This window comes from Miniopterus natalensis, chromosome 10, assembly GCF_054644295.1.
Source record: "Miniopterus natalensis isolate mMinNat1 chromosome 10, mMinNat1.hap1, whole genome shotgun sequence".
Taxonomy (NCBI): domain Eukaryota; kingdom Metazoa; phylum Chordata; class Mammalia; order Chiroptera; family Miniopteridae; genus Miniopterus; species Miniopterus natalensis.
This window is the reverse complement of record NC_142090.1, coordinates 71,086,774-71,158,862: the sequence shown is the minus strand read 5'-3', so window position 1 is coordinate 71,158,862 and position 72,089 is coordinate 71,086,774. Positions and strand designations below refer to the sequence as shown.

At 39.0% G+C, this 72,089-nt stretch overlaps 1 protein-coding gene across 1 annotated transcript; it reads left to right on the top strand.

The window, feature by feature from the left end:
• The first annotated feature begins 19,166 nt into the window (after nt 1–19,166).
• On the top strand, nt 19,167–62,221 carry MACC1 (MET transcriptional regulator MACC1). The gene is made up of 5 exons (XM_016217004.2): nt 19,167–19,220; nt 43,598–43,720; nt 45,195–47,230; nt 49,089–49,277; nt 62,003–62,221. Exons 2-5 carry the CDS (start codon nt 43,606–43,608, stop codon nt 62,213–62,215), a joined length of 2,553 nt encoding a protein of 850 aa, XP_016072490.2. The 5' UTR covers nt 19,167–19,220; nt 43,598–43,605; the 3' UTR covers nt 62,216–62,221.
• The last annotated feature ends 9,868 nt before the right edge of the window (nt 62,222–72,089 follow it).

Below are 72,089 nucleotides of genomic sequence, written 5' to 3'. Positions count from 1 at the left end.
GGACACAATCTGAATGCCATTCTTTGTCTGATGCTTAGTTCTCTATATCCTTGCTTCTCAAGGTGAGGTCCATGAACGAGCTGCATCGATCACCTGGGAGCTTGTTTGAAATGCAAAATTTCAAGCCCTATCCCCAGACCTGCTGAATCAGAATCTGCATTTTAACTGCAAATGTTATATGTACTTTCAAGTGTTAGTCACTCCTCTACACTCAAACATGCTCAGGTTTTCCCTGTCTTGCGAAATTATCATCAGACCTTACTACTGTTTCTTTGCTATAATTATGTTTTTCCTTTCTTTTCATGGCCAGACTTTCATGCTGCTTCATACATTTCAATTCCTTTTTGCTTCCTGCTGCATCACACCCTGGAACCTGGGTTCATGTCCATCTGTAGTGCCCACACAAACGTCATTGTCCCTCAGCATCATTTCACCTTATCTTGCCTAGCACCCATCTCTCCTCCCTTCTCAGACCATGGGGTTCACACCCCTCCCCCAGGGTGACTTAACTCTGGTTAAGTCAATAGTTGTTCACATTCCACCTGACCAGAATGTTTGGTGCCTACAATAGGATGGGCTTGTGACCAGTTAGAATGAATGTGGAACAACCAGACATGTCTGGGACTTCTAGGGAGGGAGACTTTTTACTTTTATTTCTGTGGGGTTTCAAGATGACGGGATGTAAGTTCTGGAGTTTCTCTTGCAACCCATCCTGCCTTTAGACCCATGTAGAAGTAACCTCTGCCCTAGATCCTATGCTCTTGCCCTCCTCTAGCTATGTTTCTTCCCTTTGGTCAGGGAATCTTCAAGGCAGTGGAGATGGACCAGGCAGAGGCCATGGCAACCCCTTATCCAGGAACCCACGACTGGAATTCTCTGTCCAGTTGACCCCACATCTTTTTCCAACACTTATGCATTTTTTGGGCTGTCTCCTGAAGTGCTTCTTGCTATTGCTTGGTGTGTGTACTTACTGGCCTGAGGGGTGATTATGAGAAGCTGGTGTGGACAAAGCCTGGTCCTTTGAGCTGTGCACTCACATGTCTGTGAGAGTCCCCTTGTGGCAAGGTGGAGCCAGAGGTGAAAAGAGAAGCAGCCACCAACAGCTATCACTATTCATTTACTGTTGGTAGGACATGAGACTCATTCCCCCAATCTGTGCTCTGGAGTGTCACCAATGACTTCTGCATTGCCACACTTTTTCTCTGTTTCCATTTTCTTTCATTTGGCACCACTGACTTCCTTAAAAGTTAGAAAACTCAATTCTCAAGTACTTGTATTGTCAACATGCCGTGAACCAGAGAGTCAAAGCAAATTCTTCCCCCACTCTCAAGTTTCTTCACCCTTTTGACCATTCAATTAAAACATGTTTTTCATCAGTAACATCTTCGCCTCTCTCACTGTAAATGTCCTGGATTCGTTACTTCAGTAGATTTCAAACTAGTCTCATTCCTCTGAAGTGCGTTTTCTATGTAATCATAAGAATGACCTTCTCACAGGAAATCAATTATATGTAATTTTTCTACTTATTAATCATCAGTGCTTCCCCTTCACCTATTGAATACACACAATCTTTTAAAAAATATTTTTTAATTGATTTTTTTTTTTTTAGAGGAGAAGAAGGGAGAGGGGGAGAGAGAAAAACATGGATGTGAGAGTAAAACATTGATCAGCTGCCTCCTGCATGCCCCCTACCTGAGAAAGGGGATCGAATCCACTACCCAGGCATGTGCCCTGACCCAGAATTGAACTGGCAATCATTTGGTGCAAGAGAGGATGCCCAACCAACTGAGCCCCATTGGCCAGTGCTACACACAATCTTTATGACAGCTTACAAACCCCTTCATGCTCTGTCCCTTGCTCACATGTCCAACTTCCTTCATTAATTAATCAAACATTTATTGTCTACTTTGTGGTAGGCAGAATTCTAGGCAGTGAGGATATTGTGGTCAACAAGATAAGGTGGCTGCTTTCAAGGAACTACTAAGGACATGGTCTATAAACAAGTAAACAGATAAGCCAATAAGGGAAATTTAAAAATATTAATAAAATGTATTCACAGAATAAAAATAGGGTTATTCACTAGAGAGTGACAGAGTGGCTAAATTAGGCCACATGCTTTGAAAAACTTCTAGAGATGTGACATTTTAAGCTGAGACTTGAATCGCTAGAACACACGCCTGCAGTACAGCCCAGTGAGCCTTCTGAGCAGAGCTCACAGAGCATGCGGAGGTCCTAGAGGAAGAACTGCCCACTCTTTGATTCACATTGTGCATTTTAACTCAGCCTTAAACTCACAGTGCCTCAAGCATGCCAGGCTATGGCACACCTCTGGGGCTTTACACGCCTATGTGTACACAGGTCTGTCTGCTTGGGGTGCCCTGTCCTTCATCCTACCCAGCCAGTTACTACTCACCCATCTTGTTCAACCCACCTGTTACCTCCTTTGTTAGGGCTGCTTCAACTGCCAGCCGCTTGTGCAGCAGATGGAGATGCGCCCTCCTCTGTGCTCCCTCCCCTTTCCTGGAATAAATTTCTGCTATAATAACCCTGTTATGGTGTTGAAATTCTCTTAAAGGCAAAGAACGTGTTGCATCAACTTGTTTTTCTAGAGCCTTGCATATGTCGCACACTCAGTGAATACTTATTTAAATGAATGAAGATGTTCTTTTTTCTCTCCCTAACTAGTCTTTAGGATTCTCTAGGGCTGAAGATTTACAGCTTTCTAGTTCAGAGAACCCTTGAATTTTTAGAACTTCAGCAACCATTTCTGTGTAGATTTAAATTTTTTGTTTTCAATAAGATGCTAATGTTTTCTTTTAAAATTTTCTTTATTCATATCAATTCAGTTGACTTTCGGTTTCTTGTTTTCTTTGTTGTCCTTAAGATCTTAAACATTATTGGGAGAGATAGTAGGCACAAAAATCTGAGTCAGTATATGTTTTCAAGGAATCCTTGGCATCTACATGTGTGATAATTGTCAAATAGCTTTGAGTTAAACATGCTAAGTGCTTTATATAGTCATTTAACCTTCACAATGGTCTCATAAAGTAGGTACTTTTATTACTTCCACTTACAGATAGGACAAATGAGGTTTACAGAGATTGATCATTTGTAATCAGCTACCAGTCAGTGTGGTAGTCCGGATTCTAACTCGCATCTGTGTGATTTGACATTCAGCCAGTAGGCCAGAAGACACCTAGGATGTGGCTTAAACATTAAACGTTTTATGATAAGGCTGTGCCTCCTCAATGTATCATTCTGTACCTGTCTTTCAAGTAAAGCTAGGAATGTAATAGGTCTGAAATTCCTGCAGCCATTTAGTAATTGGGACTTGTATCCAGCCTTTTATTATCTTGTTTTGTCTCACAAACAAACAAAAATATATATTTGAATCTAGCCACAACACTTTTGTGTTTCTTGCGCACACTGAAACATTTTTACAACTGGAAAGAGCAAGAATAGGACTCAGATAGTGGCTGGGTAAAATTTTTGCTATATAATTTAGGGGTGGAAAATCGGAATTCACTGAGACTGCTAAGAGATGCACATTTTGTAAATCAAACAGTGCTATAATCAGTTTTCAGGTACACTAGAAGTCTTCTTTCAGACAATGTTTTTGAGATTCAGTGTGCTTCTCCTGGAGAACTATACTAACATGTGGCAGGGATCCAGTTCCTGGGCTGATTGGACAGAGGCTTATGTGGGGGTGTCTCAGTAGCCATCCTGTGAGGAGAAAGATGGGAAATACCTGATCACTATAGTAATTCAGTTACACAGAAGCCCACCCACAGGCAGAGTGCATTCCACCTCTCTTCTCAGGAAAAGATTAAACGGCCTGTTGTGATTTCAACAGGCTGTGTAAGCCAGTCCACAGATACTCCAAAACTTTAGATTTCTGAAAAAATAGCTTGGACCAATTATTTGTCCTGTTTTAATCTGGGAGTTAAAAAAGGTTGACTGTGTGTTGAATTCTTGACTGGAAATGTCAGAGCATGTTTGCACCATCACGGATTTGAGGGTGGTTGTGAAGTGCTGTGTTGTTGCAGGCTTTGTAGAAGAGGTTGCTAAGTGATTGTGTCCTTTGGCTATAAAGAACAATGCAGGCTGTGCTCATCTCCAGTGTTAGTGCTGACTTTCTTGTTCAGAGTAGAGTTGCACGTGGATATTGGGGAGTATTTGGGGCAGCTGGATAGCATATTTGGGAAAGCTGAGACTCTGGAGTTGGGCCACGTGGGGTAGAGTCTGGACTACCTGACTTAATAGCTGTGTGACCCTGGATGAGAAATTCACTACCTCAGCTTCTTCATCTATATAATGAAGATGTCAGAAATACTTGCCATAGGATATTGGGAAAATGAGAGTAAATGAGTCATATGGAGAAGAGGAAGGGCTTCCTATGGTATTTGGCACTTTGGTGATACCCAGGACATGTTACTTCTCTGCATTTGTAAAATGTAAGTAAGCTGCCTTTGCCTCAGGTGACATTTGATAGTGGTGAAGACAATGATGGTGCTATTCCCCAGACAGTAAACACTTATTACGCATAACCATGTGATGTGCCAGGGCACAAAGAGAAGTGAGCTGGACCCAGTTTGGCATCCCCTGTCTCCTTATGGCTTACACTTTCCCTCTGGTCATCCAGGCCATCAAGTCACCACCTCATTTCTGAGCAACACCAGTTGTCTCTGCCTCCCTGGGAGGAGATGAGGCCTGGACTGATGGGAACCATCACAGCTTAGCTCCAGCTCCTAGGACCAATCTCACTGCACCCATGGAGGTTCAGGCTTGTCCAATGGCTGCCCACAGGGGCTGGGCAACACACTTTGGAGGTATGGGAGTTACTGCCCTGTGGGCTGACTCTTGACTAATGAAAGAGAGGAGAGGAAAATAAATAGGTAAATTGCTCACCTTTCTTTTCTAGATGGCCTGGTTTGAGACAGTGGTTCATTGCGGTCAGTTCAGCAACAAATCACTTGGTATTTGCTTTACTGGTTCCAAAATCACTTCACTTTCTCCTTCACTCTTGCTTCCTTGAGATTATGCTCCCCAATAAAATGTTAGTAGGTTAGCTTTGCCTCAGGCACTGTTCTTAGGAATCTAGGGACTAGAGGCAAGAAACACTTTTTTTCCGTAATAAACTGATAATGTAGCTTAACAAACATAAACATGTTAACAATTTTAAAAGAAAGTGATAATGGCTATTCTGTTGCCATGGCAACACAGAAGCTGTATTCCTCAAAAAGGAAGGAAGGAAATGTCAGATAGGTTTCCCTGAGCAGGAGACTTTTTGAAGGATGAATACAGTTTCTGAAGCATGATTCAGGATGGGCAGAAAGAAAAAACTGAGTGAGATAAAAGGTGTATGAGCAAATGCAAACACATGCAAAGAATAAGGGGTCCCATATGACTAGAGCGAGGGCGTGTGGAGGGAATGGTTTAGATGACCTGGAAGTGTATGCTCATTCAGATTGGGAAGGGTCCTGGATGCCATGCTAAGGAGGAACTTGGCTTTATACTCTAGGTAGAAGGGCGCTTTCAAAGGTTTTGAGCAGAATGTAAAATATTGGCATAAAGAATTAAGGAAACATCTCTTCATGATCCAAGACCGATATCATAAAATATTGCTAGGTTCAAGAAAATATAGCTGATTGTGCCCTATTTTATTTCTGCTTAATAAAGCAATTGAAATTTTTTGAAAAAAAATATAAAATATTGAAGGCAAGTGGCCTACTTAGGTGGCTACTTACTATAGTCCACAGGTGGCCAAAAAACCTAATCTAAGAAAGGGAAGGGGCTGGGAAGTGAAGGGTAAACTTACCAGAGATGTTTTGGCGACAGTTATCAAAGGGACTTGGAAAACTTTGCATGTGGAAGGGACACCTGTAATATTTTAAACAAAAATAAAATTTAAAAAAACAAACACAAAAAACAAAAAAACAAAAAAAGAAAGAAAACTACATGTGGAATGAGAGACAGGAGTCGATGATGCTCAGAGGGCACCCACCCAGCAGAGTGAATGATGACATCATTACCAAGGTGGGGGAAAGAAGGGAGGCATAATTTTGGAAAAGCTAGTTTTATCGTAACACAGTTAAGTTTCCCAATGACCATCTAGGTAATAATTCCTAGAAATAGAAGATACAAAGTCAGACCTAAAGAATGTTGTTAACCTATAGATAAAGTTGAGTGCTAATATTCACTGGTAATAGATTCCAAGACTTTTAAAATAATCGAATTTGTAAATTTCAATTTATCATGTAATCCAAGCCTCCATTCACCCCACCCTTCTAGCAAATGCTTTAAACTGCAATGGAAAGCTCTAATAATCTTGAATAAGAATGGTGAATTACATGATTGAGATGTAAATTCACTAGGTCATTAAGTTCACTCAACCTGAGCATCTGGGTCCTTGGGAGCCAGATCCAGACCTCAGAAAAAGAGCAAATTATTATGTTTTTGAGAACTTAAGTATTCTTCATGAATATGCAAAATTGAGATAATTAAGAGTTATTTGTGAATGTAAAAGGCATTCATATTCAGATGATGAATGAAAGCAAAATAGACCAGAAAGAGTTTGAAGAATGAAAATATTTATTAGGGAGGGAAGGAAACCTCACATACATTTGTATTTAAGTACTGTGTGTCAATTTTATAAGTAGCAATTAACATTTATTAAGACACTATCATAACATGCCAGACACTGTTGTGGGAACATCACATGTGTTAACCCTCTTAAACTTTGCAAACTCCTAATGATAAAGTATTTTATTGCCATCACTTTTGAGCTGAGGGCACAGGAGGGTCATAGATCATGTGGATCATGAGCCAGGTTTGGAAGGAGGCAGTGCGGCCTTCACTCTGCCTTTAACCTTTATGCCATTTCACCTCCCTAGTTCAAGAAGAACAGCAACAATGTTATTACATTCGCCTAGCAATTTATGGTTATTGATACATTGTTTCACATGACACAAAACAGACCTGTAACTTAGAAAATACGTGTCAGTCAGGAAACTGAGGCTGAGGTTTATATTCTGTAAGGTTACGCAGCTTTTTCACAGTTCTATGACACAAGCTGACCCGAGGGCAAACACTATCAAGGCTAGAAAGTGCTTACTTCTGAGGAGAGAGAATGAAAAGCCCGAAGGTGAGTGACCCTGCAGAATGGTAAAGCGAGAATACAATCTAGGGAGTGTGATTTTCACGTCCTAGATTTGAAATTAACTCCCACAGCTCCCTTGGGGCCTGTTCCTTGGGACAGAGAGCCCCAAGTACCAGACTTCTCCATTGAACACAATTGTCCCCCCCAGCCTACCAGAGTATAAATGTGTTGTGTGGGATTGAATTGGAGAAAATGCTGCAAATAATTTTACCCAAGACTTAGTGGGCAACCTGTTTGTCCCTCACTGCCCCGTGTGATCGCCTCAGGCCTGTTCAGAAATGAGCCCATTTTTCTCTTTAATGCTCCAAGGAGGTTTTCTTGGTCTCTTTGTATGAACACAAAAGGACACCCTTCTTCATAAAATGGGCTTAACTAACATTGTATCCTTAATGTTTGTATGGTTTAGTTATTGATAGACAATTACAGGAGAGAATGGTTGTTCATGCATTTATTTAACAAATATTTATCGCCAGTAAAATGTAACATTTAAGAAAATGGACTCTGGAGCCACACTGAATTCAGATCCTGACTCTGCCCTTTACTGGCTATGAGACTAATCAATGTCACAGTTTCCTTATCTGTAAATTGTGGCTGATAATAGCACCTAGACCACACACAGGTTATGAATATGAGATGCCTGACATGTGAGTGCTATGTTAATGTTACTGTATTATGGAGTGCCAGGCACTGTTGTAGGCCTGGGAATAAAGTCATAATCAAGGTAGACAACAACCCTGATTTCACATGGCCTCTCTTCAGTTATTCTAGTCAGGAACACAGCAAACAAGCACCAAGTTCAGTATGCATTGTGATTTCAAGTTGTGATCTAAATTGCATAATGGCTGTGCATATTCATATGTTTAACAGTATAATTCTTTATATTAGGTAACACCCTATAGTTTTCAAGCACCTCCCACATTTCTTGTGGTCATTGCAGCTGTTCATTGGCCCAGAACTTATTAGGCATGTATTATTTTCACTCCTCCCCCAAATCCTGAAAGGTGGGGAAGTGAAACCCAGACACATTGTCTAACGTGATAAATGGTGGAGGTAAAATCCACACCTACATTTGTTTCACTTTGAAGTCAGCATCCTGTAACTGCCTCTTCGGCCTCACACCCCTGAGATGTGGTGGGACAGAGTTTACACCCATTTCCAGCTGAGAAGAGTGTGGCTCAGGTTAACCGTCTTGGGTCAAGGTCATATAACTTAGCAAGTGGAAGAGCTGAGATGTGAATCCGGGTGTTTGGATTTCTATGTCAGTGTTTTATCTACTAGCAGAATTGTAAAATTCCACAAGCATTTGAAGAATGGTTAGAATCCAGTTCCTCAAACCTCTCTCACACTTTATTGTTATTATTCGCCTGTGTCTCCTGCTTAAATCGTGTGTACTTTAAATATCCATATCAACTGCATGTGAGTCAATCTTTCGGAAGTGGGAATGCAGCTTCTCAAAGAAATCATGTTCAAAATAGCGGTTAGGTTCTTAGACCAGCCCACAGTAGTCTCCTTAACATGTAGAGGCATGGGAATGCAATGTTAATGGAAGCCGCTAGACACTAGTGATTTGTTAGTTACTCTGATGGATATAAGGAGAGTTTCCTGTCTAGGACTCTGTTGGGAAAGGAAAGATGGAGGGTGACTATAGAGAAGAATCCCTCTGTTACCCAGTGGGTCATTTGTTAGTCAGGGAATGCCTCCATTTTCACTTTCCTGGGAAAATGTCATGGCAGAATTACCATAGATTTTTCTGACTTTTGTGTGGCAATAGTCATAGTCTCTACAGTTTTTATTTGTTAAAAAATAGCATGACAGTCTGTTCAGACAGGGATCTGTCAATTCCCAATTGCCACCACCAACACCCCTCCTGCCCCCAAGAGGTGATGTATGAAAAGAATTTTTGAAAATCACTTTCAAGTCTAGTATTTCTCTGATACCTCCATATTTTCAATGATATTGGAAAAGTTAGTCAGGAGACCAATAGGGAAATCAGTATCAGCAGCATGAATATAAAAGGAAATTGTGTGGTGACACCACAAACTATCTTCCTAACGTAGTTAAATTGCCCAGAAACATTCTTTTATATTACGTGGTGTACAGGCAAATGCACCCAAATGAGCTCCAGAGCTCTTTCATATGCCAGAACTTTTACTTTCACCTGCCCACCAGCGATTATGAAAGGGACTTTTCTCTGTTTAATTTCTTCTTTGGAATCCTAAAGCATTTCCCTAAAGTGTTTTTGATCCTCAAATGCTTTTTTGAAAATTATTTTTTCCGTTTTACTAAATGGTTCCTTTTAACTACTTATAAAAATAGTTATTTAAAAATACACAATATTATGGTTTCCGGAGTGTTGGAACATTGATGATTCCAGAAAGAAGATTATATTAAATGACATTATGGTAAAGTGGATAAAACACTGAGTTAAAAGCCCAGAGACCCAGGGTCCAATCTGGTTCACCTACTACGAACATGCACATAAATCCTTTGAGTCTCAGTTTGTTGCAGTGTCTGATCCATTGTTGTGTGTTATACAAAGAAATAAGAAATTAATTTGCAAAATGAAGGTGACCTTAAACCTGAGAAAGTCTAAGTAACCTTTTGATGGTAAGAATCTCTCTTTAGACTGTACCTTAGCACCTTTCTAATAATTTTCATGATACCTGGGAGTGACTTAGGCATCATTAAAATCTTCATTAGGGCCTTTCCTAGATAATCAGTAAACCATTAGTCTTCTGCAAAAATGAATAGAATAGGGGCAAATCTATTATATAAATTTTGATATCTATTTTATACGTATAAATAACAGAAGCAACTAATTTTTTATAATAGCACCAAAATTCACTAATTAGGTATCTCCAAGAAGTTAATGCTTTAAAGTGCAAAGGAAAGTTCAGAATAATTTAATTACACTGAGTAATTAATGTGAGTAATGTCTTTATGATTTTAGTCTCAAACATATTTGACATTTTGTCTTTTTTAGATATATCGAAATTTTTTTAGTTTGAGTTTATTTTAAAATGCTTTATTGATCATGCATAGACCTTAAACATAGAACTGAATCTGAAAAATGTAAAATTTCTGGTGCCCATTATGGAGAAATTGATTACTCAATTTCACATGTAAATTATACCCTTTAAATGTGAAGAAACATATTTGTAGAACAGCATTTAAAATTTCACCAGAGGAACCTTAATGACTTAAAAGAGTCCAAATTGAGATAAATTATCTTAATACTGGCAGCTTCAGTTCTTAGGCTGACTACCTTACATTATCAGCTCGGATTTTGTGTGACACATTGCCTTAATCGCTTATGCGTGGGGTTACTTAATTACATTTCCCAGAAACTCAGTGAAATCTTCAGGCCTGTATTTATGACTGAGGGCATCCATGACTTTGAGAAATTTATAAATTCCTTCGGAAACATAAAGGGGGGAAACCACTGTAACACTGTCCCAGTTCATTTTTTTTTTTTTAATAGAAAAGGCCATTTGGATATATAGTCTCTACCGTAAGTATCAGGTTAGGAGACTGTCCATGGATATAATTGGGAAAAGATGAGCAACTGTGACTATTTTATTAGGGAGGTTATCACTAAAATCTCATAAACAAGTACATTTTAGGAAAATTCTCATCTAGTTCTAAAAAAAAAAATTCATAAATTTTCCTAGTAACAAGCACCTCACTCCCTCTTTCTTTTTTTGGAGCAACTTTGAACAAAGATATAATTATTGTTTCCTCTAAAATTGCGTATAAAAGGAATATAAGAATTTCCATTCATACGTTTAAACTGTGTTTAACACACATCTGCTGTATCTCAGACACCATGCTACCAGCTGGGAAAATAATGATGAAGAAACACAAACACAGGCTCTGGCCCCATGGAGCTTACCTGAACAACAAACATGAATTAGTCACAAAAGTTATCATGGAATTAAAAACTTCGTATAGATTCTGAAAGGAAGGCTTTCTTGTGGATGGGCAAGATCTAAAGGGGAAAATGGAAGAGATTATTCCAGTTAGAGAGAATGTGTAAAAACTCTGGTGGGAGAAAACTTGGAAAATTTCGGGAAATAAAAGAAGTTTCCTTAGGGTAGAGACTGTTACGAGAATGGACAGATAGAAAGGAGTCAAGAGACCATGGAAGGCCTTACTGGCCAAATAGGAATTTTAGCTTTCCCATGGCAGCAAGGGAAAGCTACATGAGAAATTTAAGGTGAGGGCATTATATTTACACTTTGGAAAAAACATTCCATATTCAATACAAAGAATGGATTTTTGAACATTAAAAGTGGATAAGGAGAGGCCAGTTAGGCTTCTGCTTAGTTCCGGGCCAGGAATGTGGGTAGTGTGAAGACGGGTAGTGACAGTGAACATGGAGGGAGGGAAATCTGACAGGGGCCGGGGGTGACACCTGCTTCCTGGCTGATCGGAGGTGAGTGTGGCCATGTGTGCAGTTTAGGCTAAAGAATTATGCGCAAAAAAATATATATTGATTCTTGGCACACGCTGTAATTACCTATATGAAATTCATCAGGCTCTCCCTCTACCAAGACAAGGGCAATGTTCAGAATAGAGGCTTCTCCGAAGGTCTAAATCCCTTAGTGATGAAGAGGAGGAAGCCCTACTAGCCCTCAGTGGACTGGCAGAGTGAGCAAGAAAACAACCTGCGTTATGGTGAGCCTGAGGTTTTGGAGTTGTTTTCTTCTGCAGTATCATCCAGGCCATTCTGACCGAGTTAAGTGTTAAAATCTGCTGAGAATGAAAAAAAGATGAAGTTTGAAAAAAACCCATTGGCTATAAGGAGAGTTGAGTCAGAGTAGAAAGGGTTGGGGACTGAGAAGATGATAAGGAACCTGACAGCAAGTATATATAGAGATTCTGTCAAAAGCTTATCAGTGATGGGGAGCAAAGATTATCATGGTTTCTTGAGAGTGATGTAAAAGTTTGTTGTTTTTATAAAACAGGGGAGACATGAGGGATGTGTGAGTAGGGAAGGATTCCAGTGAGAGGAAAGGGTAGAATAGAGAAGAAAATACAGAAGAAATAAGATGATTGATGTAGTGTTTCTTATTTTTTAAAAAGTTTTTATTGATTGATTTTTTTGATGAGGGTGAGGCGGGGGAGAGAGAAACAGATTTGCTGTTCCACTCATTTATGTATTCATTGGTTGATTCTTGTATGTGCCCTTACTGGAGATCAGACCCACAACCTTGGCACGTTGAGACAGTGCTCTAACCAGCTGTGCTACCTGGCCAGGGCGATGTAGAGTGTTTCTTGAGAAGGCAGAAGGGACTTGCTGTGAGAACTGCTAACAGAGTTAGGCAAGTTTTGACTAACAGGTGATTCTTGGTTCCTTAAAAAGAGAATCATTTGTTGGAGCAAAAATAAATAAATTAATTAAAAACATAAACAAATAAATAAGTATTCTGCAAATGAATAAATCCGAAACAACGATGAAACCCTTATCAAGGTTAATTTACGTCATTCTTTCCCTTGCTCCCAGAGCTGTCTCTCCTCAAGAAAGGACATGCGCCCACTTCAACCCCTTTCACAATGAGAGTTTTGCACATTTAGAACCAGCCCTAGGCAAAACTCTAAGTCATCATCTTTTAATCTGGGCCACATTAATTAGGTTCTTTCATGTTGCAAGAAATACAATGATGAGGGTGTTGAAAGGATAGAGAACAAAGTAAGGGAGCTCAGGAAGCCGCTGTGACATTTGTGTAATGAGAAAGAACTCAAACATAGCTAGTAGAATATAGACTCTCCGAAGGCGTGGATTAGAGTCTGTTGTCTTCACTGCACTGTCCCCAGCTCTTAGAACAGCCTCTGGCACCTAGTGGGCACTCAGTAAGTATTTGCTGAATGTGAGAATGACTTAACAGCTCACCTTGCCTTGCCCTTATAAACGGGTGTTTAATAATTCTGAACCCTGTGGTCCTGCCATCCCTGTGACTAGCCTTTTCTTACTCTGCTTCTTTCAATCTGTTTCTACTGTCGCCACCAGTCACCAACCCTATACCCTCCTGCTTTCTCCTCCCACGGTCTCTGCATATTACTCAAGTTTTTGACTAGTTTGTGGTTTCTATTTTCCGTCTTGTCAAGGTTCTTATCTTGGTTTTATAACACTCCAGAGCCTGTAACTCTATTTGAAGTTTTTCATTTGCGTGTCATAAGGGAGATGATTTAATTGGTTAGTTAGTTACTACCCAATATTTAAAAAGAAACACCTGATAGTGCATAGCTCTCATGCCAGAACACCTCATAAGACCCCTTTTGAGTTCTGTAGCTTTCAAATTTACCCACAGGAACTAAAACATTTGTATTCGACCCAATATTCAAACATACATAGATACATGCTTTCACACACACACACACACACACACACACAGAAACGAAGACTTCATGAAGCAACACTGACCATTTTTATGCAAACGCACTCAGGTCTATTCTAATGTATTCTATTCTTTTCCTTCCATTTCTCCCTTCTGTTCCATTTCCATATATTCTATTTCACTAAGAAATGCTGATGAATTTATTCATGACCAACAAATGGGTCTAACACATGGTTTGAAAATCTACCCCTAGAATACTGTAGAGAGAATGTCCTGTGGTGGAAACTCAGTGCCTTAGACAGAATAATGGCCCCTCAAAGATATCCACATCCTAATCCCCGGAACCTGTGAATATGTTACCTGGCATGGCAAAAGGACTGTGCAGATATGATTAAAGGTCTGTATTTGGTCCTACTGTAATGAGTCCTTTGCACAGCAGCTCTTCCAGCTGTTGTTAGGGAAGGAAGGAGGAGGGGAGATAGAGAGAGGGTCAGAGAGAGAGACAGAGGTAGGGAGAGGGTTGACATGAGGATAGGATCAGAAAGATGTGATTTGAGAGGACTCAACCTGCTGCTGCTGGAGGAAGGGGATCCAAGCTAAGGAATGTAGGAATGTGTGCAGTCTAGCAAAAACTGCACAGAGGGTTCTGTATCGTTGGTTAGTAGGAAAAGGGCAGCATGGAAACATCTATGATCATGCGGAGTTGGCACATACGTCCTTGTGTTAACCTGAAAGCAGCGAATGAAAGAAAACAGCGATGAACTTCTAAACTACAGCTTGGTGGAGGTCAATTATGGATGATTCATCTTACGGTTGAGTAAAGAGCCAGAAAGATGTAATGCAGGAAAATATGAAATTGTAAGAACAACTTGGCTCACTTTCTTAATCTAGGGAAATAAGATCAACCTGACCTAAGTTAACTTTGGCCCTAACATTTTACTATGATCTGAGCTATTCGCTGAAATTAACTGGTAAATGGCACCACCATTAACTATTTTTGGAAAGTTACAGTGTGATCATGACTCAGGGACAAAATGAACCAGAAAACGGATGTCATAGACAGCCAGCCAAGGGGTCTGAGGGTCAATACATACTGAAACAGGACAGAGAAAAACTCCAGGGGGAACTTAGAAGCTTGCAAATGTGGCCAAGATAGCCTCATACTGGGGAAAATCTGAGCATTTGGGGAATATGGCTGCTTCCTATTACTCTTTCTGGTATGTTTTTACTACAGGGACTGAACATGAGTGACATTTAACATAGGTCATTGAAGGAAGCAGGAAAATCCCCTTTTGATTAAGTAACACCCCGGGCATATTTAAACCACTTTTTGTGTGTTTTATTTCCTCCTTTGGGTGCAAATAGTCACTTGCTTTGCCCCCTATTAGGTGCAGATAAGAGATAAAGTCTAAATTTTCAACACAGCTGTGGCATTAAGAGAAAAAAATTACCTCTGCTTTAATAAGCAACTAAGAGCTTCCATGTGGTCGGAGAATTTTACGTTAGAAGGAACTTTAAGCAAGACTTCCTCATTTTACTGGCCATTCCAATTTAGATCAACAAACATGTACCAAGGCCAGGCACTGGAGAGCTTTTAGATAGAGATTAAATAAAATCCAGTCCTTGATCTGATGGAGTCTAAATACAGTGGGGTAGGCAGAAGTGATATCTGTTACAGTGAGGTAAGAGCTGTGTTAGAGGAATCAGAGTTTTTAGCTCCAAGCAATAGTAAAAGACTTTGGCTAATATAAATTGAAGAAAAATACACCAAGCTCCAGTTCCACGATTGCTGGGAAAGCTGGAGAATCAGGCACAAGGCTTGTGAAGCCAGAGCAGCCATCAAAATACAGAAAAGCTAGTGGATAAATTAGTTGTTTGTACTAGGCCCTAGAAGCCACAATTTGTATGACCACCACTGAAAGCCTTGGACTGCACTCTCCCTCGCCGAGACAGCCACTTCCGAGCAGGGCATTGTTTGCACAACTGCTTTTGTTCACCACAAGAATGGATTCTCTTCTGTCTCTGCTCCCTTGTGTCGCCAGTTTCTAATTCCAGGTCCCAGATAGTTGTGTCCGATTAGCCATTCTAAGTGCTTCGCTTCTCCCTTATCTATCAGGCCGGCCTGACAGTGAGTCACTGGCATTTCAGCTTCCTTGCTGATTGTCACCATTACAGTGTAAATGGGTGAAGCAGATTTTAAACTCACAACTTAGTACATCACAGTCTCTTTCAGCTTAACTGAGCTTCTGGGTGACTCCTTAATTCCCGGCCTTCCATTTTCTTCTCCCCTTGATCGGCTTCTCCCCAAGGTTGCCCCCAAGTGTATGGTAGGAGACGAGATGTAGCATTATGGTATGCGGGAAAGAAGGGGGTCTGAAGCCCATGTGATGCCGTCTGGTTCCTGGCTGCTCACCTGCTGTGGAGGAGTCTGGTTTGATTCTGGTGCATGACCAGCAGGCCTTTTGGGAACATTGTACAAACGTGCCATCCATTGATGGATGATTCTTACCATTTTTCTGGAGGCTTGAAGGCATAGTGTAGCCTCTTTGTCCCAACCTCTGGCATTTGCAGGTCCACTGGACCTCTTGGCACCTTCACATTCCCACACTGATAGACGTGGAATTAGTCCCTGATTAGCTCTCCCAACCAGGCACAGAGCACACAGTGGTGCAGTCTGTGTGGCTGAACCTACAGTGTGTTTCTGCTGAAGCCCCCTTAGGGCTCCAGCCAACCTCTGGCTTTCTTCTCCCCACATACTGGGGTAGAAGGGGCTGGCTTTCCACACCCTTTTTCTGTCTGTCAAGAAATAACAGATGTCAACATTTTAGTTATTATTTAGGTACAATAAATCTCATGGCTGCAAACGATCATTATTTCAGGAGAGAAATGAACAAAGCATATCAACCCAGTCTGACAACCGTATAACTCAGTACAAGTAACATATAAGGGGCAAGGAAAAGATAAAGGGTCAAAAAAGACTTCCTTATGGAAGCAGCCCTGAACTATGTGTTGGGGATGAATCCCATGCCCAAGTTCAGATGTCTTAGATTATATTCACACAGGCAGGCTAAGGGGCTAGCAGTCCTTATGATATAATAGAGATGGATTGGCAGGACCCTCCAGACAGCAGTCTCCTACACTAGCCTGTCTTCGAGTCTGATGGTCCACAGAAATCTGTGTGTCAGCAGTGCCTAGAAGGTTCACTTCTGGCCAAGTGGCTGACAGCTGGAAGACACAGCTGAGTGTGTGAGGACCAGGCGAATCCTGTAGAAGCAGAGGTGTAAAGAACTAACTGCTGGGAGAATTCTCCTCCCTGGGTGGGAGAGATCAGTGATTAAGAACTATTTACAGGAGTGCAAAGGGCAGAGTTTGGACATCAGAGCCAGGAGATTAGAATAAAGGGGAAGGAAACCAGAAATACTGGAGCTGATGATCGGAAACTCACAGATGGAGGCAAGGCCAGCTCTTTGCGGTGCATTCATGGTACTGAGGGCCAGTCATTGGGAAGGTGCTAGAAAGCCAAGTACACAGCACGAGGCAGAGCTGGTGAAACCATGAGTACTAATCCATGAGGGGCTTCATTTCGGAACTGTCAGGGGTTAAAATGATAGATTTCATACTTTACCTTTATGCAGATAAGGTTGTAGAGGTCACACCTGACTACATCACAGGGGAATTCTGATAACACTGTGTAGAGAATTTTGAAAGTGCAAATGTTCTCTGAGAGAGATAAATATGGTATTAGGTATTAAAATCCAGCTTAGAGTTAATATCTCAGTTATTTCACTCATTGATTATTTATCAGAAACATCTACATGTAAATTACTGAGTTAGTAAGGTGGGAATCAAATAAGGTCTTGCCTTCAAATAGGAAGGTAATGCTGCCTGAGTGTATACACATACAAACACAACAATGAAACAAGGTATAAAATCTGTTATGAGCCTGGCTCGCATGGCTCAGCGGTTGAGCATCGACCTAGGATCCAGGAGATTGAGGTTCGATTCCCAGTCAGGGCACATGCCCGGCTTGCGGGCTCCACACCCAGTCGGGGGCGTGCAGGAGGCAGCCGATCAATGACTCTCTCTCATTCCTGATGTTTCTGTCTCTCTCTACTTCTCCCTTCATCTCTCTGAATTCAATAAAAATATATTTAAAAAAATAAAGTAAGTCATAGCAATAAGAGGCTCGGGAAAGTCCTGAGGAATTTATTAGCTGGGAGAGAATAATTGAAATCAAGGCCGACTGCGGAGGCTTCTCGGAGAAGCGTTTTCTCATTAAGCTTTGAAAGAAAGAAAGGATCTGAAGCTTCCCTAAAGGCTGCAAAAACATTTCAGGGAGAAGACACTGCGTGGGGAACAGGATCTGTAGGGTGCGTGGAAACAGGGAACCATTTGTTTTGAAAGGAGTGTCAGTGACTTAGGGGAGCGTTGGGTTCCCGTCAGGAGATGGAGGGGCCGTGACAAGGGAAGATAGAGGGGTTCAGTTTGGAAGGTGGGGCAACCCAGGGGAAACGTTAAGGGAGCTCTGGGTGGATCAAGTGGGTCGGGCAGCAGGAAGCCCCAGTGTTTCTTAGGGAGGTGGCATGTAGAGAGGAAGGAGAGAAAGTACAGAAAACGGAAAGAAATCTCTCCTTTGTCATTATTCTGGGCTCTTCTTAGTTTAACAAATCCTCCCATGACATTTTTGGGCCCAGCCAAGCCAAGACCTTGTCTGTATCCATTCTCTGGGCTGTGTCTAACAGAAAATAAAGGCTAGAGACAGCCTTTATGAGGACATGGCTGTATGAAGACACGGAGGAAACACTTATCTTAGTTTTTGTTTGTTTTTAACATTCTGTTCCTGATGTTGCAAAGAAGTGAAACAATTATTGCAACTTTCATTTTACCCAAGTTTTAAAATGTATTTTTCCCTTTTTCCCCTCCAAATTTCTTGTTCCTAAATTTTGAGCAATCAGAAGTAATGCTGGATTATACAGAAAGAAAATATAAACAATGAGGAAATGGAAAGGAAAATGGAAGGAAATATCAACAAATGTTCTATTGTCTCACATTTTTAAAAGCACACTTTAAAAAATCCGGGACATTTTGGAAGATGACAGCTAAAAGGTCTCCATCATGTCTGTAGCTTCGAGTGACAGCCACAGTGCTGATGCAGGAGCTTTGAAGTCCTCACCTGGGAAGTCCTCCTACACCTGCTCCATAGCTGCGAGGCATCCTCAGCTGAGTCACTGACCGAGAATCTGGCGGGGCCGGTTCCTCGGCTGCTTGAGGATTTGTTGGCATGAATATATTTTAGTTCTTGCCAACACTGAGGGCGCCTTCTTACTTCTTGGCAAACATTAAACTACTTTCTGATTCCTTTTTTAGAAATATTTGTGAATTGTTCTCAGATATAACCACCTGATATATATACATATTTACTTACGGCTTTGCTTTTCCATCTACCTATTCTTTCTTCCTAGGGTGAAACTGTAGCCATTCACCCTCTTCCCCTGGTTTCAGGTGAGTACGAATTGTGGGTGTTGTAGTTCTGCCTTTTAGGGTTTCTGGTTGGGCAGCCTGGAGCCACACGGGGAGGACTTCTAGTCCCAGGTGAGCCGCAGTTCCTGTGCCACACACAGAGCAAGACACGTTTGAAGAGAGCCCTTGGTTTTCATAGAGTGACTTCCATTCACTAACACAATGTTCCTGAACTGAAGAGGCTTGGGTTCATTTCCATAACTGTAAGTATTGTTTTTAAAGATTCATACTCTGTTCACTATTGATAGATGGCACACATAGGAAATTGTGTCATTTCCAGATCAATTGAAGAAACTAAATGCTTCTTCCTTCCCGAGCCTGCTTGGAAAGGGAAAAGGGAAGGTAATTGATATTCTGTGTGTTTGTGGGACATGGTTTAGAATAAACTTTGACACATGCAATAGAATAATACCTTGAGACATGATATATAATAAAATAATTTATAAAAAGTTGAGGGAGACATGCAACATTCAAAGTCAAATGTGAAAAAACAACAACCCACTTTGATTTGCTTCAAATATGTAGATGTTTGGAATCCTCTGAAAATTTTAAATATTGCAAAGACAGCCAGGTGTGTTGTAAAGACTGTGGGCATTGAAGTCACGCGAAGTTGGACTCAGTGGCCCCCTTGCTTTAAATATATGACCTTTGACAAGATGCTTCACTTTGTCCAGCCTGAGTTTCCTCATTTCCAAAGTCGGTATAGAACCCACTTCATCGGGTTACTAGAGTGAAGTTAGCATAGTGCATTGTACTAAATAGATGGTTAGACAATAACTGATGGAAGATAAGCTTGGCTTCTTCCTAATTAAGTTTCAATTAAACTTCAAAAACAAATTAAAGAGACAAAAATATTGTATGATTTAACTACATGAGATATCTAGAGTAGTCAAATTCATAGAAACATGAAGTAGAATGGTGGTTGCCAGTGAGTGGAGGAAGGGAAAAAATAGGAAATATTTAATGGGTGTAGTTTCAGTTTTGCAACTGAAGATATTCTGGAGATTGGTTGCACAATATTGTAAATGTACTTAACACTGTTAAACTGTACACTTATAAACGGTTAGAATGTTACGTGTTTTTCACTATAATTTTTACAAAGAAGACAAAGAGAATGTAGTGAAAATTGTGATGCCTCCCATATTAAGGTGTCCCTGACTCCTTAAAAAATGTCCAAGTCACTTTCAGTGGTCCTAATTTCAGTACTGATAATGGATCACCTATGCTTGCACCTAGTTTTTTTTTTTTTTTAATTTTTTTTTTTTATATCTTTATTGATTTCAGAGAGAGGAAAGGAGAGGGAGAGAGAGAGATAGAAACATCAATGATGAGAGAGTCATTGATCAGCTGCAGCCCGAAACCCGGGCATGTTCCCTGACCGGGAATCAAACCCTGATCGCCTGGATCCTAGGTCAACGCTCAACCGCTGACCCACGCCCGGCCAGGCGCTTACGCCTAGTTTTGCATAGCAATAAGTAGTAATGATTATGATGTATTTCTGGTATATTCTTTTTTTTTTGTATTTCTGGTATATTCTTAAGTTGTCTTGAGCTTTGTGGTGATTCTTTTTATGCCTTCCTTAACTTAATTATGCAATTATCTCTAATTCATAATAATTATTTTTAATATGATTTCATGGGTCCTGTATAGATATAGCAACTATGAAGTCATAATTATTAGTTACAACTTGCTTGAAAACTTTAGATACAGCCATATGTATTATTTATTGCAGTTTTCTCACATTCCCTATAGCTTATTATTAAACAGATTATTTTTATGTCTGTGTCTTCAAGGTAATAAAGACTATGAAGACAGGATCTGTTAAACACCATCTTATCTCAAAATGTATTAGCTAATTTGGAGGACAAAAGACAATTTAGGGTTTTATTTAGTTTAAACATTAAATATGTCATTATTGACTTTTTGGAAAACATTTTCTTGAAAAACCACTCATATACCTGTCTATTAAAACTAAGTATTCTCTATGGCATTTGGTGACAGCAACCAGTACTTGTGATGAGTCTGCAAAGTTTCACATGTGATACATTTAAATGAAAACTCTCTGAGGAACTATGTCAGCAAGTCCAGGGTAGCATTAGAATGAAAACAAAAGAGAAGGAAAGCTGCAGAGGCACTTGACAAATATAGTTTACTATTTAAAAGGGCAGCATTGGTTTTGCTGTTGAATGCCCTCCATGGTCTACTCTCTCTAGGAAATGTCACTTATTCATTTAACAATTACTTTTAGCAATCCTAAAACTGGACTTGGGGTTAAAGAGTGACTGAGGCATGGTCCTTAAGGGGATTCTGGTCCACTAGGGGTGACACGTACTCATAAAAAACCTAAAGAGAGGAAGCGCCAATCCATCAATCACTTATGCCATTCCTGGTATCACTGTTGGTTAATTCCCACTCCTTAGAAGATATGACGCTTGCTATCATAGGATAAAAAAAAGTCTCCATAAATCTTTGCTTGAACTGTAATCACTGGAGATCAGAAAAAAATAAATTTTAAAACTGGTATATGAATCTCTCAAAAACAGAGTGGAGTGATTTCCCAAAACACAGAAGAAATGTGTAGCCAGCATGCCAGAGGAAGGGAGTGGGGTGGAGTCATGGTATATAAATATCAAGAGGTTACTCTGGGAAGTGATGGACCTTTAGCCATGCCTGGAAGGATATGCAGAGTTAAAATCAGCAGAAAAAGATGTAGAAAATATCTCATCTAGAGCAGTGCTTCCCTAAATTTTTACACGTGGGATGACTTTAGGCAATATCGATAATAATTAATAACTTTGTGTTGCATAGTGAGAAAGTTATTATACTTCTCAAATTACTTTTAATTCTTTAAGGACATTGTTTTGTTGTTGTTGTTAATATGACTTTAAAATTCTTCTAACACTTTTTTAAACCTCTGTCATAACAACAACAGAGTAATAACAGGCTTGATGATTTTAGCAGTCAAGATGTATTTAGTTATAACTTAATTTTTGAAAACCACTTATTTTTATAGTTATTTACTATTTATTCCAATAGAAAGCGGTTTTTCCATTTATGTTACTGATAGAAATTTGCTATTAAAAGACTTATCTGAGCTAAAATGAGAGTGGATTTTACAGAAAACAGTATGTAAAAAGTAGTTCAGATGTACTTGGTGTTGGAAATATCATGAAGAGGTACTGGAAGGCCTGAAGTTTGGGAAGCATTGAAGTGGAGGCAATGTCACGTTCAGAAATTCGGAAGTGAAATGGAATGGGCTATTTTTACGTATAGCTAGAAAGGAGGGACATTGGGTCTTCTACAGAGGGTATCCTGGGGGCTTTGGTGATGATGCTGGAATAAGGCTTAACGCTTGTGGAAGTTTAAAGGGATTTGGACTTCGGCATCCACATAGTGGAATTTCAAAAGTGTCCTGAGCCAGGGACAACATGTGGGAAGCTGTGCTTGAGGATCATCCAAGGAATGGCATGTAGGTGGGTTGCAGCCCAAGGAACAGGAATACAGAGAGGGCACTTTGGAAACAGGTTTTAATCATCTGAGCATGAGTAAATAACAGGTGCTGGGAAAGAAAATGGAAGGGAGCACTGAGGCAGACATTCAATAAAAAAGAAAATTAAATGATAATAATGATGGTGACAGTTTAAAAAATTGCCAGGCAAGATGATCTTGAGTTTTTAAGTTTGGTGGCCCGAGAGAATGACAATGACACTGAAGCAAAAGAGAGGGAGCTAGTTCTTGTGAGGGAATTGTTCCTTTTACTTCAGGCAGTTTGAAATTGCCTGATGGGTTGACATTGCAGTGGAAAAGGAAACTGCATTGTTATCACGTGGGATTGGAATTCTGGAGAGCCCTCGGAGTTAGCCAGAGAAATGGAGACTGCGAGCACCCTGATCATGAAAATGCAACGTAGCTCTGCTCTTCCTCCTGGCCCGCTCAGGGAGGAATGCTGAGGAGAGTGTGCAGGCATCTAGGCATGAGAAGGGGAAGGAAGAGCAGGTTGACTATGTCCTCCCCAGATTTTACTTTTTCTTGGGGGTTCTCTCTTGATTACAGTAGCTACCGCCTTGCTCAGAGATGGGACTTCTTAATAGGGTTCTTTCTCAGAATAAGCAAAAACATATTCATTTCTAGCCAGGAGAATAGCCGCCAGCAATAATTTCCAGGAGTGGTAGAGGGGAATTTGTGTGTCTTCTGTTTCCATTGGGGAAAAGCACTCAATTTAGATGTTTTCCTTAAAAATGCAATAAGTAGTAGATATTTTAAGATAGAAAGATATCACAAAGACTGTGTACTCACCATCCAGCTTCACAAGTAAAATATAAGTTTTTTTTAAATTAAGGGCTCCCCTGATCTTACTTTTCTCCTCCCACTTCCATGGTTACTGCTATCCTGTCTGTAGATTTTCTCTCCATTGGGTGGTTTTATTCCTTTATCTGTTTTTATTTTTATGTTTTAGTCTTTCCACTGCTGTGTGAAAATATCCATAAATAGTATATAACATTGTTTTGAGTGTTGAAAATGTTATATAAACATTACAGGGTACATTATCCATCTGCAACTTGCTTTTTTCCTCTCAACATTGTACTTTTGAAATTAATCCACATTGATTCTTGTAGCGCATCTTACTCATATTCATATCTGTATAGTATTTTGCTATCATACATAGCACTCTAATAAATATTTTTATACGTGCCATTTGTGTACAAATGTTAAGAATTGCTCTGGTGAGTATTTCTAAGAATAGACTTGCTGAGCCATGAGCATATGCATCTTCAACTTCATGTGATACCGAGGAATTGCTTTTCAAAATATTTACTCAAGGTTATATTCCTAGCCAAGATGAATGAGAGTTTCTGTTTCTTTTCAATTTCAACACACTTATTTATGTTCTAATTAAATAATCTTTATAGATATAAGTGAAAACCAGATGCTTGTGGCATCTGAGAGACTCAAATATGTTTGGAACACTGCAATTTCTAAAATATAGCACAAAATTTGATCTCAAATCAACTTCCTTGTTTCTCAACCTATGGTGTGAGAGATTGACTGACTTTTCCATTTAACAATCATTTACTTTATAATTATATTATTATTAAATATAGATAACAACTGTTAACATCAATTGAATGCTTACTATATGCCAAGAACTGTCCTAACCACTTTAATTTCATTATCTTATTTAATTAATTTTGGGGGCAGTTAATGATATCAAACCAATTTTAGAGATGAAGAAACTAATTCACAGAAATATTATGTCAATAGTTAGTAAATAGGGGTGGTGGATTTCCTATCTACTCAGTCTGTTCCAATTAAGACAGGTGAGAAAGGATATGTGGAAAGAGAGACATCAAAGTATCATAGGCCTTAACTCCCAAAAGTTTAGAATCTATTAATATTAAAATAACATCACAAGAGCATAATTAAGTAATAGGAAGTGTCAAGCAAGTGCTATATTTGTACGGGGGAGAATTTAATTTCCCTAGGAAGATTGAGAAATGATTCTTAGAAGTGATCAAACTTTACTGAGCCTTGGAAATGACAGAATGGAAGTTAAAGAGCCAAAAAATGAAGGGAAAATATGAGTAATTGAAAAGTACAAGATGCTTTTGGTAAAGTTAATTTATCCCATCGTTAACTCAACAAATAATTTCTGAACATCTACTATGTGTGAGGCACTGAGCTAAGTTGCGGGATACAATGTGAACAAGAAAGACACTATCCCTCCCCACAGATGGGTGTGCTTGAATGTGTAGAATTTAGGAAATGGGGGGAATTGGTGTATTAGAGACAGTGACTTGGAGGCAAGAAAGGGGTAAAATGAATTGTGGATTACCTCCCAGTTTCTGACATAGATAACTAACTGGGTCAATGGTAGTGTCCTTGTTCTCTTAGGTAGGGAAGATAGGAGGAACAGGTTCAGTTGAGACTAATGAACTTTGACATGCCCGACCGACACCACCCACATGGAGAAATTGCTTAAGCAATTGGACAGGCCTGGCTTTCAGATGGATTAGAAGTAGACGGTTGTGAGAGTCGGCGATACCCAGGCAGAGCTACAGTCGTGGGTGTGGATGGGATCTCCTGGGGGTATTAAGGGCTGCTTCATGAGAAGACAGAGAGCTCCTGATGCCCCGGCCCTAACAACACTAAAGTTTAGTCAGAGGAAGAAATAGCCATCCTGGAGACTGAGGAGAGGCCAGAGACATAGGAGCAAATCCAATGAAGTACAGAGTGAGGAAGACAGAAGAGAACTTTCCAAGACAGGAGAAATTAACAATGTCCCATGTCACAGACAGGCCTAATGAGAATGAAAAGTGTCTTTTAAATTTCACAGGTGGCCTTTCTTGTCCAGAACAGTTTCAGTAGAGTGTCAGGGACAGACACCAGAATGCCATGATTAGAGCTGTGTTTCAATATGATGACTTTAGAGGCAGCGGGCAAATAGGCTTAGGGAAGGAAGAGATGAGAAAGTGGGAAGCCAGTGCAACAGAGAGGGGGCACTGGGGTTCCAGAAAGGAGGTAATAAGCGCTAGCCCAGGGCACTGCCGTGGCATTGGATACAAAGAGACTGACTGTGGCAGGATTATCAGGCAGAGGGATATAATGTGTGAGGAAGAAGATGAACTTCAAGAGGGCGCCAAGATTTTAATCCGATCTGCCCGGGAAGATTTTAAAACCATGAACAAAGGCAGATTTGAGGGAAAGAAATAGGCATTTTTGTTGGTAGAGAAAAGGAAGGAGAGTTGAGTTCTACCTTGGAGATGCTGATTTGAGGAATATACGGAGATGTATAGGATATGACAGCCTCCACGTGGAGACACTCTGGAGGTGGCTGCTACGGTCTTGTAGCTCAGGGCAGAGATCTAGGTTAGAGACCAAGATCACTGAGCTTTGCCCTTAAAAAAATGGGGTTTGGAATGATGGGGAGGCTGGAATGGCTCAGAGAGATCGCTGAGAGTGAGAGCGAGAGCACCGTAGGGAATGGTTAAGTAAACAGGCAGCATTGGTGCAACCGCTGAAGGGAACAAGGCAGAAGGGACCAAAGCAATAGCAGGAAAGCCACTAGGACATTCCCAAAAGCAGACAACGGGGCAGTTTTAAGATGCCAGGGTCGTGACCAAGTCAGCCACAGGCTAGACAAGCAGGTGGAGGACCGAGGAACCTGGGATCTGGGCTAGTTTCAACTCTTGCTTTGTCCTGAAAAATACGCTTTTAGAATATTTATTGTAACACTGTAATTTATGTTGTCTTGTAAGTTTTTTTTTTTCTCAATTTCTTTTTCCTTTTATATGGAACTAAATACCTAACTTTGCTTAATTCCATAACATAGCTTTAAACTTCTATTCCCGACTGAATTTACAGGAAATATTTTATGACCAAACTTACACTTCTAGAAACGAGCCAGTTTTGACTTCATGAAAATTTATCAGAGAGACAACTTTATGCGGGTTTTTCTTCCCTTTTTTGCCATTCTAAAGAAAATAAATTATGTTAATCCACATATCAAACTTTACTTACTTAAACTTTCTCCTTGATACCGGTAGATACCTGTGGAAATTTAAGTCTAGACCTCAGACTAAGGTGCTAGGAAGGGCTTCTTTGCCCTCGCTAATTAAAAAATAGCAAGCCTCCAGCAATGTGAGCAAGCCCTGCTCACTGGGCCATTCTTTTTGTGGATGATCTTTGAAAAACTGAAAAATTAAAATATTACTTGCATTTGAATATCCAGAATCAGGCATCATTTTCCAGATATAAAATGTATGAGTGTGGTTTTATGTTATGTCTGTAATCCTACATATTTTTCTGTATTCTCCTGGGAAAGGAAAGCATGTTAGTTACAGCTCACCTGTTTACTGAAAAATTTAGACACATTTATTCTGTCTTTGGTGTTTCATTCAAGTTTCCAAAGGTTGATGTTATAAATGAACTAGACAATGATTTGAAAAGTGCATTTCACCTGGACTAGGATTTAGACACACTTGTGTCAGGATGTCAGGGCTGAAAAAAAGATGTTGGAGACTGTGCCCAATAAAAAGACTTGAAAATAATATGTTTAAAAACGGAACTGTGGCTAGAGGCCTTAATATGTATCTAAATATATTTACAAAGTTATTAAATAAAAAACTTAAAGTAATTCTTACATATACATAATTATATAATTACGAAATCCAAATAACATAAAAGCATCTAGAATGAAAAGTAAGCTGAAATGCCAGGTTTCAGATTTCCCATCTTTGAGTCCTCTCATCAGAAGGACAGTGTGGCAGCCGTCCGTTTCTTTGGAAAGCTTCCAGTAATAAATGTTCTAGGCATATGGACAATCTAGCCCCTTTCCTTTGTTTTCTAATTGTGGTGATTGACCCACATCATTGCAATGAAGAGACCACGTTAGTCTCCAGCACACGGTTATGGATATGCCCGAGTTTATCTACTGGTCTCATCGTGATGATTTTTAAATGTAATTTCCTGTCTTTAGCTGCTATTATCACAGCTGCAGTGATCAGAGCTGTTAAATCGGGAACTTTGGCTAAGATTCTGAGACAGTAGATTTCAGATACCCGAAAGATGTTCCTGACTAAAACCCCAACTAAAATCCCAACTGGGAATATGTTACAGCTCCTGACAGCCTCACCCGCTCTCTGGTTTTAGAGAAACATAAAGAGAAAAAGCCACAGAGGGGGTTGTGTGAGAATGGGTTTGGGGCAGCTAACCCCGGGGGGAGAGGTGGAAATGAGAGCTGTGACTTCTTTTACCTGCGGCTCAGAAACCGCTTCACCGCACACCCCTGCGGAGCCTGCGGTGTTTCCTGCTGGAGAGCGGCCCGGGGAGGCGCAGCCGCCGGGAGAATTAGATGCACCGCGCAGGCCACAGGCAGCTGGGAGCTCGTGCGGGTGCCCCAGAGCCCCCTCGCGTGCATGTGCATGTACACACACATGCACGCACGTGTGCACATGGCATCCGCCAGCGGACGATCAGAGCAGTGGATTAAAAATGTCCTGCTTTCTCTCTCCCTTTCCTTGCTCACTCAGAGGCTTCGGCAGCAGGAGCTTGCAAGCTGGGTGACGGAGGAGGTGAGGAAGGGAGAGAGACCTGTGCGGTGTCCTCTCCGGAAGGCTGTAGGCTGCGGGCCTGGGGGCAGGAAGCCTGTCTTGCACGGGAGCAGTGCTGTGCTGATGGAAGTGTGGGACGGGGCATTCTAATCGATGAATCAAAGCTGCATTTTGCGACTTGAAGTAACCACAGGATTTTCTTTAAATCTAAGAGTGGCCAGAAGATACATGGGGCGAACTGGGGAATTTTCATCAGTGGTATTGGAAAAAAACTCCCCCCAGTGAGTGCATTTTTAAAAGGAAAGTGATGGCTAAAAACGTAATTGCATCCTGGTTTGTCTCACAAATTGTGTTTAAAATGCTTACATACCTGTCTTTGCCTACATATAAGGGAAACACTCGTTTTTAAACAAGGACAGTATACTAATCGAAGGATTTCCGGAGCACTGTAGGTTAATTAACTTGCAGTAGGAATGACTGGAACTCAAACCATACTTTAGGGCTACATTTTCAGTTTGGTAATCACTAGCTACATGTGTCTTTTTAAATTAAATTAATTTAAATTACCTAATAAAAAGTTCAGTTCCTCAGTCGCACTATCCTTATTTCAGGCGTTCAATAGCTACATGTAGCTACTGATTACATGATTTGACAAAGCACATATAGAGCATTCCCCAAAACACAGAACTTTGGGTCCTTATCACAGACAGTAAGCCATGTAATTCTCACAAAACATGGTGGAAAAGGTATAATTATTATTCCACATAATAGATGGAAAAACCAAAGTTCAGAGAGGTTTAGAAACTTGGTGAAGTTCTTTCATTCCAGGTCCCATGTTCTTTCTTCTAAACCACATTGGTTGACCTTCAAGTCACGTATAAAATGTAAAACTGATCGCACTCTACTTTCAAAATACATCGAGGAATATCCTGAAATCTAGAAATCCCTCAGGAAGGAGGCTTTGCTCATCTCTATATCATTGCTGGATTGGTGGGAAACACAATCTCGTGTCTAGTTTCTAATGTTTTACAACCTATAACATTTGTTCACCTAAATAGATGTGACTAAAAGACTTAGTGAAGGCAAAAGGTTTTACTAGTGATAGCAAAATACTAAATAACAACGTTTATCTGTAGCATCCCTTCACTTCAGTAGATGGTTCTCTAAGAATGTAATCACCAACTCAGTGAAGCTTAGGTTTTGTTGAGACCAGGTCTACTTTCCGTTGTTTTTAACAAATGAAGGTAAATGAAATTCATAAAAAATCTTTCTCTTCACACTAAACATCTAGTAGTGTGTGGGGATAATGGTTTTATTGGAGAGAGAAAATACTGGAAAAATTGAAAAAAAAAAAGATAATTATCAGTCAGTGAGTTATGAACATCCTTCCTTTATAGGAGGCCAAAGAGGTCCAGCTGGTGCATGGACTAAGTAAGGGTGTTACCTCCAAGTTGTGTCTCCCTGGAGGCTGAAGCTCTAAAATGGAATCTAAGGAAGTCTTGAGTGCAAGACTTCAAGGGATGGCTTGTAATCCTTAGGGAGCTCAGGACTTGAAGACGAGGAATGAGTTGGGCTCTGTCCCCTTCTCTAATTTCACCACCACTTTCCTGATTCAGGCCACTGCCACCTCTCTTTGCCTCTAGTTCTGCTCCACCTTTTTTCTAAAATGTAAATCATCGACAGAATCATGTTGTTCCCTTAATTTAAACTCCTCTGTGTCTCCTTTCTTGTAGGCCAAAGTTCAAGCTCCTGGGGATGTCTCATAAGGCCATCAGGACCAGTCTCTTCTGGCCTCTGCATCCATTCCTCTGGCCACTTCCCAGACCTCCTACCTCTGTTCCTACCCCCAGCCTTCAACTACCTCCTGTTTCCTGAGTGAGCCAGGTTCACTCTTGTTTCCATGTCCTGTGAATCACATTCCTTTTACTTGAAACACTCTTTGCCCTTCTCGCTACAAACCCCAGTGTGGAGCTGGCATTTGAACCCAGACGGCTCAACCTCTAGAATCCATTTCATAAACACTGCATGATACCGTGGGGCAGACAGGCTGAAGGGCCTCTCCTTGTATCTCACGATCCCGTCTGCTACTTCCATCCCTCTTTTTTTTGTTCTAACTGCAGACTGTGTCCACCTTCCTCTGGGTCTGACCAGCACCCATCCAAGTCATCTTTATATTTGATTTATCAATTCAGATGACATAGTGCCACTTCTCGCCCTTTAGAATATATATTTTTAATAAAGAAACATAAAAATAGAAATCCGTCCTAACAGATAATACCCAGTCATCTTTGAAGACTTTAAAAAAGTGAAATGAACAGCTTAGGTCGGCACTTTCCTGGATGCAGAGTGAAATTACAATTATTCAGAGATAAATCTAGCGTAGCCACCAGCCTATCAGAATGAATGCTGGCCAGTATATGGTACCCGGGTAGTCTCCCTGAATAGCCACCCTGCCTGGAAGCAGGGAGAGAGGCATCAGAACATTGGATAGATCCATGTTTGTGGGCTAGCATGGCAAGGGATGTCTTTTAACTATGCATCAATGGGATTTCTCCAGGCTCAAGCCAAAAGGAAACTGGGGACAGATCCTGGAGTGCTTTGGCTCCCCTCTTATGTAATTGCTTGATCTCTCATGTCTTGAGTTGAATTAGGCCATTTCCTAAAGCTGAAATTCCTGCTAATTAACCTATGCACTTTTGTCTGTTGCAATTTGACAACAATTTTCTTTCTCTTCCAGAATTCGTTGTTATGATCAGTAAATTGATTGAGAATGCTGATACCAGAGCCTCTCAGTAACCTCATTTTTTCTTGGATGTCATTGTGGTTTTTTTCTTCAGTTTTTATCACTATTTTGAAACATAACTTAGTGTTTGTTAACGAGAGAGATATTTTTATGTTTATCTGTAGCTCCCCATTTCTAGTAATCTTTTAAATGAGTGTATGAGTGTGAATGCACGTACGTGTGTGTGTGTACATGCAAAATGATATAGTCACTTGTTTTTACTTCATTCTTTGTCTTGCTAATAATTATATAGGATGTGGTTAAATCAAAACTGCTTTACAAAACTCTGTTCAAGAGGCCTTTTTCCTCTATGAAAATATGTATAATTCACAACTTTCTTATTGATTCATTTTATAGAGCATTTAGTGTTATTTATTTCTAAATTTATTTTAAACATTGTCTTAAATAAGAATTATTTATTTTAAGATGAAGTCTATTTTATTGTTAAAAGAAGGTGGTAAGGGTTGAAAGTGGATTCTGTAGTATTATTTTTGAATGACACCTTATGTGCTTTTGCCTCACCTCTGTGAGTTCTTCTTCATTCATATGTTGTTTAATTCTCCTGTTAATAAATGCTCTGTTGTTGCTGTGCACTTCTTATTTAATTTGAGCAACTTCACTTATGCCTCATTCTAATCCTAATTTCTGAGCATAGTTCTGAAGTGATTGCTTCCTGCTAATTATGTGATGATCTCCCTGGTGTTGTTGGAGGGTGTGGTAGAGAGCGAAGGGTTGTCTTCAGGCCAAGAAGATGCCAGAATGTCCATTATGCTGAGCAAGGCAAGCCAAGGCTTTCACCTGTGTACTTCACTGGTCTCTCCTGCACTGAGAGGCTGCCTCTGACACGCCACACACTCCCAGGTCCCTTCGCTGTGTAATCCCCTTATGACTCAGATGTCTTTAGCTGGAATGGTGCCTACTTTCTTCACGTGTCTGAGCAGGAGAAGGTCAAATCTGCCAACTCTTTATCTGTGGACCACATTCCCACCTTTGTAGCTAACGATTTTTCCTTCTACTCCCAGTTTCCTTGCGTAAACCTTGTGTAAGCCACATAATCTGTCTGTGTCTCAGTTTCTTATCTGCAAAAGGAACTAATAACTCATAAACTAGTCCTGAGGGTTGATAAGCCAACATTCAAAAGCACAAGTGTCTAAGGTGATAGGCCCGCCATAAATTCAAATTACTATTATTACCACCCTCCCTTTTTACTGCCAGCAGCATAATAACTCACTTAGGATCTAGTATCTATAGAGGGCTTTGCATTTTTTAAAAGTATTTTATAATGCTTAATAATTTAGAAAAGCCTCTTTCTGCATAGTCTCAGCATCCTACTTCTATGGACAAAGGATTCCGTAAGAGTCCTCTGTGGATCTCATCTTCCTTTTCATGAACTCTTCGTTGTTTTGCCAATTCAGATGATCTTTCAGTCCTATTTTGTCTCTTATCTGAAGGATTTATTCTATATCAAGACTGCTTGGGGTGTATGGGATGGATTGGATTTAGTCTTTTGATTGAATTATTTGCATAGTTTTCTGTAATTTGATTTATCAATTGGTGATTCTTATGAAAATCTTGCTTCGTTAGAGGGAACCGGAGAGATTAAAGATGAGGCTGAGATCAGAATGGAGAGCTCCTGAATAGAGGCCAGGACCTGGGGCAGACTTCAGGAGCTTATCAAGACATGACTGCATCGTCAAAGGGTGGAGCCTGGACAAAATATTTACTGGTCTGGATAAGCCTTAGTGTTTACGTTGGCCGACTGATCTCTTTTCAGCCCCTCCTAGCCACTTGGAGACCAACATCCAATAAACTTGAGTCTTCGGCAGGCCTGCTTTGTTCATTGTTTATATCCTGAACTAGTATGATACGCTTGGGTTCTTTATCCCTCTTGATCTCCCATCCAACACCTAATTCTGGTTCAGAAAAGCCCCTGGAACTTTATCCAGGCACTAGTTTAATTAGTGCCAGGTTTTCCCTAGCATCCATAAAAGGGCATCAGACATTGCTTTGATCAGTATTTTTTGGCGATGGTTTGGTTCTTTTCCCACCACACTTCTCCATGCCCCAGGTATCCTGTACTTTCAGGAACATCCAGATGTATGTAGTCTTCTTGAGGTTTCTTTGGTAATATCCAGACTTCAGCCCTTCTTATTATTCCTTTCTCTACCTGGATAAGTCAGTGTGGTAACTAGAAGATAGTCTGCCCTGATGACTTTGCTATTTCAGGGTTTCATCGCTAGAGAGTGGTGTTACTTCTTATGAGCCTTGACATTTTTAATTTTCTATAAATGAAATCACTTATATATTCTAGTGGACAAAATAAGCCTAGGTATTGTAAGATATAAAAATGAAAACAAACAATAAATGGTAGCTTTGGGAGCATTTCTCCTAAAAGCCATGATGTTCAGTCTGTAAAATTTGTTTCTAACTTTTCTGTACTTTCCTGTTCCATCTGAAAATTTGAGTGTGAAGAATTATGACTGAAATTTGAAGCTCAAATGTAGCTTTTAAAAATTTTATATGATACACCCAGAGTTTGCCTGAAATCTTTGTGCATCATGTAATTACATTCGACTTTCTTAGTTGTTGTCCAGAGACATTTGTAAAATAGGCCACGCTCTCAAGTTTATTCAGCCCTCAGTTTGTTGATAGTAGGTACACAAGGATGTGCGCAGCTTTTACTAACAGACAAAAGAGTTTGGGATGTTTAATGTTAAAAATCAAAGCCAGGTCAACATTTACAAATGGCCAAGAAAGAAAAACAAGTTATCACTATGATTCCATAGAATCTTTATCTCTGCTGTGCTTATTAAATATAAAAAGTGCAGGGCCACACGATACTCTACTCAGAGGGTCAAAAAAATTAGATATGTTAGTTTTGCACAGGGAATAGGCAAGAGGCAGAATCAGTTGAAATCAAACCTGAAAAGAAGAGAAGACAGCCCCTCTCTGGATAGGCCTGGAACGAGAAAGAAAGAGAAAGTAATGTCTTCATCCTTGTTGAGTTTAAGAAAATCTTAGACTGTCTTTCATTTTTAACAAAATTCCAAATCGTTTAACCTTTCTCAAACAACATAATTTAAATTTTAAACCAATATTGGGATTGACCTCTCTATTGTGACAAAAATAAACATCTGGCAATCAGGGAACCTGAGATCTGGTCTTGACCTGATCACCAACTAGGGAAATGTTTTTAGAAGATCCATTACCCCATTTTCCATATTTATAAAAGGAGACAACTGAGGTTGATTGATAGTATTCAAATGTGTACAATGGGAAACTGAGCTCTGCGGAGTGACTGCAGCGCTTCTCATTGTGGGGGAAGTGGTGGCTAACAGGGTGAGCGGTGTGGGCCACTTACCTTTCAACCAGATGAACGTTGCTTTTATATATTTACTTTCCAACTGTATTTCTTTAAGTTTTGAAGAAACAGATTCTCCATGCATGAGAGGATTATGTTTGCAACCATTCAATTAAATTATTGCTAAGGTCTTTTCAGTTCTAAAGGTATGTTTTCTCTGACCATTAATGATAATATATATTGCATACAACACACACATATACATATATCAACACACATTGTGATATATTTATATACTCCCTTTTCCCAGTATAATTTGAAGTACTTAATCATAAAAATACATACGCAATAAAATTGAAGACCATTAGCAATTCTTCTATTTATATGCATATGTTTTTATTTATTTATTTATTATTTTATTCCACTAGTAAAATGATAAAAATGAGATGTCAAATTCTCATTAGCAAATTTAGGTGTAGTCATGTTAAATAAATCCTACAGAAAAATTGGCATAGAAGACAGGAGATGTGCCAACTATTTGCCTGTTTTCCCTCAGCCTCCATTTCTACAAGTTGCTGCTCTTCTATGTATTATAGATTTTTCATACCCCACAGATTACCTTTCCAGGTTACTATTGTCAACAAGATTCTAGTTTGGTCTTGCAAATGGGAGGTTCCTGGCAAGAGACTGAGGAATGAAGGAGGAGGAAAGTGACTCACTTTCTGTTTTCAGCTTCTGAGGCCCTATCTACAGCAGCCAAAAGCTGTGAGCTCCAGCATCTCCTGGCCATTCCAGGAGCCTTAGTACATAATTCTGCCTTGGGCGCAGCTCCAGCGCCTCCTCCGGTGCCCCGGTGCCTCCCGAGTGGAGTTCCCCTTGGCTGTCCCAGCACCTGCCGGCAGAGCCCCTTGTAGCCCCTGCTCTGCTGGACACTACCTTCTCAGCAGTCCCAGCAGCAGTCCTGTAGGTCCCAGTGTATTTCCCAACTAGTGTATGCGACACACCTAGTCCCAGGTGTCCAAGCGCCTATGGTGTGGCACCTCATCCATGGTCCAAGTCTGACATGCTTGCTGTTTCAGTGCCTCCTGAGGCACCCCAGAAATGTAAAGGCATTCGTTTATAGTTCTACCATCTCCTCCTCTCTTTGGCTTCCCTGGCCCTGGGGTGGTAGTTGCTTCCTGCAGGTATCCAATCTAGAACAATTCCCATTCACTTTTTGTTCTTTCAGCCTTCTACTTCCTTCTGATTGAAAGACCTCATATGGTTTCTGTTTTTCCTGCTGGACCCTGACTGATACAGTAGGTGCTGTCTTCCTGCTAGTCATTTGCAGAGATGGATAAAATGTCCACTAAGGCAGGATGTTCAGATTAGTGAAATTGGTATGACAGAAAGATGAACAGGCCATTCATTAAATACTGGCTCTTTGTTTTCCAAGTTTTTAATACTCTCCCTTGTTGATAGGCTTTGGGTACACAGTACCAGTTGTGTTTTTCAAGGAAAGACTGTATTGTCATAAAACACAAAGCAAACATTACTGGAAGCAGTACTTGTTTTTTTGTGTGTCAGTGTCAAATTGAATTTTGTAACAGCAGAAGTCACAGGAATATGTCCATTGATCATTCTGTCATTAACAGTTCACAGATGGACTCTCAAAAAAGAAAAAGGGATTATTATTAGGAAACCAGTTTGTGATGAAAACCTTTTCATGCTTCTTGGTTTGACAAAAAACTAACGGATTTTGGCTTTGTTGCTGTCTTGAAGCCATGAACTTTGCCAGAATGTTTGTGCTGTTTATCTGTGCAGGCCATGAGAGTTGAAAAAGGCTCAGCCAATTCCTTTTTGAACAAAAGAAGCAGCAAAGAGGAATGTTTATTTGTTGTGCCTTGACTCTTATATTCACTTGTCAGCTCTGCAAAATTTCTACTAAGAAAAAATCTTTATTTAATGTTAAGATCAGTAACAATTTGTTAGTTAATTTTTGGCTTTAAATGTACAAATGCTAAATAATAATTAAAATATTGGGATAAACATTTTTTTGAATAAAGGAAGCTAAGAAGAAAACTTTGAAATTAAACATTTAGTTTGGCATCACTATAATTATCTTTGACATTCACCAGACAAAAATGATACGGTATACATATATTTGAACAAACATAAAATGGCCCTGATTTATTTTTTAGCACCTAGGACCTGGACAATTAGATAATTATCTTTCTATCTTTAGAGTACCACTTATTTATTATTAGTCCATATCTTAGATGCCCTTCTTTTATTGTTAAGTCACATTGGGAGACAAAAGACTGGCTTCAATCAGGCTAAGAGTTTACTTAGTAAAGCCAGTTGGGTTTTATTTAGAATATCACTTCATGCGACATTGGCTAATAAATCACAAAGAGAGATTCTTATGCTATATAGTTTTTGCATTAAAAACTAAGAGGCTTTTACTAGGAAAATGCTAACCAGGGAGATATTCTTTGAGATATGTGTGTCTATCTGTCTGTCTATCATCTATCTATCTATCATCTATCTATCTATCTATCTATCTATCTATCTATCTATCTATCTATCTATCTATCTATCTATCTATCTATCATCTGTCTATCATCTATCATCATCTATCTATTTACTTGATGAGCTAGAAAATGCTACCTGGAGCGTAAGGAAACTCTTTTTGCCTAAGCTACATTCAGAACCAAGGCTTATGCTAAAAGCAGGTTTTTACATTATCTTCATGTCCAAAGCGTCTTCATCTAGATCTAGAGAAAGAAGAGACAAGGAGACAATGAACGCAACAAAGCCTACTGAGGGAGGTAGTATTTTCCCTAAATCCTGGAGCAGAACTGGTCTTAGATGTCATCCTTAGGCCGTACCAGGAAAGGCCATGCCACCCAGAGGAAGAGGTTTTCCCTTTATCACCCTGCAATCCCATGTCTAGCGCAATGTCGCAATAAATGTTTGTCCCTGGAAGGGTTGCCTTGTAGGCGTGGGCATCTTGAGCTGCCATGTATTTTATTATGTCTAATTATATGTTTATCTAAAACAAAACAAAATGAAACAAATATATTCTCATCACCTTATAATTATGATTTGGTGACTCTCTGTCTTTGTTATACATCAGAATCTCTTGGGAATTTTTATAAAAATGATATCATTTTATAAAAATGATGACACTGGGTTCCACACTGGACATCCTTTTTATTTTTTTAAGTTCCGCAGTTGATTTTGATGCAGAAGAATAGTTGAGAAGCACTGTTTTACACTACACTCCTTAGAACAACCAGCTAGAGGGCTGGAAGCAAGACCATCACAAGTTCTGGAACAGCAGCCCAGGAGGTCCCAACCTGGCACCAGGTGGTGCTGTGGGGACAACTCTGAGGCTCCTTTGTTTCTCCAGCTGAACATAAGCCTACCAGCTCCCACAGAGCAGTGCGGGTCTCAGCAGAGGGACACACTACTCCCAACTTGAATATTTCACCTGCTTTAAGTGAAAAGGGGATATGGAGAGGAAGGGAAAGGACGAGCTCCTTCTGGAAAGGTTGGAAGTTCCTTTGGGCTGCCAAGTAAGGGGGTTTAATTTTTAGACTGATTTAATAAAATAAAAAGGACAGTGATAGACAGTTTTATTTATTCCATTCTGGACAGTTTCCTTTGTAGTTAATTTGATGTTTTTTTAGAATTTAACACCTGACATAGAATGACAAAATGTAATTTAAACATTAAAATTAGTCATTTCTGTACAGCTCAGATATATGTGTGTTTGTGTGTGTTTTCTCATAATGGTTCTAAATATTTTTTAATTTTTTTCAAATAAAAATTTAAAGGTGGGGATGGAGGAGTGGGTGGGGAGAGACTAATCAAAGAACTTACATGTTTATAAGCATATCCCATGGACAAAGACATTGGTCTGGGGAAGGCCTGGGCGGGGGTAGATGTGGGGTAGAAGGGATCAATGGGGGTAAAAAGGGGACATCTGTAATATTTTCAACAATAAAGATAAATAAACTTTTTTAAGAAAAAGGAATTTACATTGAATATTTCACAACCTCAATGTGGAACCATGTATTTATATCCTGGTATGTGTAACTGCGGTGACCAATTATCCTGGTTTTCCCTGGACTGAGAAAGTTTACAGTTTCAAAATGGGGCTGCCCTGGGCAAACCCAGCTTGATGGATGGTCCCCCCCTACCTTTTATGTCTTTGTTCATTTGAGCAGCTGTGTTTTCCTGTTACCCATGCCTTTGAGTAGGACTCAACACTTCTTAATACTAAATATAATTTTTTCATCAGTAAGTAATATGAACATTTCTGAAGATTGTATGGGAAAAGTGGGCGGTAGGGTTGACGGGGTTTCCCCCTCAGTGTTCCATTAAGAATGTTCTCCTTAGTTATGTCTTGTCGTCCCCATCTCCCTTTTAGGCTGCAGTCACCCGCAGTCTGAACCCCCAAGCCCCCCAGTCGGTTTCCTTTCTTACACAGGAAGATTTGGGTCTCTCTTAGTTTCCTTCTTCAGATTGCTTTTGCACTTCAGCAGTACTTGATACTGTCTTTGAGTGAGTAAAATTTTGAAGACTTAATTATCTTTCAGAAAGGAAATGATCTTCCAGTTCCCAGTTTCCAGAACAGTGAGGCATTACTAATAATAAAGCACCATAGCTAAATTATATATGTATATACATTTATAACTACATCTATCTATCTAAATATATATTCACATTTGAACACATATTCATATTTTTCAAGTGTGTGATTTGATAAACAGTTCATACTTTGCACACGAATCTCAGTTTACAAAATTGACCAGGAAAACCATTGTGATTCCCTGAAACGTTAAAAATTAAATGCAATAGAATTTAAGGGAAACTCCTGCTTTACACATTGGATGATGTGGCATAATGAGTGTTCTTTTCTTTAATCTTATCAGCTCCACCACGCTTTTCCCATGTGCTCCTGCCCACAGTGATTATTGGTGCATGAACACTATTCTCATTTAACAACGACTCACCAGTTTATATTTACTCTCTGTCAAGAAGGTGCATTTGTCAGATGATATACACATGATTCATTCGCACCAGTGTTCTAAGTTCAAACCAAGGAAAACTGTGGGTGTGTACACATGATGTTTGTCAGAGGAATTTTTTCTCTTGGTAAAGACTGTTAGGAATCTTATAATTAATTCTACCCAGTAGCACTGGGGCAAGTGCTGGCTGAAAAAAGTTAGGTTTTATTGCAAAAGGACTGATAAAATCTAGTTGCCAAATAATACAGCAATTTTTCAATTATCCTCTCTAGAGAGATAAAAGAACACTATCTGGCTGAACAATCCATTAAGCTAAAATAGCGATTAAAATTACACAGTAATTTTTCTTCTTCCTCTTTTACAATATTCTTTAAGCATCTTTGTCAGTAGCCGCTCATTACTCTTGCTAAAACCAACAGAACTGGCACAGATATGAAAAATAAAACAGATAAGAACTATCTTTTTAAGCAGCTATTTGTTGTTAGCTGGGGATTTACGGTATTTAATCTTTACAACTTTTTTTCAAAAAAAAAGCTTCATTGAGATGTAATTCACATACCATTACAACAACTATTTAAAGTAGATATTGTATGCTCTGTTGATGAGAAATGCGATGCTCAGACCAGTGAATTCATTTGTAAGCTTTGCTTCGAACCCGTATCTGTCTAATTTCTTCGGGGCCTCTGTTGTCATGAGTCCAGCACTCTTTTTTGGCAGGAATAATGCCAATAGCTGCTAAAATGTTCTGTGAACAGTGACAAAGAGGAGATAGTCCTTGCTTGGTAGGAGGTATGATCCTGGGGGAGCGTGAGGCTTGCTCCCCCATTTTATTTCACCCTCTGTGAGTTAAAGATTTCATTATTTTTGCTTCAAGGTCTTAAAACCTAAACTATTCTTACTTATGACATGAAATAGCATTGGCATTTTAAAGGATCTCAGATTTTGCTCTTACACAACTCATGGAATGGGTAGAACTAGTTAGTCTCATACCTTCCTTCTGGAGTTCAAATCAGGAGATGACAGTTTGATTTCTGCACCCACTACCTTGGACAATCCACTTAACCTCTCTGCAGCTCACTTTTATCATCTGTAAAGTGAGCATCCTTCATCTTTATAATAATGCTTTTCTCTTTTCTTCGCGATCACTTATCCTTGCAGTCATTTCCCTTGGGTCTGAAGGCTATGGGTTTCCAACTTTATGAACCAGGACTGGCTACATAATTTGCAGCGCTTGGTGCAAAATGAAAATATGGGACTTCTTGTTCAAAACGTAGTAAATATTTCAAGGTGGCAACAGTAGAACATTACGCCAAACATAAGGCCTCTCTGAGAAGGGGACCCTGCTTGACTGTACAGGTCACATGTTTATGTGTTGGGCCCAGCTGTGAACTTGGTGAAGATCTCCTGGGGTCAAGAGTGAGGCTCGATGCTCTCAGGCAACAAGCCCAGGGCATAGCCCCAAATCTTACTTCCTTTGGAGAGGAAGGTCTGATGCATGAGTAGGAAGCACAGTGTAGGTTTCAAAAGCTTATTCTCTAGAGTCTGGTATTTCTAAATTGAAACCATGACTCTGCTGCTTAACGCCTGTATAATCTTGGGCAAATAAATCCCTTAAACCTGATTTCTTTACCTTTAAAATGGGAATAATGCTAGACCCAACTTTCTAGAATTGTTGCAAGTTATAAATGAGAACATTTATGCCCGGTACTAGAAATGTAGGAAGCACTCAAATAACAGCTCTTATGATGGATATTTTTTATTCTTTTATAGCACTGAAGTATTCCTTTTGTGAATCTGGTTAGTGTCCTTACATTTTCCCTTCTGGAGTGAGGTTTCTAGGAAGGTTCTTTGGCTACATCATTAAGCTGAACATAGGATAATTCCTGATCTACTCTTTCTCTGTTTCTGATTTGTGCCCACTACTATGATGCTATCCTGCACAATTATTATAATTTCCCCAAATTTCAGTTCTACCAGTGATGGAAAGGTCTTAAGTATAAAGGAATTCATAGATGGTTTGACATGCTGATATTAACAAGATGATATATTAAAGGAATGTTTTGAGTTACCAAGACTGGACGCATGATTGAAATTACTGTGTATTATTAATACTGCTTAATGCACCAAAGTCCCTACCTGGATAATCTTTGAAAGCCTTTTATTTTTTTATTTTTTATTAAAGAAAAGTGACTTCTGTCATTTTCCCTGTTAGGTCTTTTAAATCTTTAGTCATAATGACCAGAGACAACACTCAAACTATTTAATAATTGGTGGTGAGGTATATACACTATCATTCGGAGAGTACCACTAGCCCATCAGAAGGTGCCCCGGAATAACATCCCGTCAGACCCTGCACACCATGATAATGTCCAGTAAAATCACATCAGGTGAGCATCATCAGTTGGTTGTAGTCCCTTTGTGATCCACTCAGGCATTTTATACCAGTTACATATACAAGGGAATGCAAAGTTATTTGGTTAGTTTTGGCCTTTGAAGGAGTCCACATGTTTAATAATTGCTCTTATGACATTTTAGCATTTGCTGTCACCTATAAGAGTTATAGCCTGCATGGAAGTACTTTTAATATCATATAGGTTAAGAGTTAAAAACAGTACAGATCATAGAAATGTAAGAGAGATCCGTGGTACCCAAGAACTAGTTGGAAAATACTTTGAACCTACTGGATGGCTAAAATTAGCAATTTTTACTGTATAACGACCACTAGAAATATAATGACTTCAAGAGAACACCTTTTATTCTACTCAGTGCCATTGCTTCCTGGGCTATTCCCTGCCTTCCCAACAATCTGAGATCCTTTGCTCATTGTACAGTTCATTAATGTTCTCAGTTACTTACGGCCTAGTTTAAACAGTAAACTAAATGAAGAGAAATACTTTATTCATCATTTTTAAGGAAAAAAATTAATGAATCATGTAGAATCAGAATAAGTTTGTTGTAAAAGGCATATTGACAAAAATATGTCCCTAGTTAAGTGGCCGGTAGACTCTCTTTTCCCACTTGCTCATTCTAACAAAGACTGACTGATGCTTCTTTGGACAAAGTTGTAAAAATTCCTATTAAGGATAGCACTTGCCTCTGAGTGTAAGGTTTAATTGGAAGAAAACACAGGGAAGTGATCCATGGTTGGCTCTTTGCACCTGTGTAAACAAACACTGCCCTCCGCAGGTCAGCATCATGGTCTTTCCGGTCAAGGGCTTTTGCCTTGTGAGAATGAGTGTGCTTCTGAGAGTACTCTGTGTCCTTCGACTCTTTCTGTCCTAATTCCACATGGTCTTACTCAGCACTGATTTATAATAAGTGCTGGTATCTGATGGTGCACATTACTTTCGTGACCTTCTTCTGGATTACCTTGAGCATCAGCCTTTTTCTTTTTTTGTGATCTTTTTGTTTTTAATTTTTTTATTAAATTTATTGGGGTGACATTGGTTAATATGACCATATGGGTTTCAAGTGTACAGTTCTATGATATAGGATCTGTATATTGCAATGTGTCCCCACCATCCAAAGTCAAATCATCTTCTGTCACCATATATTTGGCCCCCTTTACCTTTTATTCCCCCCCACTCCTCTTCCCTCTGGTAACCAACCATTCTGTTATCTGTGTCTATGAGTTTCAGTTTTATATACCACATATGAGTGAAGTCATATGGTTCTTAGCTTTTTTTGACTGACTTATTTCACTTAGCATAATATTCTAAAGGTATAATATATACATTTTAAAATAGCTTAGGAACTTACAAACACACACAAACACGTGTTATATAGACATAACATGTTGTGATTTTTCTTGAGACTAAATTGAATGTATAGATGGATTTAGGGAAGAATTCTAGTTTTATGATTTTTAGTCTTCCAGTCACCAAACAGGGAATGTCTATTTATTGAAGTTTTGACTTACTATTCTGTTTTATTAACCTTGGGATTTTCATTATTACTTTTAAAATATATATATCTTTATTGATTTCAGTGAGAGGAAGGGAGAGGGAGAGAGAGAGACAGAAACATCAATGATGGATGAGAGAGTCATTGATGGGCTGCCTCTTGCACGCCCCCTACTGGGGATCGAGCCCACAACCAGAGCATGTGCCCTTATAGGGAACTGAATCATGACCTCCCGGCTCATAAGTCAATGATCTACCACTGAGCTGTGCCAGCTGGGCTCATTATTACTTTTTTTTGTAGAATTACAAATGCATTTGTAAGTTTTCTTATTTGTATTAATCCAAGATCTGAGTATTTTTCAATAGAGTGCTAATACATATCTAGTACAGCATCCTACCAGAAGGAGATGACTTATGAAGAGTATTTTTATATGCACTTTTCTATTTAAATATGTGTGAATACCTTGAGTTTGGTTTCTCTGCCAACCTATGTCTGCTTACATGTTGGTCTGTTTTTTACTTTGTAGGTGGAAAAATGTTAACCAGTGAAAGAGCCCATTTTTGGTCAAGAGGAATTTCACGAAGCAAGTCTGAAGGAAATTTGATGGAAATGGAAGCCCGAAAATCCTCAAAAAATTGCAATATCAAAGGTATGGGAATGCATAAATGTTGTAGTTTTTTCATCCATCACCAGCGGCTATTGCAGGTCTGCCTCTGAAAAGTGCTACAAAAGATTAAAAGAATTATAAAATCTAACATTGTCATAGAAATATTTACACTACCATTCAAAAGATGAGAAAAATAGTGGAGCCAACAGATTATAATAAATATTATGAGGAGGCAAAAACTCATTATTAAATGAATGGTATATACAGTAAATATACAACGAATTTTGGGGTTAAAGATATCTCTAAAGGTTGGAGTGGGCTACAAAATCTTTATGGAGCATAAAAGAAATTGACCCTTGTAAGAAAAATAGTTTTAAGAGTTAGATGGAACTGGTTGGAACTGGTTTGATGAACGTATGGAAATAAGAGAAATAAAGCTTTTCTTTTTCAAAATACATCTTCTAATTTTTAATCAATGTCACTTATAATTTATTTCAATCAAAATAATAGTTCTATATATATTAAAGCAAAAACCCTGACAGTTCTCTATATATTAAACAAAAGATAGTCTGGTAGTTTACTCAAATTCATTTCTCTTTTGACTGGCCTCTTGGCTTTCATTTTTCTCTAAAGCAATACCAAGTTCACAGAGTCCACAGAATCATTACCAATATTTACTGAGAAATGACCAAGCATGAGTAGCTCTCAACATTAAAAATACTTCAATATTTGTGAGATATGTGGAAATTTCTTAGTTGATATGTGCATATTTTAATGTGTTGCTGCTTCTTAAAATACTCACTTTTTAAAGTAATAAGATGTTTTTATTTCATAGTGGTAAACCTGTGCTTTGTCATTTTAAACTTGAAAAGGCTCAGTGAACTCCTAATCTGATGTTGATTGTATATGAAAATAATTTTAATATTATTAAAATTTATTAATACAAAGTTATCAGGAAATAATCTGAAAAATGCATTATCTATTTAGCCAATTATTTTTTTAAAAAATTTAGCTACTAACAGATGTACTTGATATTTTTCACATTGAATATTACCAGAAGAGAAAAAAATTAAATGAATAATCTAGATATATTGACACCAAATATTTAATGTTTAGAAAAAATTCTGGATAATTGACTGAATTATCCTGTTTGTTCAGAGATTTTCTTTTGTGAAAATGAAGCACAAAAGTATAAGGCATAAGTATATGTAGTGTGGGTGATTTTGAAGGAAATGTGTTAAATTGGTTATTATCTAAATTGTTAAACATTTATTTATTTATAATTCATTATGTCTTAAGATAAAATAACATTAGACATGGTCAAAATAAACTGGTAGAACAAGTTCCCTTTCTTCACAGCATGAAAATTTGACCAAATTTAACATTAATGTTGCAGTACCTATTAGACTAGAGCTCAAAAGTCTTGAATTTTTAAGCTATAATAAAAATTAAACTTGGTTGTATCTCAGAATGACACTCACCTTTTTCTTTGCTTTGTTTTTGTTTAAATACTAAGAATGCCCAGACCCAAGTTTGTGTCTCAATTGGCCAGATGTTTTCACACTTCACGGCAATAATGTTTCCAAAGCTACAAACCCATTCTGGAATGAACTGTCTGCTTCCAACCCATTTTTGGATGATATAACTCAGCTAAGAAACAACCGGAAGAAAGATAATATTTCCATCTTGAAGGAAGATCCTTTTCTGTTTTTTAGAGAAATAGAAACTGGAAATTCTTTTGATTCCTCTGGTGATGAACTCGTGCATGAGTGCCTTAAGCAGCCTTCCTCAGGGAGATCCCCAAAATCTAAAAGTGTCTCAGAACTTTTGGACATTTTAGATGACACAGCCCATGCCCATCAGAATATATGTAACTCCAGCCAGATCCTAGAACAAGATTTAGAATGGCTTCAGAATGATCGAGAGGCTTATAAAATGGCATGGTTAAGTCAACGCCAGCTGGCCCGCTCCTGCCTGGATCTGAATACAATTCATCAGAGTCCTGGATGGGCCCAAACCCAGGCTGCGGAGACTGTGATGGTCTGTAAATTAAGCCACCGGGGAGGGTCAGTACAGTTACCTGAATCAGATATCACCATTCATGTGCCCCAGGGTCACGTAGCTGTGGGAGAGTTCCAAAAGGTGTCTCTAAGGGTTTTTCTTGACCCTCCACAAATGCTTAATCACGCTCTTTCATGCACCGTAAGCCCACTGTTGGAAATCATGTTAGGCAACCTTAACACAATGGGAGCCATTTTGCTGGAGATGAAAATCGGGGCTGAAGTAAGAAAGGATCCTTTCAGCCAAGTCATGACAGAAATGGTGTGTTTACACAGCCTGAGTAAAGAAGGCCCTTTCAACGTGTTAAACAACTGCTACATTTATAAAGACACCATCCAAGTCAAGCTAATAGATTTGAGTCAGGTGATGTATCTAGTGGTTGCTGCGCAAGCCAAAGCGCCTCAGTCACCAGCTGCCACCATCTGGGATTATATCCACAAGACCACCTCAATTGGAGTTTATGGGCCCAAATATATCCATCCCAGTTTCACTACTGTTTTCACAGTTTGTGGACACGGTTATATGCCAAGAAAGCTTACAATCTCTGATATTAAGAAGGGTGGAAAAAACACATCTCCAGTTGTGTTTCAGCTCTGGGGGAAGCAATCATTCTTACTTGACAAGCCACAAGATTTAAATATTTCTGTTTTTTCATGTGATCCTGATTTTGAAGTAAAGCCAGAAGGAGAAAGAAAAGAAATTAAACAGAAGCAGTTGCAAGCAAGTCAGGTGGTTCATAAACAATTTTTATTTTCTTTAGTTGACTCCAGAGCAATGCACTTGTTCGTTTTCCGTGTTCAGCTAGAGCCTCCCAATGGCAGACCAGTTACACAGTTCCTTATCACTACGCCTAGTCCAGCCCCAAACCTAAAAAGACACTCAAATCTGCCAGGTGATTTGCAGAAGAAGGAAATCAAGTCTGCTTCTTCATTTCCAGCAGTGCACATTAAATATCCTACATTTCAAGACAAAAAGTTGAACTTTGCCGATTATGGAGTAACTCTGAAGACGGTGCTAAGACAAAACAAGATTGACTACTTGCTTGAATATTTCCAAGGGGACACGATAGCTCTTCTTGGGGAAGGGAAGGTAAGAGCCATTGGGCGGTCCAAAGTGAAAGAGTGGTATGTGGGAGTCCTGAGAGGTAAGATTGGACTTGTACATTGCAAAAATGTCAAGATGATTGCAAAGGAACAAGTAATGTCAGTGTCAGACAGTGTCTTCACAACCAGGAACCTTCTTGAACAAATTGTCCTGCCCTTTAAAAAACTGACTTATATCTACTCAGTTGTATTGACCTTGGTGTCAGAAAAAGTTTATGACTGGAAAGTTTTAGCTGCTGTCCTGGGTTACTCACATCTCACACTGGAAGATTTTGATCGGATACAAACAGATGAAGAATCAGAAAAAGTTTCTTGTGTTTTAAAGAAGTTAAAAGAAGATTGCCATGCAGACAAGAACACCAGAAAGTTTCTTTATGAACTCGTTGTGGTGAGTATGGCTTGATCACAGTAATTAGTTTACCATAGAAAACTTTATCAACTTGGTACTATTTATAACCAAGCACCTGAGAGAAGCTAAAAAAATTCTCAGCAGTCACTTTACAGCAAATATATAGCTTTTCCTACAAAACTGTATAAATAGTTTCTTAGATTCCATTGTGATTTTAGCAAGGAACTCGGCCTGTGAGGATCATCTTTTGAAGTGAAGATTAAAGTTCCTGTTTGTGTTGGAGCATAACAGTTAAGAGATTATCTTCCCCTTTCAAATACTTGGATAGCTCTTAAAATAACAGAGAAATTCCAATAACACGAATGAGAGCAAACTGAAACGAACTAATTAACTTGGCCTTTACTATAGGTCCACTTTTTAGTGGTTTTTAGAAAACATATAATCAATGCCCTTTACTTTAGCAATTTAATATTCCTCTTCTGTATGTAATTCATCATAACCCCCAAATAATATTGCTTATTCTCTTCTTAATCCTCATGTTTTAATAGGATTCACAGGAACATTTTTTCCCCAGAAAACATTCAACTCATTGAAAGTCTCAGTGGAGAGTTATAAAGAAGATGAACAACTGTTTTGTCTTTAAAGTGGAAATTCATTATTTTATAAAAGTTAAAAAAATCAAGAGCATATTTTTAAAAATTTCTAAAATGTGATTTACCTAAAGTCCTATACTACATAGAGCTGGACTTTCAACTCAGGATTTGTAGTTCTATGTGCAGATTTCCCCCCCCTTAAAACAAGGAACTGGGATAAGCATTGCTAATCCACAGTTTAATAAAAGAACCTTCAGGGCCCTCCTGGCTCAGTACTTCTCCCTGAGGTCATAACTCCTCACTACAAATTTATGGATCAATATATAATCTATGTATAAAGACTATGGGTCCTTCTAATGGTTCCATGGGAGTGAACTCTCTATGGACTTTAATAGTTGCCTTACTTGGTCATTCATTTTTACTGATTATTTCATAATAATAGATAACATTTTTAAGTGCTATTAAATGATGAGGGGCTACCAAACATGTTTATTTGCTTGTTTGAACAAAAAAGAGATATAGATGTAATCCCATATTTTAAAAATATATTCAAGGCAAAAGAGAAACTCATAAACTCTTTTGAAATGTGGTGCTTGACAAAGCGCAGATGCCTGACTAAGGGGGCAAGAGTCTGATGAGTTTCCATTTTGTGTTGTAGAAGACTGAGCGTATTATCTTTAATATCTTGTGGTTTGTATTAGGCACAGTAACACTGGTGATGAAGGGAGAGAGTTAATTTTTTTAAGTCATAATTATCAATAGCTTTGTTCAAAGTTGTAGGAGGGTCTCATTTTCATGCCATGGCATGATTCTGGTTAGTTTTAAATCATGTTTTGATGAAAAATTGAATAATGGTTACCAGCACCAGTGTGCTCATTCCTTCGAGAAATCCTGTAGCCAATCCTCAGGTTGGGAAATTATTTTTTGGAGAATGAATTATCATCCCTGGGTTGATAAATTACAGACCACTGGAACCTCAGGGTGTCTTTAGAAGTGTCTAGTTCAGCATCCTCCTTTTGCAATCAAAGATATTAAGAAACATATTAGTTAAGTGGTTTACCCTAGGCCCTGTAATTAGCCACTGAGGTAGTCCTGAATCTCTAATTTTGGTCCAGCTGTGTCCGCTGTACTTTGCTGGTTGGATTTGCTTAAAAGTAAATGAGCTTCTTAAATTGTACGAAACTCACATATATGTAGGGTGAAAAATAGGATGCCAGTTTCTGGAATATGTAAGGAAAAATTGAATTTCTAAGAAAAAGGGCACATTAGTTGCTTTTAATTATGACATGTAATTATTGCTGCAGGCTCTGCTGAAGATGGATTGCCAGGGGTTAGTGGCACATATCATCCAAGAGGCTGCTATCCTGACTTCAGCTGTCAAGCTGGGAAAAGGCTGGAGGGAACTAGCTCAAAAGCTGGTACGACTCACAAAGCGACAAATGGAGGCATATGAAATTCCTCACCGAGGAAAAGCTGGAGATGTTGCTGTTGAGGTAATATTTCTGTTTTAAAGAATAAAATAGTGAAAAATTGTAGACTAAGTAAATCAAATGTAATCAAGCCTGAAGGACTTTCAGGGATCAACGGGGAGTGTCCTAGAGAATCCACTAACTGAAGTCACTGCCCCTATAGTCATCAATATTATCCGAAACGTACATGTATCACTTTTCAAGTAAAGTATATTCATATTTCTCTTATTAGATTGCATATTAAATGGCTTTTGATCAAATGAGTTGACCAAATTGGATAGCTAGCCAGTTAGTAGGCAGAGCTAGAAGAACTTGAGGTAGAGAACACATAACTTTGAAGGGAGGAAATTGGACTCAGTCAGGGCAAGGGAAAAATTATGTAATAGAAAGTATTTATCAACCTTAGGCATAGACTTAGTCATTTGTGGTAAATAATATTTGGTGGCAATAAGCATTAAGAGGGTGATGGTAATGAGAAACAGACTTCTAAGAGCTTCATTGTCTCTTTGACAATTTTGCATGCAATAAGACCTATAGACATCAAATATAGAATGACAGCACATGGAACAAAGTAAATCTTTACCTGTAAGTATTAAATTAAATTAATGAAATTAAAATTTTATTAATATTAAAACAAATGTATACTATTAGGCATAAGTTAGATACATATTTTTTCTATTTATCATTAAAAATATAAGTCAATATTTATGACTTAAATAAAAGTATCCCAGTGATGAGCACCTATAAAATGTGCTTTTCTCTCACCCAGTGTAAGGATTTTTGAGATATTTTAGTTAAGGAAAGAATATTTCTCTGATTATTGATGGCTTGGCAGGAGGCAGAAGCTATGTTCTCTACTTCCTTTTTGGGTGTAGAGCTGGAAATTAATAGAACTGGAGGTAGTTTTCTTACTTTGAAGCAACAATGCCAATTGGGTGTGCAGGACAAAACAACCTTCCCATGAAGGGGCAAGAGTCAAACCAAGTCAGCTGAATCCCAGCAGGTGCCGTGGAAGTCCCAGCAGGCTGGCTTCTGGGTACCTAGAGCCTAGCTCTCCTTTAAACAGGACTTTTTAGCCAAGAGCACCAGAGGCTGAAGACATATTGCCTTCTTAAAGACTACATTTATCTCTGTACCCTAAGAAGTGCATTACAACCTACAAATCACTTCTTACTGAATGAGCCAAAAGATGAGAAATTTATAAGAAAGAAAAAAGCACAATATTATGAGGAAAATGCTGCTCTGATATTTCAGTTAACTGATTAAAAAGTTGTCTGAGATACCACTACACACCTATTAGAATTAACAAATTCAGAACACAGATAACACCAAATGCTGTTGAGGATGTGGGGCAGAGGACTCTTCATTCACTGCTGGTGGGAATGTAAAATGGTACACTTTGGAAGGGACTTTGGCTGTTTCTTACAAATGAAACATACTCTTACCATATACTCCATCAATTGTGCTCCTTGGCATTTACCCAAAGGAACTAAAAACATATGTCTACACAAAAACCTGAAAATGAATGTTTATATCAATTTTATTTATAATTACCAAAATCTGGAAGCAACCAAGATTCTGTCAGTAGGTATATAGATAAATGAACTTGGGTACATCTGGATAATGGAATATTATTCAGCACTAAAAACAAATTATCAACCTATGAAAAGACATGGAGAAATCTTAAATGCATATTACTAAGCAAAATAAGCCAGTCTGAAAAGGCTACATACTGTATGATTCCAAACATATGACATCCTGGAAAAGGCAAAACTGTGGAGACAGTGAAAAGACCAGTCAGTGGTTGCCAGGGATTGGGAGGGAGGGTGAATAGGAAGAGTGCAGAGAATTTTTAGGGCAGCGAAACTGTAATCATGGATATGTCACATACATTTGTCCAAACCCATAGAATGTGCAACACCAAGAGTAAGCCCTAAAGACAACTATAGACTTTGGGTGATTATGCTGTGTCAGTGTGGATCCATGAATTGTAACAAACATACCACTTTAGTGAGAGATGTTAATAGGGAGGCTATGCAGATGAAGGGGCAGGAGGTACATGGGAAATCTCTACAACTCTCAATTTTTCTGTGAACCTAAAGTGTCTCTTAAAAAATCTTTTTAAAAACTGTCTAATGAAAGCAGGACTTTTTTTTCTTAGTAAGTCTCTTGTTTCTAAAAAGTTTTAGTTGAGAGTTATTTATCAAAATGTTATTTATTCTCTCAACTTTGGTAAGCATTTGACTTCTCTCTAATTATGGTTGTTTTTAGTTTGTTTCCCCCCAAATCCTAATGGATGCCAAACAGCCTACTTTTCCATTATTTACATTTGCACAGCCCCAATCACAAATATCTAAGTCTATGCCAGAGGCTAATAAATACTCAGAAGCAGAAAGGAAAGCCCCAGGTGTCTTTCTAGGGGCTAATGTTTAATTTATTGTGATTAAAACTAACAGTCTTCATTCTGATCTATGTTATTCAATTCTTAAAAATAATCCGTGGTATATTGGCCTGAAGCCATCCCAAATAATCTGTGGGAATCTTTACCTGTTAGGCCACTTAAACTGAAGAGTAAATGTATGCTAATTTCCATCCCCTTGGGGAAAAAAAAAAAAAGTTGTATAATTTTTTCTCCCAGGAAGGAGATGATTCTTAAATATGATCAATTTACAAGCCAAGTAGTTGATTTGAAAACATACTGTTATTAGCTCTGGATAGGGTTTGCAGAGGAAGGGAACTGGACTTGTGGCAGGGAGATAAGAAGGTCTCCTGGTTCCCATGCCCCTTTTATTTCCGTATCTCACCACCTCACAGGGCAGGATTCCCAAAATTTCCTTCTATGACCGCCAATGCCTACAATCAGGCTCTTTCCCTCACTTTCCTTTCTCTCCAACTTCTCTTTCCCTTTGTTCTATGTTTATTATATCTAACCTTTATCTGGAACTTACTCTGTGCCCCCAGGCACTGTTCCCTTAATGTTTCAAAGATTAACTTAATCCTTTCAACAAAAATTTGTGGGTCAGGCTCTAATATTATCTAAAATGTAGGGAGGCTAAGTGACTTGCTTAAACATGCATAGCCAGAAAGCCATGGAGCCAGGGTTAGAGAGCAGGCCTTTGACTTTGGGGGTCCCTGTGCTTTGCACTCTGCACACCCACTCCCAACCCGTATGGTGGCTGAGTGGCAGAGCGGGTAGACGTGGTTAGGATGGGGGGGTTTAAGCATCTCATTTCACTTTTCCCCCCTTTTCTCAAGTTATGATACTATTAAAATCTGCCTCAACATCTTAATCAAGCCTCAAGCCAATTAAAGAATGGCGATTATTAATAGTATGTCTCTCAGATTTTTGTTGAGTATTTTGGCCATTTCTTACTCTTTTATAAAATGAAAAAAAAAAAAAGCCTCTCTGGAGACTTCTGAGAACATCACTTTTTAAATTAACCATCTCCCTAAATTAATTTTAAGAAATATTACTCAATTTTTCTAATGACATTGCAATTCCTACATAAAAACAAAACTATAAAAATTGAAATATGACTTTGTTTTTTAGAGTATTTCTTTGGAAAAAAATACACATGCTATACAAAGATGTTTAGTTGTTGCCAAAGTTTTCTTGTGAAAGTTAGTAAAAATTGGAGTTTTCCTGAAGATGTTTAGATCTTTAATTTAAACAAAATAGGAATCAACAAAATATTAGAAAAACAGTCCCCTGGAAAGGGGCGATGTGGGGAGGGGGGGTTCAGGGATAAGATATTCACAGGCCTAAATTAGGTAATCTTCACTTAGCCCTCTGGGGATTATGACCTTGTATGGCAATAATTCCCCTTGCAATGCTCACCCATTGGCCCCTGCCTAACAATAAAGATTATGCTCTTTCCTTCTTACTCAGTATGGAGACTTATTCACCAAGGACACTAAAGGTTCACTTGTAGCTACAAGATATGTTTTACCAGTGCTCAGCTCAACCACAGACGCCAATCAGTAGGCCTATTGAGGCTGATTTCTTATCTGACCTGCCAGAATGGGCCACCCTCCCTAAGGAAGCCCAACACAGTCAATATTTCTAAATGTAATAGCTTTTTTCCCTTCTCAGAAACCACTCACCTATAGAGAGTTAGAACTGGCACGGCATGTTTGTGTCTTTTTATAGTCAGCACTTGAACAGTGAGGATCTAATTCTCTGCTTTACCTTCTAGCCAGGATCTGTCCTTCCTCATTTATGGCAGGCTGCTGTGTTCAGAGCACTTTATTCTAAGTCTCAATAAGAAATGGGAGAGTAGGTCATCCTCAAACAGCTAATTTTATTAATTGCTTAATAAGTAAATGAAAATTCTATATGGAATTCTTCCTATTTATTTATTATTTTGGCTCTCAATATTTAATTTATCCATACTTAACACATTCTCTGAGACTTCCTTTCTCAGCATTGGAACATTAGGAGCTAAAAGAGCACAAACAGAATGAAAAATATGATTTTTCTCTCTAAAGCCAAATTTTATTTGGCCTGGGAATTGGGATAAACTGTTATATTTGAATTGTATTTTAAAGAAGTATATGATTAGATGCTAAAAAAACACACAAAAATAACTAACAATGAGAATGATAGTAGTGCAGTTTATTGTGTGTGAACTGTCTCAGCTAATCATATGAACATTTTCTTTACAATATCTTATTTATTACAACAAACTTTGTAAGTAAAACATGATGCCATCTGCTTTTTACAAGACTGCAGACTAAGAGTGAATGAATTTGTATAAGTTATTCAGAGTAACATGGTTCTTAAGTGACAGAATTAAGATTCAAATTCAGGTATTTTATGCACAGTCCTTTCCTCTGTGCTGCACTGATTTCTAAGTCCTCTCAGAATTAACTAAATGAAAAAGATCAAAGTTGGGAGGAACCATCAGGGGGCACAGCCTCATCCTGAAGGACGGGGAAGCATTTGAGTAATTGGAGAGGACTAGCGGGGATTTCAGTGCCTATGGGCATCAGTGACTTCTAGGGGCCACTAAGGAGGGTATGTAGGCTGGAGGGCAGAGCTTATCCTAATAATTATTGGGATATGTGGTTAGATATATATTTTTTGATGTTGGTGGAGTGAGGAGTCTTTAATGATTGACAGAGCATAGAGGTTAAGACTTCTTGTCTGGATTCAAGTTCTAGCTCTACCATCCACGAGCTCTAGGGCCTTGGGAAATTTTCTTGACTTTTCTAGAAATCATTTTTTTTTAATTGAGGCAAATAATACTCTCTTACTCATCGGATGTTTAAAGGATTAAAAGACATATTATATGTGAAATATTTGGGACAATGCTTTGCACATTCTAATAGCTAAATACATAGTATTTCTTATTTTGACTAAGAGGCAGCGGTGAGTTTGGCAATTCTGTGATGTTGAGTGATTTTGGAAAGAAAATAAGGTACTGTGTAGTAATTCTTAGTAAAATGGCTGAGTTAACAGTAGAAAGAACTCAGGTAAGGGGAAAGTCAGCAGTTATTTCAAGGCTTCTCTTCTGAAAAACTGGCAGAATGGTAATACATAGAAACAAACGAGAAAGGGTCTTGGCTGATCAGCTTTTTCTTACTGGCTTAACACCATTTCGTTTTCCTTGGAAAACATCTCTTGCAAACGCTAAAAGAATGTCCTTGGACTCATCCAGTTTTCTGGCTCAGATGGCAGCTCCTAGATTCTGCTTACAGAGACGTGGCATTGTCTGCGTCTGCATCGGAACTGGTTCAGCTCTAGCTTTGGTACTTAAATCTATAGTTCGCTGTTCCTTTGCAGTAAGAAAGATATTTTGCAGTTTCTTTAAAAAGGAAAAGTATTTTATGGAAATGTATCTACCAGTGGTAAAGTGTACATAATAATTTCTCAAATCTTTGTTTATACTAGAGATTTGGCATAGTGACATAATATTTAGATTACCATTGTCTAGTTTTTGCAATGCTTATTTAAGGCTTGTTGCTACAGTCTTTAATTCCAAAAAGACTCCATTATTTGAAATGATGTAATAAAGAAAAAAAACATCACCATAAAAATCAATGGGGTAATGCATTGTATTTTTATGATCTTTAATTTTATATTGTATGTCTCATTACCACTTTGAATACCAAATAGAAATAATAGTCACATTTGGTTAAATATTATGAAGATATTTTAAAATGGATTTTGAGACACTAATATTTGATTTAGATTTTCTTTATCAAGGACTATTATTAAGGATCACAAACAACAAGGAATTTCAGAAAAACCAAGGCCACCTAAGTATAAGACATAAATCAGCATTTATTGAAACTGCTTACTATTGAGATAGATTTATGGGAATACCTCAGTGAAATGGCCCTAGATTTATGGCGTGGTGACCTGGATTCTTTTTCTAGATGTTTGACCATGGTTTTGTTATTTAACTTCATTTCAAGTGCAAACTCCAATTAGCATTAATCAAGCCCCTTCATACTGTTCACTTTTTATACTTGGCAGTGCTTTGATGGCATTGGGTACACTTCCCCTCTACCCCCTATTTTACAGAAGGGGAAAATAAGGGTCAGAGAAGGTTTGTGACTTACCCAAGCTCCTGGAGCTACTAAGTCAAGAGCCTAGATTCAAGCCCATGATGGGTTCTATAAATCCAGAGCTCTTACACTATCCAGGGTGGGGCAAAAGTAGGTTTACAGTTGTTCATATGGAAAATAATACAATAATTAATAAATAATAACACAAGAATAGACTCTGTTTTGTGTACTCACAACCTCCTTTTGCCCACCTTGTATCTTCCCTCATTTAGCTCCATATTGAAAGATTGGATGTTTCTGCTAAAACATAGTTGTGGTGGGGTTGAGGGTTGGATGGCAAGCAAACAGCCTGGAATCTCCCTAACTAGGAACTTGTGAGGATGGTTTGACCAGCAGGTTTTCTTATTATGTTAGACTGCTTTGAGCAGGTGTACTAACAAGGAATGGGTCCTCCATCGTTCTCTGGCTCATTCCTAACCTCTGACACTCCAAGCGGTAGGTTATTCCTGGAACAAATAATCTTGGCTGTCTTAGTCTCTTCCAAGAGAATCCTATGTCCAGTGTTAACTAAGTGCCATCGCCCTTCTGAGGAAATGGGGGCCCCTAGTATGTTCTCTTCTAAAGATAATGGTGACTTCATCTTCGACAATATTTATGTACTTACCAACTACAGGTGCTGGAAGCCCTGCCTGGAAATTGTAAATAACAAATATGCATCATCATCATTAATAAGGCCAATTTGCCTTAATATTTCTGCTACTAATTGTATTAAAAATGAAACATTGCTTCTGTAGTTTTATGAGGAAAGTAGGTGGATTATTAATCCTTTAATGTGGCAAAATGTAATTATCCAAAGGTAGTTAAAACTAATTGCATTCTTTATGCTATTCATATCTTACAAGCTAAAAAAAGACATAGCTGCTGTGCTCCAATCTGAATTGCTTTTATTCCTGTTGTATTTCATTATCTCGTCTGCTATCCAGAGTCTTATTGGCTTTTGCGAATAAGCTCTATTTTTTTAATCTCTATCCCTGTTTCGTTTCATTTCAGATCCCTGTTGTCATTCCTCTGATTCCTTTTTCGTTGCCCCTCTGCCTTTGTCTTTGCCCTCCAGTACCCAGAAGATAAACTAAAGCAACATGTTTTCCTTCTGCACAAATGCTGGGGCTTTGGAAAACTGCTCAACTCCGACAGATTAAATGCGTGCTGCTGCGGCCCTTTCTGTAAAGAGATCAAAGCTCATAGATGAGAAATGAACTACTCTGTGTTTTGATCAGCTTCACGCTTCCTTTTCAGAGATGAACCCGTTAACACCATGAAGTTACGGTTAAAAAAAGCCTCAGAGTAGAGGGCCGAGAATGATGCCTGTGGGTCCAGTATTTGTGACAGAGGTGAGAAGGCTGAGAGAAATTATTCTGTGGTTGAGAAAAATTCAACAAAAACAAACCCGTAGGAGCAGGCTTTTCTTTTGATTTGTCAAAGCATTAGTGCAGCGTTTCTGCGTATTTTCTCTGAAGTCATGACATTGAGCAAGAGCAGAAGAACTGTTTTAAAACCACTGAATAGAAGTAAGAGCGTAAACCTGCGCAAGATCTTGGCAGTCCTCAACTCCTCTCCAGCTTTTGGAAGTCTTAGCTTGGCTTATCCCGGAAAGGATATTGTTTATTCTACTCACTTGATTCATTCAGGCATTTCCAGAGAAGATGATTTCATTTTCTCTTTAATTTACCACACAGTTTAGAATCCTTTGTGGCCTTTTAACACAGTTTTATAAAGTCTGTAGTTAATGTTTGCAGTGTTACCTCTTGTGTCTTTGCCTTTGGTAATATATGTTCACTTGCTGAGTAAGAAAACTAGAATGACATAAGATAATAAGAAATGCCAAAAGAAATAAAAGTATAGATATTTAAGGACTTGAGTTCAAATGTCATGTATCTATGTCACAAAGGACACAAAACGACTGATTAAACTATCTGTTGCCTTCATGAAAGCTGGACTTTTGTCAGGAGTTGTTAAAGCAAATCTCAATGACTAAAAAGTTGTATTTACCATATCTGGCAGATATTTGCTTATTAAAGGAAAGCATAGTTCCCCAAGTTTAACATTTTCCATCAGTGTGTCAAGGTACATAACTACAACATTTACTTTTGATTCCATCCCTTTTCAAATTTTTTTTTATACTTGCCCCCTAATTACATACCCCTGCTTCATAATAATTTTAATATTTGCCCATGGCTTACGTTTTCTTCCTAAAGGAATTTAACTCTCTTTCTTGAGTGTTTTATAATGCTACTTCTTTAATTCTCAACAATCCTAAATTCCCTATCTAGCAAAGTTAGGATTCAAAACAAACTCCCATTCCATTGTAGAATATTACTTTTTACATATTTTGTCCTTTTAAAAATACTTTAACTTTGCATTGCTTCTCCTTCTAGCTTTGTCTCTCTTTAACTTTCAAATTATGAGTATGACCAATTTCTTTTGTGCCTTTCAGTTCCTCGACACCTGCTCATTCCTGAAGTCTGCACTCCACCACTCTCTTTAAATTGCTTTTTCCAAGGTTTCCAAATTTAGCCGACTAATTGCCAAAATCCTGGCTTTTTAAAGTTTGCCTTCATATTTCCACATTACCTGATGTTAGAGGTAGCAGAGGAGGTAACAGAAAAGGGATGTCCTCAGTGAGTGGCATGTTGGTAGATGTTTAACAACCAGCTCTTCATTTGTAGCTTTTGCCAATTTCCATGGTATAAATGCTCCCAACATGGATGATTTTAATCTCCCGATGTGATGTCATTGAACATGGAGTTGGGAAGCTACTTGAACTGTCGGCTCTGGGGAGCTGATGTGAGCTGGCTCCAGCAAACCACTGTGTGTCTTTTTTGGAAAGCTATTAGGCCTTGGATTTGGCAACATGAAGCACCCTGTTTCATTTTCTATCTCTCTGACTCCAGTTTCTCTCCATTTTTTATTGTTTTTATTTCTTACTGTGCCCCTAATTATAGACTTAATTGAGAGTTAAAATTTTAATCCTTTTATTCTCTTAGTTGGCATTTTCCTCTACCCTCATGTTTTTCATCATTAGTTCATCATGAGTGATGCTAAACCCTTGACTGCTCCCTGGAGGTCACCTCCCAATTTCAATGTCTTATCAGATAGCCCCTCCTTTACCTCACACTGGGCGAGGCTAAAACTGGACTTCTTACCTTGCCCTAACCCAAAGAGTACTCACATTCCTCCTACATGCCAGACACTTCGTGAGGTATCTTGGACACAAGACTTGGAATCCATATTTCATGGGTTAAAAAATTCAAAGTTCAGATAATTTGATTAATTTACTCAAATTGACTCATTCAATAGGCAATGGAATACAGATATAAAGCCAAGTTTTGTCACTATGACACCAAAACCCATCTTCCTATTATACCATAGTGCTCCTCAGTTAATGGAACTATCATTTTTATCTCACACTGAATTAAAATGTGCAAGTAATTTTCGCATTTTTCTTAGCTGTTCTTAAATACCAAGTCCTATCTTTTCAGAAATTGGGCTATCTCCCTTCTATGTTATATACTTCTAAAAGCAAGAACCATACTGTATACTATAGTAATAATTTTATCACTTTATGCAACAAAATTTCTTATAGTGATAGGTATTCAATAATTCTTGGTTTAATGAGTGAAGTAATTATTTAATGAAAAACAATGTATTTTGAATATTTCCATTGTATTTGTGCTACAACAGTGCTTTTCTGTCATCTGCGTTGAGGACAACCAATAATATTATATAGAGAAAATCAAATTTTGCATTGAAGTAATATTCAAGTTCAGTTTGCAGCAAAGAGGAAAAATTGAGATGCAAAATATACTCATATTTTAGTATGAAGTTTACCATTGCCCTAGTGGTTTTGGCCCCATTGCTAGTGTATCCATTTCTAAGTATCTTATGGTTTAGACTCCAGGGACTCTCCAATGAGTGTAGGGCACTATTCCTCCTTGCATTTCAAAGTAAGTGAGGGGAAGTCTTTTTTACAGTTTCAGAAGTCTTACTTAGGGTCCATGATTCAACAGTCTATCCAAATTTCTCTAAATTGCAAGAGCTGGCCACACTGTCCTGCTGAGTACAAATTACCAAATATATGAGGGTTATCTTGCCCTCTGCGTAAGTGAGTAGGTGGATGTATCACTGGACTTCTGAATTTGAAGTTTCCAACTTTTGCATCATCTCGGTGTATTTCCTGCTCCCTGCAGCCCTGAGGGGCTGCTTCATGGTCAAAGCATGCATCAGACTTTCCAATGGGCTTCCTGCAGCAAGACAATGTGATGCAGAGCTTTTCTACCCCAGAGGCCAGTGGGGCCGTTTTGACTATGAAGGGACTTTGAATCTGTAGAGTAGTAAACAACCCGAAAATTACCTGTTTGGGATTCTTAAGAGACATCTGCTTTCTGTGATACTATGCTGTCACCTTGGTACTGAAATGCTCTCAGTTGCTGTTTATCATAAAATATCCTCAAACACATCTTTTATCAGACTCAGTCACTAAGGACTTAGATTGAAGTCTTAGACGCCTGTGGACACCATTATTTTAGACAGTACATGACAAATTGAAAAATAACATATCAGTTGAGAGTCAGGGAAAGTTAAGTGTGTCAAAGCTTTTACTACAGAGGGTGACCAACTGCAGAATAATGTACTTTCTTAGTGCTCCTTTGCATCTGAGCAGTGACAGGCAAGATTGAGTCTGGCCAAAAGGCCCTATTAATATGCCTCAGCTCACCTTCCACTGCTGAGCTATTAGTGGTGACCTGCACTCTTAGGGGATTTGATTTCAGTGAGAACTCAGAAAAGTAGAAAAATAGATGAGAGGACACCTCATTCACATTCTATCAGAGTGGTAGGTTGGTGAGGGTAAAACTTATACACAGCAATTGGGATGATTTCTGTTGCTACATGATGACCACCTTGATATGATATAATTTTGATAATTGTCTTCCCTTCTCCACTTTGCAGAATTAAACCTTGTCAAGAGAGGTAAAGGTATGAGTGTTCATGGCACACAAGGAATGCCAGGTTAGACAAATAACATCAAATTATCTTTTGAGCCTGATACCTGGCTTTTTGTATAGATTGAAGTGAAACATAATGGTATGCTTTATTTATGTCTTTCATTTATTTAACTTAAATTGTAGCATATATGGGGATATCAGAGGAAGGTGAAAATGTATACCCCAAGGCCCTACTTCATCTGATATTACTGTTTATGGAGGCCCTATTTTAAGAAGGCAACTCTGCATAATATTTAGCTCGGTCTGTGTTCCTGCATTTTGCAAGTGATAAAATTACAAATGAATTAGTTTAGTGAGGCCAAATAAGTAGCAAGTAATAAAGATTATATTCCAAATATTCCTATTATAACTGCATGGTTCATTTTGTTGTTTTCCTAGAGAAAATTTATTTTAAGGTATCTATGTGTGTGTGAGTATTATACAGTTTGTCTCATTTGGTCAGCCTTTGTCTCTGCTCTCTCTCAGCCTGGTTGCCCTGGTTACCATTACATACACTCTTGTGCATGAAGATTCTCTTTGACGAACATTTATTTCTATGGAGACAATGATGTCATTGGTACGGGTGGGTACTTAGGGAAGGCATAATGAAGTGTTGAATATTAATCTTTCTTTTGGTCATAAAGTGTATTATTAAATTACTTTTTTAATTAGAGGACTATATTTTTGCTTTCCCTTTTACTTGATCATGAAGCTACGTTTTTCCTTGCTTGAATAAAATGACTTAAAGCATTAAACACACTGTACATCTCCTTCTTAGGATTTGTGGTGCCATAGAGCTCAATACAGATACATCAAACAATAAAAGAGTTATTACTTTAACCTTAAACATGCCTCAGAGATGAAAAGTTTATCTCAATAACATTTGTTATCATCAAAAAGTTGTGCAAGTAATTTTATATTCACATGAAGGCAAGGAGCAATGTGTAGACGGTGGATCAAGGAAAGTAAGGCCCTGCTTGTTGTCATTATTTTTAAAGTCTCTTGGCTCAGAGACACGAGAGTAAAACAGGAAACTGATAGTTATTAAAATGTTTTCTATGATATTAAATAAGCCCATGTATAATTAGTATTTCATTTTTTTTGAAGTCTTAGGAGGCTTTTAAACCTTTCTTAAGCATCTACTTCACTCCGTTTTCCTTCCACACTCCTCCAGTCTCTTTTTTTTCTTTCTAGATGATGTGGAAACCTGCTTATGACTTTCTCTATACTTGGGGCGCTCACTACGGAACTAGCTATAGAGACGTGCTACAGGACCTTCAATCAGCTTTGGACAGAATGAGAAACCCTGTGACCAAACAATGGCGGGACCTAACTGGAGTTCTACTGCTAGTACATTCTTTAGAGGCTCTGAGAGCCACTGCGTTCTCCCCTTCAGAGGAAGTATAGAAATGAAGGGTATGTTTTCTGGAGGAGGGAGAAGAGTAGGGGGAAACGTGTGTGTGTGTGTGTGTGTGTGTGTGTGTGTGTGTGTGTGTGTGTGTGTGTGTGAAAGAGAACGTGCTCAGAAAAATATTCCTTGTATTTTTCATGTTTGAAAACATATTTTCCGTGTGAAAGCACAGTAGCACACAAAATGCAAAATGGGTTTTATAATCAGACGTGTATTTTTGTATCTATTTCAAATGCAAACATTAGGCTGCTTTGTTGTTGATAAAGGGAAGAAAAACCCTGTGTCCCTTTCAAAGTTACTTTTACTTTAAGTTAAAACAGATGACTGTTTAGCATAATTACATCACGAAGATACCCAGATAAACTAGAAGCTCTCAATGTGAACGATGGGGTTTTACCAAGAGGCCAGGGGGAGACAGGAGAAGCACACACGCACTTGGAGCTCAGGGCTGCCTGCCTCCTATATCTGATCTCTTACTTCTCCCTGGAGTTTGCCAGCATCGTTCCCATTTTTCATGTGAGGAAACTAAGAACTGGAGAGGATGCTCAGAGTTATAATCACTAGTATGAAGTAGGTTTTCTCTCTGCAAAACTTGGTTCTATTCTTTAAAAAATCCCGAGTGCATAGTAAAATGGTAAAAATACAAAAATGCATATTAAAACTTACAGGGAAATGGTAGCTATTTCTTTTCACTTGAAGCTCACTGCTCTTGTCCACCATCTCTTGAAAGACTGCCAAATGGAATGTGTGAGCTATCAGAAACCTGTTGCCTGTAAACATGGACTGGAGTTTTCACCACCTTTCCCCGACATCTTGGGACCTAGCCAATCCTGGACTTTTCTTCAGGATCATTAACTCTCAGGGATTTTTAATAACAAGGGTTATTAAAACAACAACAACAACAACAACAAAATTGATTTATCACTGTTGAATGCAATGGTCTTAACCACCCAAAACACTGATATCTGCATGTGTACCTGCTCACATGCTTATGAAAATGGTGTGTGTGTGAGAGAGAGCATATGTGCCAGCGTATCTTATAAAGCTTTTGGAAATCAAAGGTTATATTGGGCCAGTAGAAAGGTTAACTGCTGGCAGAGAGTTCAGAAGAGATGGTCTGTGCTTATTCATGTGTTCAATCCTCTGGCCACCTGCCAGTATTTGTGTGTTTTGGACAATCATCCATTTATTGTTATTCAGTCGATTTATGGAATGAGTGTTCCTACTCTGTGGCAGGCACACAGATTTTTTAGGTTAATAATGGGAAAATAAAACCAGCATGATCTCTGACTTCGGTATTGCCAAGTGATGGATACAGACAATAATAAAAATTTATACAGTTAAATGTAAAATGGCAACTGTAATAACAGCTGTGATGGAGAGGCTGGGATGCCAAGAAATACAGATATGGGGCCATCATATGAAAGAGGGGGATCAAGTAAGTTTTCCCTTGGAAAGAAATGATGACCCTGAAGGAGGATCCGGCATTGCTTCCAGCCTGGGGCTGGTGGAAGACAGAGTTGCTCAGTGCACTGAAGCCCTCAGGCGGGGGGTGCTCAGGCGATGCAGGGAACTGGGGCGAAAGCCTGGAAGGGTGAAGGAGCGAAGGAAGGAAACACACACCTTCAAAGGTAAGGTGGATGAGCTGAATAAGGATTTTGTTTGGGGGCCCTGAATAAAACATATCCATTTGGCTAAAAAGTAAAAGCAGAATCTTTTTAGAGCTTTTAATACATCCACCCCAGAGTATTTGGTATGCTGGCAAAGGTAACTTGAACTAAAGCTTAAGAACAATCTTTACAGCTTTCAATATTTATATTTGGTGATAGGAGGGCCAAGCCTGCCCAAGGAGTTATGTACACACATCCAAGGGTGGAATTTATTTTAGTTGAAAATAAATTCTGGGAGAGGGAAAATAAAATGACTTCTAAGTTCAGGACACGATCATTGAGTGGTAATTTGCTTTCTTTTGAACATTCTTGGAATCTTATTAACATGTCAGCAAATCAGAGGATTTCGGGAAGGGATAGTAAAGAATTAATAACTGGGTTTCTCCAGGCTGCAGGATCTGAGAAGACAGAGATTTTGTTAGCTGATTAGGGAAGTAAGATTAAATAAATCACATCAGGTTTACATTGCATCATGTGTTGTGATTGTGGCTGGGAAGTTTAAGAGTTTAAAAACTGAAGAACATAATCTTTGCAACTTAAGGATGAAGCAATGGTTTAAATATTAATACACAAAAGATATTTTATAATCTTGTAATAAATCCTCTCAGACAAATTTTAAAACCATGTCCAAACACTGTCCTTATAAATAGAGTCTAACATTTTATAAATCATTTCAGTTTTCTGAATTTTAGTTTTCTTTCCATAATGGATTCTCATAATCAAAAGATTAACTCAGTAATCATGAATTGCCTTTAATATTTGGCAGCAAATCAAGGGAATAAATAAAGCGCTTAAGTCCCATTTTTGAAATCATTAAAAGCATCAAAAATGATTAATCTAAAACTTCTTTAAAAGCATTTTGGAAGTGAAAAAAGCATAGACAGTTCTTTCATTTCCTCAGACTGTCCCTCTAATGATGGCTTAGGATGAGATTTTAGTTCAGCGCTCAGCTTGCAACATAACAATTTTCCTGTGTCAGCCACAGTCCTCTACTTCCTTCTGTTAAACCTTAATATGAAGGCCAATTAAGATGGTACATGCAATAGTGGGTCATTAACTGTTCATAGCACTAATGGATACAGCACATTTTATGTGAATGTAGAAAATGCCACATGAAGTTTTGAACTTGGGGAGGACCAGTTTCCTGGAAGGAGCAGAATGCGCTGCACTAGCGGATGGTGTTGGTCTAAGAAACGTCACTGCCAGTAAACAGTTTTGAATGTGTGATATGAAAATACAATAGAGAAAACACACTGGAAATCATTTAGTGCTTTAATTGGACATTTCAACACTTGAATTTTCATACTGTGCTAATGAAAATTATATTTTCTATAATTTTGGCAATGCCTAAGGAATGTTTGTTGCAATTCAAAAGAAAACGAGAATAATGAAAAAATCATGTTGCTGGAGGCTTTTCTAATGAACATAGATCTTTTTTCTTATTAAACATAGAAATCCTTTCCTGCTCTTCCATACGAAGTGTCTCCCCACGTGCGTGGTGAGCGACGTCCCGCAGATCCTGCGTTGCCCTTACGCTAGGCGGGGCTAACCCAGGACGGTCTTCAGCGGGAAACAATCCCTGGAGAGCTATTGGCGCTCAGACCGCTGGGCCCCGCCCCCCAAATTTCTGATTGGCCGGGTCTGGGGCGGTGCCTGAAGATTTGCATTTCTGATGAGTTCCCAGGCCACGCAGATGCCGCTGGTCCAGGGACCCCAGTGTGAGAACCGCTGCGTTACTTTTCTTCATTTCTATAGAAATAAGAGAATCTTTGTTAAAATGGAAAAACTTATTTCTAGATAAACAAGTTTTAGTCTTTCCCAACAGAGCAATAGTTTTTACATTGTAATAAAAACCCCAAAGCACATTATATAATGGCTTAATTTATTCATATAAACTGAACTTTTTCTAAATGAATTAATAGCCTGAAAAATAGTAATTTTGATTATAAAACTACTTAAAATAACTAAGACCTGCCTCTCCTTTGAAATGTAAAGTTATTTGAATAAAAATAGATTTAAAGTGTCCTCGCATGAAGATAAAAAGGCTTTGAGACGTTTACTTGGTGTATGCAGATGATTTCACAAATATATGCAGTGATGCTCTTGTTTCTGTAAAATATCTTTGGGGAAAGTCTTCTTCTTACTGACTTGTCATTTGTTAAACTTCTTGTTGCATTAATTTTTCCCCGTTGAAAAACAGGTGTATAGCTGATGTGATCAGTTTAACTGTCTGAGTTAAATTGTAGAATTGTAGAATTGCAAAATGACTCCAGACGCTGCTTAAAGGGACAGCCAGGTGTTCTCCGTCCAGTCAGTGGTTCTGCATTTAAAGGGTTGGTGACTCTGAGGAAGGGTGATGAGTGAACAACCTCCCTTTGACATCAGTGTGTTATATCTCATTTTCTGCTCCAGTTCCCTTTTTAGTCACTCTTCTGTGGGTGACTAGGAGGATCTATGACTTCTTTCTTTCTGTTCTGAGATATCTGAGACTGCCCTTTTGTGCCAGGAAGCAGATTTTAAATGTTCCACACTTATACCGTTGGAATATACTGAGGCACTTAATATATTCATATAAATATGTGATTAGTAGTTGAAAATCAAAACTTAGTCATGATGAAGTCACTGGTTTTACGCACACTGATTCTACCAAGCTTGAGCACAAAGAATTTATTGTCTCTCACAACTGAAAACTACCAAGGTAGTTTCAGGCATTCCAGGATTCAGGACTTGAAGGTGTAATCAAATTGTTTGTTTGGTCTCCCACCCCCCACTCTCCACCCCCCTTCTCTGCCTTTGATTATATAAGTTTCATCCTTGGGCTCTGCAAAGCCGCCCAGCAGCTCTGTGCTCTCCCTCTTCATGGAGCAAGATGACTGCAGCAGCTCCCGCCCAACATCTCCCCGTGTTCCAGTTTCAGGTGTTGTGGCTTTGTAATGTGTCAATTTGACTCAACTATGTTTCCCAGAGTTCTTTCCACTAGATATTTCTGGTTAGAGTTGACCTCCAGAGAAATCTGTGGAAGATCTGGACTGCGACAGTGGAGCAATAGCTACTGTGACTCTCAGAAGGTAGATGTAGGTCAGGCCCCATTGCAGCCCCCGACTCAGCTTGTCAGTGGGGGAGGAAGCTGCCGGGCCTGCAGCTCCAGTTTCCCTTGGTTCTCCACCTTTCACTTCTCCAAATCCCAGCCAGGTGTGAGTGTGAGTCTGCAGCACCACTTCTCCTGGGGGTTATCCACAGCAGCTGGCTTGCAGGCTTGGAGTTGGGGAGGGACCACATGGGTACTGGTGACTGATACATAGAGATTCCAGTTGTCCCTGCTCTTCCCCAGTCAGTGTGCATTTTTCTTTCACTCAGCCTGACCTGTGACTTCCAGCTCAGCACCAGAGACAAAAAAGGCCAGGTAAGACCGGCCAGCTCACAAATGTGTCTGGTCAGATCACTGTGATAAATCCTTAATGTACATCATTGCTGGTGGTTCAGCTTTTCTCAGGGAACCCTGATTGATAGGTAGGGCAAGAGAATATTCCCTGATAACTCAGGAATACCTCAGTTTGGGCCAACTTAGGTTTTGTGCTCACCCCTCAGCCAATCACTGAGGGCTGTAATCAGTGGTTTTTGATTGGTCAGGCCTGGGTCCCATGCTCTTTCCTTGCAAACCCATCCAGATCGCCAGGTCTGAGAGTCAGTGATCACCAAGTGAAATCAAAATCTGTTCCTGGAAATGGGAAGAGATGGATGTTGGGGAGGCCAACAGCAATTTTCCACCAAAAATGTGAGTGAGATTAACCTCGGCACTCTTTTCTGTATCAGAAAACCTTATCCTTCGCGTGTAACTCAAGAAACTAGTCATATGAGTCCTTCTTATGAGACTGGGTAATGGGCCAGCTTTTATAAACTTTTTCAGTAAATCTGACTCTAAGTAAATGGAACCTCACCGGCAATATCTACCATCTACAGATCATTAAAAATTGCTGATGACATGACAGGGCCATTTAAAACCTCGTCAAGACTACAGATTCACTTGGCCCAGGGGCAGATCTCCTTAATTGTTCACTCTCAAGCAGGACGCATAACCTGGTAGCTGCACCTCACCTGCTACCAGAAAGAGATTGGGAGAGGCACGGGAGGAGGCCCCAGAATGGCTGACTGAGAAAACTGTAGGATCATGTGGCATGACCTGCCAGTGGAAACTCCTTTGAACATTCTCTAAATGAAATCACAGGAGCAGGTCTAAGGTCAATGGTATTTCTATCTATTCTCAGCCATCTGACTTTTCATTGGAGACTTTTACCTCCTTTTGAATCAGTAATAACTTCTAAATATTGTCCAAGGGGAAAGTGGAAAGGCAATATGAGCCAAGGGAAGTAGATGACTCTGAGACAGTGAGAAATAGAGCAAAATGAAAGGGACATACGAAGGTGGCATGCATGTTTGCTTTATGTATATAATAGCTTCATTGAGATAGAATTCGCATATCGTACAGTTCCCCCTGTCCATTTTTAAGAACCCATAAAACATTTTCTTTCTTAAAACACAGTTTCTGTTTAATGTTTGTTCAGGTATATTCAGGATTTACTCTGTGTGGAGGAATGCTCTTCAGGGGGGAATATTGTATTGTGATATTTTTCAGGGTTGAGTGGGATGCTGTGGGTTGTGACAAAATAAGATTAGCAATCAAAGTTATGAGAAAATGAGGAGAGAGCACTTGATGTTATATTCCTAAAGCTATTTTCAAGAGGTTGCGCTGATAGTTTAGGAAAAAAATCTGAAGTCCTCTTTTCACACTCTTGGAGAACCTTTATTAATTTATTTTTTTCTATTTTGATTGCTGAGAAGATTACTGGGTGCTTAAGGATGAGAGTTCAAGTTGGGATGTGAGAGCTGCAAAGCAACTGCAAGAAATTAAGCCACCTGTTCTGGGTTCCTGCCTGGAGCAAGGTTCCAAATCTGTCCTTAATGAGGCCTCTATCAACCACTTAGTATATTCTGTGTTTATCTACTAGAAAAGTGTATTGATTTGCCAGGGCCACCATAACAAAGTACCACAGACTGGATGGCTTAAACAACAGAAAGTTATTTTCTTACAAGTCCAAGATCAAAGTTGTGTCACGGTTGATTGCTGCTGAGGGCTGTAGGGAAGGATGTGTTCCAGCCTCTCTCCTGGCTTGTAGACTGTTATCTTCTCCCTGCGTCTTCACATGTTTGCACCTCACATATGAGTCTGTGTCCCAATCTTCTCTTCTTTTAAGGACACCAGTCACTGGAATAAGGCCCACCCTAGTGACCTCATTTTAACTTAACTACCTCTTGAAAGATACTATCTCCAAATACAGTCACATTCCTAGCCACTGGGGGTTAGGATTAAAAAAATACAAATTGGTGGGGGGCATAATTCAGCCCATAACAAAAATGAGTTGGTCAATTTCAGTTTTTATATTTACCAAAATCAACTATTTGTTCAAATGCCTTTTGAACAATCCTACAATGAGCCTTTTTAAGTTTTACTTCCTTCTCTAAGCACAGGCAACTCATGGATGCCTGAGAGAAAACTGACAGGTGTTTCAGACCCACAGAGTGAGCAGGATTGCAGAGAGTGGCAGACCTAGACCGCTGGAGCTCTCTCACTACACTGTTCTCTTACCTCAGGCAAGGTTTATTGTTAAACCTTGCTTTCAGAACTAATGGAAACTACTGGTATAGATAATACATGCTTGTAGATAATTTCCCTTGGGTTTTCTGAGTTGTCACTATGGGATCTCAGTGCTGCAGATAAAGAATGCTCTTTCGACAGGTGGGGAACTATGAAGATAGTCTAAGAACAGACTAGGTGTCCTGGGTGGGGACTGTGACATGAATCTGGACCCATTTGTTTATTTGTTTATTTTTTAATCCTCACCCAAGGATATTTTTTCCATTGCTTTTCAGAGAGAGTGGAAGGGAGACAGAGAGAGAGGAAAAAAACCCAACATAGATGTGAGAGAGGCACATAGATGTGAGAGAGGCCTCCCAAACGCTCCCCAACCAGGGCCGGGGATGGAGCCTGCAACCAAGGTATAGGCCCCAGCTGGAATCGAACCCAGGACCCTTCTGTCCTTGGCGGACACTCAACCTCTGAGCAAAACCAGCTAGGGCTGGACCCCTTTATTGATTTGTTTATATTTTAGTGACCACTGAGATGCCTGGGATTATCATCTGTTACTGAGAAAACCAAAACAATGGAAGGCTTAGATCACACAGAAAGCACAGTGAGCAAATCTAGAAAATGTGTCTTGTCGAGGATGGTGGGTGGGGAAGACAGACAGGATTTGCTGGACTCCGAGGGGGCCGAGCAGATCATCCAGAACAGGGATGTGAGAGAAGAGGCAGAAAAATCTCCAACTGGGAACTGCAATTTGAGAGAGAAGGCTAGGCAGTCTCCCCAGTGGTCATTTCTTAGTTCTTCCAGTGCAATCAGGGTAAGCAACCTTTCCCAATTTACCCAGACGGAGGGGTTTCCTGAGACTTGGGAATTTCATTGCTGAAACCAGGAAAGTCCCAGGCAAACTGAGATAGTTGGTCACTCCAGGTACAAAACAGTGAAAGCCACTGTTAAAAATAAAAGTGGCAACTGGGAAGGATAACACTTTAAGTCATTATCAGGCTTTTTGCACTGTAGCTCAAATAATCACAACAGTTAAACATGTGTTAGTGAAGGGACATGGGGCATTTCTATAGGTGAAGGGAGTCCTGAAAAGTACCAAGAATGTGTCACTGACTTGGAGACAGGCTGTTTTGAGAAAAGAGAAACACTTAAAGAAAATACAAGGTGCAAAAATTGATAAGGAGAGATACTAAGCACAAACCTTGCTTAGTATTAAAATTTTGGCAGAGAGCTAGCGCTGAGAAAGCTCACACCACTTAGTAAGCTTTGCAAGGATATCTGTAAGCTTGTTACTCAGTTACTAGTTTCTCTGATTATAAAACACTGAATTATTAGCTAAATTCAGTCAGAAAAAAAATTGAGTTGTCAAATCAATTCACAACTTTACTGGCCAGTTTATGGAAAAAGTATCTGTCAAGTATTATTTTGGTTTACCAAGACCAGTATTAGGCACACTTTGCTGCTCATTACGTTCAAAATACGGAGAAGGGTGTGAAAAGCTTTTCAGTGTCTAACTTTGCGACCTTTGAAAAGAGTCTTTCGAAATCCTTCTCAGGATTCCCTAGAACATGGCAGTGACTTAACCATTAATTAGCATTTAAAGAACACTAAGTAATGCCAAGTCAAGCACCATGTGTGTGAGCAACGATCCCAATAAGTTTAAACGGAAAGTCATTGTTTTAATTACGACGACCCAGTCAATGTTAGTCTCTCCTTTTCCCCCCTGCCTCTCGCTCCCCACTTTCCCTCTCCCTCTTTTCCCCTTCTTTCTTCAAAAGGAATAGAAGTAGACCTATTATTCTTAGAGCAGCAGAGGCACTAACTACGCCTGAGGAAACGGTGTGCATTGTCTGTCGTGTCTGAAGCTCCGTGCACAGCATGAGACATGAACAGAGAAAACCCTTTCTTATTTCATCTTCTGTCTAGTGGAGAAGCTAGCATGTAAACAAGTAATTACAGAGAAGGCAGAAAAAAATAGGTCAAAAGTTCAATTTACATGCAGAAAGGCCTTGAATGAATGCTCACTATCTTAAAGGATTTACAAAGAATTAAACATGAAAAATAGCACGACCTGTTGCCATCACTGCTGCTCTTCATTCCTTTTGCTTCCTCTGTGGTTTTGTGGCATAACAACAGCCATGCTTGTGTTAGCTGTGAGTTCTTATTTTTTCTCTTTACGCTTAGCTGGATTCAAAGCTCATTTGACAGTTAATTTCAACTGTGTACATAGTAAAAACATTGGACTCGAAGACTTTTCTTCTCTCTGGACTCCTGACTCCTTAAATTCCATTTTTCTATGTACTGGGAATGCAGAGTAAGCATAATCGACCAGCTTCCCTGCCTTCTCAGCCCTATTTGTATATTGATAGCTTCTGTATTATTTAGGAGCAAAAAAAACACCTTCAAATGGAAAGTTTCTAAAATCTTACACAAGGCTCCTTATTAAATATTACAGTGACAACTACATTAATGCACTCCTTGATTCCGTGGGGGCAAAGGGCACTTGGAACACAACATTTAAAGCTCTGAGTAAATTCAGGAACCTATCAGTAATTC

Bases quoted from the DNA above. Each gene is read 5' to 3' on its own strand.
- MACC1 (XM_016217004.2), top strand. From the start codon at position 43,606: ATGTTAACCAGTGAAAGAGCCCATTTTTGGTCAAGAGGAATTTCACGA. The intron at 43,721-45,194 runs GTATGGGAATGC...TTAAATACTAAG, and splicing joins AAAAAATTGCAATATCAAAG to AATGCCCAGACCCAAGTTTG. The intron at 49,278-62,002 runs GTAATATTTCTG...TTTTCTTTCTAG, and splicing joins CTGGAGATGTTGCTGTTGAG to ATGATGTGGAAACCTGCTTA.